Source organism: Rhipicephalus sanguineus, chromosome 10 (assembly GCF_013339695.2).
Source record: "Rhipicephalus sanguineus isolate Rsan-2018 chromosome 10, BIME_Rsan_1.4, whole genome shotgun sequence".
Classification (NCBI taxonomy): domain Eukaryota; kingdom Metazoa; phylum Arthropoda; class Arachnida; order Ixodida; family Ixodidae; genus Rhipicephalus; species Rhipicephalus sanguineus.
This window is the reverse complement of record NC_051185.1, coordinates 145,485,988-145,558,076: the sequence shown is the minus strand read 5'-3', so window position 1 is coordinate 145,558,076 and position 72,089 is coordinate 145,485,988. Positions and strand designations below refer to the sequence as shown.

General features: G+C 46.5%; 2 protein-coding genes across 4 annotated transcripts; one reads left to right on the top strand and one right to left on the bottom strand.

Annotated features, from left to right (window-relative positions):
* Positions 1-38,441: 38,441 nt before the first annotated feature.
* On the top strand, positions 38,442-41,454 carry LOC119372547 (uncharacterized). Of its 3 annotated transcripts, XM_037643027.2 has the most exons (6): positions 38,443-38,715; positions 38,795-38,971; positions 39,685-39,733; positions 39,802-39,888; positions 39,954-40,118; positions 40,184-41,453. In XM_037643027.2, exons 1-6 carry the CDS (start codon positions 38,516-38,518, stop codon positions 41,216-41,218), a joined length of 1,713 nt encoding a protein of 570 aa, XP_037498955.1. In that variant the 5' UTR covers positions 38,443-38,515; the 3' UTR covers positions 41,219-41,453. The 3 variants fall into 3 exon arrangements, with proteins under 3 accessions (XP_049275827.1, XP_037498955.1, XP_049275828.1); XM_049419870.1 differs by lacking the exon at positions 39,954-40,118 and having other exon boundaries at positions 38,442-38,715; positions 40,184-41,454; XM_049419871.1 differs by lacking the exon at positions 38,795-38,971 and having other exon boundaries at positions 38,618-38,715; positions 39,685-39,888; positions 40,184-41,454.
* A 1,360-nt stretch (positions 41,455-42,814) lies between these two features.
* LOC125760140 (uncharacterized) lies at positions 42,815-44,164 on the bottom strand. The gene is made up of 2 exons (XM_049419872.1): positions 44,091-44,164; positions 42,815-43,257 (listed from the first exon to the last, which is right to left on the bottom strand). The coding sequence occupies exons 1-2, from the start codon at positions 44,145-44,147 to the stop codon at positions 42,868-42,870; spliced, it is 447 nt and encodes a 148-aa protein (XP_049275829.1). The 5' UTR covers positions 44,148-44,164; the 3' UTR covers positions 42,815-42,867.
* Between the last annotated feature and the right edge of the window lie 27,925 nt (positions 44,165-72,089).

The window sequence follows — 72,089 nt, the reverse complement described above, 5'->3', positions numbered from 1 at the left end:
ACCATCTTGTTCCACACTGCCAGAACATTCGGAAATGAGGCACCCCGACTGTCCCCGAAATCACTAATACGGAAAGATATTTCCTCATCTCCTCCTTGGTGATGTTTGCGCAGGTGCCATTCTTCGTAGAATACAGATTTGATTGATGGCACAGTGTGTCTACCATCTCTTCATCGAAAAAGGCACAAAAGTACTGGTATGGACTTAGCACATCGTCGGGCGGTGGGGCGGCTCCTTCTTCCAGGCTCTGTCATCAACCATAAGGTCTTTTTGTCCATTTTCTGCGAACGCTTTCTTTCATCTTTCTGCGCTGCGCAGCCGTGTGGCGGGATATTCCCGGAACAGCTTCAACAGGGTTGTTTGGCATTCCTCCGTCGTCTTCTTCTGGCGGATGTTCATCGCAAAGATTTAGCACAACTTCGAGCGGACAGGAATCAATCAGTTTTTCATCATCTCTAGCTTCAAATTCGGGGTCATCCGGGTCGCTCTCAAAATCAGCATAAGACAATTCATCATCGGGAAGGAAGATTACCTACGGTATTTATCTGCCAGCCATTTTTTTTCTTTTGACATCGCCATCTATACATGAAAGACAAAAGAATATTGTCCTATAACTATAACTTATCGTATTTCGTAGAACTAAGATTATGTTATTACCTGGTTTTACATTAAGTCAAGCAGGGAAATAGAACAAGCGTATAACCCTATATGGTCTTGGACCTCCGCAAATGCCCGATGTTGCTCGTGAGCAACAGTGCTTTTGGCGGGAAGATTTGTACGCGTAACATGCGGCCACACCATTCAGCCTGTTCGTAAATGTTCTACAACGCCTTATGCGCAATTGTAAGTCTAATATATTTCGCCGTAGCGTCCCGTTCCGTTTTAGTAAAATAAATTTACTCGCATGCGCGGACTTGCGTTGCCAACTCTCAGACGCTCGAACAAAGCACTAAGGAAAGGCGATGCTATCATCTGTATGTATTTGTTTGAAGCTTAGGACGCTTGGTAGACTTTGTCTCTTTCCACAGATGGCGCTAGCAGTATCACACTGCAGGATGCGTTGGCTGAAAAAAAATATTTTTGGGGTTGTTGCCCCAGAGCAACAGTGGGCATCAAAGGGTTAATTCGTATGTGACCACTTTTATGTATAAATTATTTGTTTCTACAGGGCTCGGGCGGCGGCAGATAGCCATGGCTGCCTGGACTGAGGAGGCCACCCATCTCAGGGCTGAAGTACAAACAGCCTGGTCAAAAATAAAGTTCATTTCTCTCTCTTGGCCAATCCCCCAGAGTGGGTGTGAGCCATTCATAAAGGAAATCATCATCATCATCATCTAGCCCCTCCCGCTTCGCGTGTGAGCACAATCAGGAAGAAGTCGTCATCGCCATCTTGCTCTGTTCAAGAATTCTAGTTGTCGACAAGCTCTCAACAAAATGGGTGAGCAGGGTTTCCTCCTTATTCAGATGATGTCGCCGAATTATTCTCTGCTTTCTGAACCACCATAGCAGGCATTTGTAGTAGAATATTGCCACGCACGCTTTTTGTTTTATTTTGATGTATTCGGGTTTTACCAGCAAGGACCGTTATCAACACTCGGTGCTCACCGTGCCGCAGTGTTCCAGAAGCTTCGCGATTGTAGTAGACCGCTTTGTCAAGATTGCGCGCAGGACGCGACTAGTCTAGATTATTCCAGAGTTTGCGCGCAGTCTTAACAAAGCGATCTACTACAATCGTGAAGCTTCTCGAACACAGCGGCGCGGTCAGCGTCGAGCGTTGATAACCGTCCTTGCTGGTCAAACCCGAATACATCAAAATAAAACAAGAAGCGGGCGTGGCAATATTATCGGTATACTCGTCGACGATCGTTTTGAGTGCGTGATTCCTCGGAAAGTAATTTCCGCGAGGTCAGTCATACTGAGTGTGCAGACATAACCGTATGGTTTTTTTTCCTAGTTCCTTGCATTTTTAGCGCCGTACCAGTCTTAGCCAGTTGGACGCGCAAAGGAAGAATCGAGCCGCGCACCTGGGGATGTACGAGACACGAGTTAGACTGAAAGCTCCGCCACTTGGGCTGGCTGGACACCGCAGCCGCTGCCGCTCAGCTTCGGCCTGTCGCCTTCTTCCACGGCAGTCCTCCTTCCTCTTTTGAATAACAAAATAAGTTTCAATCAAGGGCGAAGCATTGATTGCGATAGCAACAAATTTTAATGTTATACGAAGTAAGACTAACAGATAACTATTTTAGATCCCTTCTCGCGTAACTGGACAAAACGAAGCTTTAATGGAAGCCGCTTGCTCCAGGGACCAAAGCGGTTTTTCAGCTGTCGTTCGTCTCAACGCGAAGTAAGCATTGACAGCAGAGCACATATATGAGTCGTCTCCTGGTGGCTGTCAACATAGCACGCGCGCCAGCGCCCGCGCCCTTCGAGCGACGCAGCCCCTCCTTTCCTTTCCCCTGGCGTCTCTTCATGAACCTTAGGAAATACGGGTGATTCCTCTACGCTTGATGAGCAGCAACTCGCAGGATTCGCACGCCGGGTGATGCCACCGCACGCGCCCCCCGTGCGATAAAGATGGCTAGCTCGTTTCGTGTCCCCTTTAGGCGAGATCGCCGCCAGCGCTCGCGAGCTTTTTACTGCATGAAAAACATACGATGCACGGGCTTATGTTAACATTTTGGACTTTATCCGGAAACTTACGGCGACGGCGACAGCAACGGCGTCTGGAAAGCCCGGATAGGTTGTACATGCCACTGCTATCGCAATAAAAGTAGCGACGACGGCACGTCCGCAATGGACGTTGTTACGTTACGACAAATAGTCCAAACGAAGTGTGCCTTGATTCCACAAGTGCGAGAGAAGAATCTGCTGGGGCTATTGGCATGTCTTTTTATGCATTCTGCAACCTACATAGATAATTGAGCAGCAGTTCTGGAATCTCAAATGTCTGGCATTCCAGGCAGTAGAACTATGGTGCCTGATGAGTCTTCGAGTTTCCAGTTATAAGAGGGGGGTTCGATATCTTCGTGTGTCTGAACCTGAAGAAGATAGCGTTTTATCGGTAAGCACCACCCACGTTCATGACAAAGGGCTAAGGCAAAGCCATGAGTAATATGTTCCAGTCCAGGAATTTCTGTCTCGCATTGAATATTCGCGTATCGGATGTAGCGTCCTCTTTTAGGCAGCGAGCAAATCAGAGAGCGCTGCGTCCGCAAGAAAAGAAAATAAAGACGGCGCTTAGCTGTGGCACATGAAGCCACGGCTCGCGTTCTCTGCTGGGGTCGAATATGGTTTAGCCGTCTCTTTCTTTCGCTTCTGTGCAATAAGCCTACAAGTGCTGACCGAGGACCAAGACAAGGACAGATCCGAACGCACCCTCAAGTGAACAAGCCTAACGTCTGCACGACGTCTCGACAGTGTAACTCCGATCTCCCATCTTTCTGGCCCCAGAACCCACAAGTTTGGTTCGACCATGTCAAGGTGGCTTTCTCTCCGTACCGCATTGTCTCCGAAACGACACGCTACTAGCATGCCGTCTCAGTCCTTCCTCCTGATCTTGCCAGCGAGCTTTCCGGTGTTCTCTTCAGTCCCAGACACTACAGCGTGTCAACACCTCAAGATCAAAGAGCTGCAGCGATTCATGCCAGCAGAACGCGCCCGCCTACAGCAGCTCATTGCACAAGGGGACCTGGGCGACCGGTGCCCCTTTTAACTGTTCCGCCGATGCGACAGCTTCTCGGTGGGCACAACGTCTCTTTCCACTCAGCGTTGCTTCGCGAGCTCTTCCTCCAACGCCTTTCCCAGCCCATCCGCCTCGTCCTCGTGGCGGCCTACGACGTCAACCTCGATCGCCTGGCGGAGCTCGCCGATCAAGTTCACGAAGCGGCCTGCCCATCCGAAACATCAGTCATATCGCCTGCAGAGACGGCGATTTCCCGCCTTGAGGCCCGCATCGACGAGCTCGCCGCCTGAATTTTCGCACTTCGGAGCCCACTCAAGAAGACCCGTTCGCCTTGTGCTCGTCATCACGCTCTTCCACGCACACAAGCTCGGAGTCCCAGCCCCCTTCTCTGCTGCTACCACCGGCGTTTCGGACACAGAGCTACGAAGTGCACACCTCCCTGTTGGTGGCAGACAAACGCCCGCTGGGATCGCTAACGACGGCGTGTGGTCTCGCTTCACGCTCCAGCCGCCTTTTCCTTGGTAACAGACCAGTAATCTGGCGCCAGGTTCCTTATAGCTTGAACGAATTCTCGTCGAGCCTTCCAACATACCTAAAACTGCTATCACGGCGCCATTTGGTTTATTTGAGTACGTGTGGATGTCTTTTGTACTCCTTAATTCTGATGAAACCTTCCAGTCGTTTATCTCTGAGGTCACACGGGGCCTCCCCACTGTGTTTGCGTACCTTGATGATGTCCTTATGCCCAGCAATACCCCTGATGATCATGAGAAACATCTACGCGCTCTGTTCCAACGTCTGCAGCAGTACGGCCTCGTTGTGAACGCCTCTTGTATTTTCGGCGCATCCGAGCTCGAGTTTTTCGGCCACCGCAATCATCCGAGGGTACGTCCTCTTCGGTCCCACGTTCAATTAATCCAGGACTATCGTGAGGCTACAACACTGCGCTAGTTGCGCCAATTCCTGGGACGTGCGTTTTTCCAGGCGATTCATACCACACTGTGCAGAACTGATTCAGCCGTTCACCGACCTCCTTGGGTCCACCGCCGTGTTGTCTTCTGCCACGAGTTGTCTTCTGCCATTTATTGGTCATCAGAAGCTCAGGTTGTGTCTACTGCTGCCAAGCAAGCAGTCGCAAACGGCGTGCTTCTTATGCATCCGCGCAGCAACGCCCCTACTCGTTTGATAGTGGATGCATCCAGCGTGCCCGTCTGAGCCGTCTTACAGCAGCGCATCAATTTCGAGTGGAGACTCTTCTCTTTTTGCTCTCGGAAACTACTTCCTGCTGAGACCCGCTACAGTGTCTTCGGCCGCGAGTTACTAGCCATCTATACTGCGATTCAGCACTTTCGCCGTTTTCTGGAAGGATGCTCGTTTTACTTCTTGACTGATTATAAGCCACTGGCGTACGTTTTGCACACCAACTCATCCAAGTATGCGCCACGTGACCTCCGCCATCTTGCTTATATTTCAGAATTCACAACTGACATACGTCACTTTGGAGGCGCGAACAACACCGCTGCAGATGCGCTCTCTCGTATAGCCGCGGTTGCCTCTTCATTTCCAACCATCTAATGGGCCTCATTCTCCTCCGCACAGCAGAATGAAAGAGATCGCGCCGCTTTTCTGGAGAACCCCCGTTCCCTCCGACTACGCCTTGTGTCCCATCTATTATCATCTGAGCCCCTGTGGTGCGATATCTCAGCTGATGTTCCCCGCCCTTCTGTTCTGGCTTCATTACGTCGCACCGTTTTCCGCTCACTACACAACACCTGTCGCCCAGGCATCCGGGCTACTCAGCACGTTCTCAACCAGCGGTATGTCTGGCCCGGAATCAGCGGTGTTCATGCTTCGACGCGCATGTGCCTGCACTGCCAGATGACAAAAGTATCCCGGCATACCAAGACGCCTCGCCAAGCTTTCCTTCCACCCGGCGGTCGTTGCGACAATGTTCATCTGGACATTGTGGGCCCTCTCCCAGTGTATCAAGGTTACAGTTACATACTATGGTCGATCGTTTCACACGCTGGCCGGAGGCTATTCCCAATCATGATATCACGGCTGACACAGTTGGCCGCGCTCTCATTTCTACGTGGGCATCTCGTTTTGGCTGTACTGGCACCGCGACAACAGACCGTGGACGTCAGTTCTGCCTTACCTGCCTTAATCGCATCCTCGGAGCCAGACGTTGCCCTACCACTGCGTATTATCCCTGCGCCAACGGCATGGTGGAACGCCGTCACCGAAAACTGAAAACAGCCCTGACCACCCGCCTCAATAATGCCACCTCGGCTTATGCCTTGCCCCTGATGCTCCTGGGTTTACGGGCTCTCAATCGGGCAGACCTACAGTCCTCAGCAGCCGAGCTGGTGTGTGGAAGTTCCCTGCGGCTCCCTGGAGACTTCTTCACATCAACGCAGCTACCAGCCCAGCCACAACGATTCCTACAACACCTCCTGGACTGCGTTTAACACGTCCGGTCCACTCCACCACGGCCTCCCCACCACAAATCAATATTCGTCCACCCAGACCTGGCCACGACAGCACATGTTTTCGTGCACCGTGACGCAGACCGACCTCCTTTGACACCAGCCTACGACGGACCATTCCGCGTGCTTGAAATTGCCATTAATAACTGCCACTGCTCTGCAGAACGGCCGCGAAGAGACTGTCAGCCTGGACCGACTTAAGCCGGCGTACCTGAAGACCGCCCTAGAAAGCCTCACATTTACACCTGACCTCCCGTTTGACTGGCACTAACGGCCTTCCGTGACGTTCCGACTTCCAATCTATGCGGGGGCCCTTTGGCGCCCCTATTTTAAGCAGTGAGGAAATCGGACAGTGCGAGACCTCAAAAAAAGCAAATAAAGACGGCCCTTAGCTGTGTCACGTGAAGCCACGGCTCGCGCTCCGTGGTGGCGTCGATTATGGTTTAGCCGTCTCTTTCTTTCACTCCTGTGGCAAAAGCCTACACGGACACAGCAACCAGCAAAGACCAATAATTGTGCCTTTCGAAGGAAGTGGATGCTCTTTGTCGGACAGTTGAGAAGGTTGGATCTGGGATGTCCAGACTCCAACGACGTCGGTTGTGCCTTTTTTCAAAGAGAATCACTTTCAACCTCTTCAGATTCAGAAGGATAGTCGCGTTCTTGTTTTCTTACAAAGTGTCATAACAAGGCTTAAGAAGGCGTAGGGAAGAACCTCGCACCCATGAAAGAATCGAGAGAGAATCATTAGCGCTGTGCAACGATGTCAGTCTCTTTCAGTTAGTGAGGCTACAATTGAATGTAAAGGCGTTGTCTTTTATGCCTAAATCACACAGGCTGCAAGTACACTTGCACACCATTGAAAGGAAAATACTCTTGGCTGCAAATAGTCAGTCAGTCTAGCGCGTCACCTTTATCTTTCTATTCTTCGTTTTATTTCCTTGTTTACTTGGACGCGTTAACATGAGTCCGTTAGACAATAGAAGAGGAATACTGTATGGATTCCGGAGGTGTCCATAGATTAGTCTGATGTGGACCGCTAAACAAGCATGAGCGTTTCTGTTCGGGCCGATGAAGGACTCAAGAGGCTGGTAGGTTTACTGAAGAGACGAGGCGTATAATGCAGAAAGGAAACTATAGCCAACGATTATCTTCGTTGCTAACGCTTTATTCATGAGCCTACTGATCAATGTTATTGCGGATGCTATCATCCAGATGTTTATATGAACTGGGAATGAATGTTTCTCAGTCAGCTTGACGTATTTAGCGAGAAATAACGATTGACGATAAAAATCAGATAGTGACCGCTTTGTCACGTTTAGACACATTGAAAACGTGTTACTCAAAAATGAAATGAATGTATTAACATGTATGCTTGTGGTTGTGCGACTGGCTAATTACTTTTTCTTTTAACCTGTCAAGCTGACCAGTCGACCATGGAGCTCTCCACTGCGGGAGGTGAGTTACGAAGACTTTAACAGGTTAAATAAAAAAAATGTACGCAGTTGCACTCAACGTGAAAGTTGTAGGAAGTGCGGCGCAGTGATTCTCCTGTCCTTCAGCGATGCTCGCGTTCGTGGGCAAGCAAGCGCTGGCCTTCCCAACGTGCAGCCGGATGGGCGTCCATGGCGGGAAAATAAGTCTTTATTTCTGTTGCAGTGGCTCTCACTTCTCTTTCCCATCCCCTACCTATACTGTACTATATACGGCTATCTTATCCTGTACCCTCCCCTCCTCCTTTCCTCCATCCTCACATCACTCCTTCTCACCCTCACTTTCTTTTCCCACCCTTGCTATGTTATACTCACATGGTTACCTGTACTCTGCTGGCTATGCTGTGCTTTACCATCTCCATCCTCATTCTCATCCTCCTCACCCTGATGTCACTCCTAACCCTCACTTCCTTTTCCCACCCTTGCTATGTTATACTCACATGGTTACCTGTACTCTGCTGGCTATGCTGTGCTTTACCATCTCCATCCTCATTCTCATCCTCCTCACCCTGATGTCACTCCTAACCCTCACTTTCCTTCCCCGCCCCCTTGCTACACATGGCTATGCTATAGATGGCGATATACACATGGTTTTGCCTCCGTGACATCATACATGACTATGCTATGCTTTAGCCTCCTCCTCACCCTAATTTCCCTTTACCTCACTCTTACTATACCGTACGACACATGGCTATGCTAAACATGGGCTGGACTGCTCGACGCCATACACATCGCTTCGATATACCTACCCCCTGCCTCCTTTTCTTCTCCTCACCTTCACTTCTCTTTCCCACCACCTTTCTATACAGAGATATGCTATGCATGGCTTTGCCTGCGCCTTGCCTTACGTGGCTATGCTACGCTTTACCCTCTGCCTTGCACCTTTCCATCCTCCCTAACCCTCAATTCTTTCTCACCCCCTTTCTATACATGACTATACTACACATGGGTTTGCCTGTGTGACGCCGAGCGACGACTAGATAAGGCAGCATACGATTACAGCATACTTCTTTTCTCCTTTTCCTCTTCCTCACCCCCACTTTCCTTTACCGCCCCCTTCCTATGCATGGTTGTCCTTCAGATGACTGTGCTATACATTGTTTTGCCTGCGTGACGCCATACGTGGCTGTACTAAGCATTACCCTCTCTTCTGCTCCTTTCTTTCCTCCTCACCCTCACTTCCCTTTCCCGCACCTTACTATATCATACCATACATGACTATGCTATACATGTTCTTGCCTGCGCCACGCCATACATGGCTATGCTATGCTATGCCCTCTCCCTTTCTTCTTTACTCCTCGTCAGCGTCACTTCTTTCTCCCACCCCCTTGCTATAAAATGATATGCTATACATGTTTTTGCCTGCGTGACGCCAAACATGCCTATGCTGTTCTTTGCCCTCTACCTTCCTCTTTTCCTTCCTGCCCACCCTCACTTCCCTTTCCAGCCACCATGGCGTACACGGATATTCTATGCATGGCTGTGCTACACTTAGGTTTGCCTGCGTGATGCCATAAATGACTGTGTTATGCTTTACCCTCTCCCATCCCACTTTCCCCCTCACTCTCACTTCCCTTTCCCACACTCTTACTCTACCGTACTACATATGGGTGTGTTATACAAGGTTTTGCCTGCATGACGCCACACATGGCTATGATATGCTTCACTCTCTGTCCTACTCTCTTTTTTCCTCACCCTCACGTCCCTTTCACGCGCACTTAATATACCATAATATATTTGGCTATGCTCTACATGGTTTTGCCTGTGTGATGCAATACACGACTACGCTAAGCTCTACTCTCTCCCTTCCTCCTTTCCACCTCACCCTCACATCACTCCTAACCCTCACTTCCATTTCTCGCTCCCTTGCTATACATTGCTATGCTATAGATGGCTATCTATAGGTTTTCCTGCATGACGTACACATCACTATGGTATGCGTTACCTTTCTCATTTTCCTCCTCCTTATCCTCACTCTATTTCCTTCACGCTTACTATACCATACTATACACACATAGCACATGTATCGCCGTTAGTCGGCGTTAATCAGCGTCAGAAGAGACAAGATTAACGGCTCGCGAAGACACACTTTCTCAAGCATAAAGGTCGTTCTCAGCTAAAGTAGTACTGTTCAATTTAGCTTATACAAGCGGTGACCACGGTTCAAGATGTCAAAGCTGATGACGGAATTATATACGTGTTGTGTTGACGCGCCGTAAATCACCAGCATCTGCATTCACCAGCACCTTCTTTAATATTTCAGTAGTAATCAACATCAACCCGCCATAGTACCTAGGTAATGTGGTGCTTCAAAGCTAGAAAACGCGGTCTGGATTCCCGGCCGTGGCGGCAGCATCGAGGTATATGCAAAGAGGTTAAAAAACGGCTATACGCCGTAAAATAGTCACGCTGTGGGTGTTGGTGGGATATCCAAGCTAAGCATGATGAAAGCGTATGACACAACTTTCACAATTGAAGGTGCCGTCAATACATTTTTTCCCTGAGCATGTATGTCTGCACGTCCTAAATGCATTGATATACTCCTGCGCGAAGTGTCTTTTTTTCTACTGTGAGCTTGCAGCCTGCATAGCATACGCCGAGCATGCTATGTTTGAAACTTACGGAGTTAAAGGGACACTAAAGAGAAACAATGAATGGGTTTAGATTGATAAAGTGTGCTCGGAGAACTCTTGTGTAGTTTATTTCACCACCATAGGTTTATTATTAGAGGAGAAAAGCAAGTTCAAAGTTTCATTTTTAAATTTCGCGCCCAACTTTGTAATTCGCGACGTAAGAGGTTTCAAAGAGCATTTAACGTATTTTGGCGCCACTGGCTCGACGAAATTTCAACAAACTCGTTATGTCAAGTTTCTGGCCCCCTCAGAGGACAATGTACTACGATTTAACCGATTAGGAACTACGTAGGGTCAAGCAGGCGCCATCAAAAATATGTGACGTCACGGCAAATGGTGCGGGAATTCCAAGGTGGCGTCGCCACCTGCATTTTTGTTTTGCGCGTTTTCTCGCTTATTAAGCGTCTTCTCGCAGCAAGCGTGGTGTTTTTGGTATCGTGGAAGACTACTTTACTAATGCGAGAAAAATGATTTTGCTCTTTAGTGTTCCTTTAAAATCGGCTGGACATGTGCTGTAATGTTACAACTTAAGTGTTCTAATTCGTTCTTCCTCAGGCACAGATGCGTCGAGCTACGTCTCCCAAAGTAAGTTGAAAGTGTGAATGATATTTTCAAGAGGGTAGTGGCATCCCACATGGGACATGGTGCATCTGCATGGTGTACTTTTATTCAATCGGCGAAACTTGAACATTGTGCGAAGTGAGTCTACCTGCATCAAATTCGCGTTTGTAATACTCTTAGCGGACGGGATCCGGATACTGTGTGCGAATTATTTCAAGCCATTACGCGCATGAACCTGCTAATACGTATGCTCCACATCTTTGATGTATGTGAAAAATGTTCATTTAGCAGCCTTTTATTTCGAGACCCGATGTTCCATTTTCTAACACTTCAAGACGAACACCTTTTGCACACTTGTCGATTCATTAAGGTATACAAGTGAGGACTAGACTTCTTGCAAAACATAATGAGCTGCAGTTTTAGAGACACGAGTTCAATTACCTGACGTGCCAAGTCAATGGCATTGTTGCTTCCGCCCTGACGATTCTTACACCTCATGTGGTTTCGCGTTACCTCAAGGATCGGCCCACCTTTGAACGAGCGAGGAGTCAACGTGATGACGTCATAGCATGAGGCCATATGAAGACGTAATCAAGTGACGTCATGATGACGTCATGAAGACTCTACGGTGTCTAGTGATAGGTGACGTTTGCATTATCACATGGTGACGTCATCAGTGACATAGATTACGTGTGTTAACATAGACAACGTGTGGACCAGTTCATTCGCCTGTCGTGCACATTTCAAGAAGCTCCTGAACTGAAAGAGCACTGAAGGCTTTCACCTTAGTTCCTATTCACTAATCTTTGTGATTGATGCTTCAGAGCTGTGCCAACACAGAGGTACTGAATATCCTTAGTGAGTTCACTGAGTGTCTATTTCGCTTGGCTTGTCACCACATTTTCTGCTGGGTAAACGAAATATTTGAGGCCGTATATAGAGCGTAGTTTTTTCTAGCAGTACAGTTTTTTTTACTCGCTTGGACAAGATATGCCATAAGCAGTCTCATTTTGTGAAGCAACTCTTTACTACTTCTTTTTCAATCAAAACTGTCGCGTATCACTCATAATACGACGTGTAGAAGTAAATATTTCTTGTGAACATGGAAACCGATATCGAAATGGCTTGCACGAAGAAACTTTAAAATGTCGTATATTGCCTGAAAATATGGAATGCATACTCGCAGTTCCGGCTAGCGGAAGTATATCGTTGACTATAAAGCGCCATTCTTGAGTACTTATTGGTTACTTCAGTATCAGTTCAGATCGTTAATAAAGGCTCGTTGTGTGTTAGCTATTTCTTCGCAAATCCTTACGTGTTTGAAGAATGCAATAATAATTGCTGCGGCTATCAACCAAGGGGTGGCGATGTTTTTCTGCAATTGACCCTCGTTCCTTGAGAGAGCCTGTGCAATCCTTATCTTAAGCTCTACTTGCATTTCCCTTTTCTCGCTTTATTGTGTAGGCAATATTACTTTTTTCTTTCATCTTTGTTAAACTAGGTATTTCCTTCGTGTCGGGTATTTTGTTTGAGGGTATCGTTATGTTAGGCCATCTTCTGAATACTCCCGGATCAGAATCTGTCCGTGTATGCCCGTTACAAAAATAACAAGAAACTTACGTAGAAAGGAAAGTCCGGTATCTAGAAACTGAATTACGGCCTCTTGTACGTGAATACAAGAAGTTTTGAATTAAGCAGCAATGGCAACGTAAGATATAAGCGGCAGCAGTCGCCATTAATAGACATGAAATCAATTGCTAAAACATGAGTTGCATACATTAATGAAGTGCAAATATGCGGAACAGTATTGACATTGCGAACAAATAATATACGGCACTCAACGTAAAGCATACAGCACATCACATACACATATAAAACGTGATTTAAACTGTTGGCGAAGGAAATATTCCATAATAAAAATAGCCAATTAGTGAAATGAACTAAAGTGTTTGTACTCTCTGAAATCTGCCACCTCTCTGCAGCTTAAAGAAATTCGTGGTGTCTTCCAGGGTGAATATGCTGAAGAGTGCAATGACGTTTCGCCGTAGATTGTAGCAAGGTCGGAAAAAAAAACTTTTACATTTCGTACAAACCTTATATCATTAATATTAGGTATAGTTATTGCAAGTGTGATGGTTGCAGGAAACTTACCTATAGTAATTACAATTTTGTGGGTTTTCCGTCCCAGCACCAAGACATGCTGATTAGAGACGCCGTAATTGAAGTCTCCCAAAATCTCCACCCCCGGGTGTTTTTTAATGCGCGCCTAAATCAGAGAATACCATTCAATGCCCTAAATAAATATATGTAGATTATGGTTAAGAAAATTGGTAACGTTCAAAATAATATTTGCTCTTTATTACTGTTTTTTTACCACTGCATGAATAGTGTAATTAAACAATTTCTTCGCCTTCAATTGTCCTGCTATCGCGTTAGCTAGTAGTTATATGTGTTTCTCAATTATTCAGGTGTTATAGTTGGTAGACCTTTGAACAAAATCACAATAAAGCAACATTTCTCATCTGCGTACTGGACGTGAAAATAGTTCTAGGAAGTTCCCATATTAGTGAAAACAAAAACGACACACGATGAAACTCACGGCATCAGAGCAATATGCAGATATATGTTATGGCTCATGACTTCTTCATTACTCTTGCCTGAAGACAATTAACTTCGTGCAGGTACTGTGGACCCTTCAGCAGACAAGTAAGTACGCAGAGGGTGTCCGTCACTGCACTCTGATGTTCGTAAGGTAATCGCTGTGCAGTGCGAAACGAAGAACGATCGCGTTCCGTTGTTTGTTATCTTTGGCAATATGTGGTCATCGTTAGCCGGCGTGATTTTTGGCTTGCAAGGGTTGACGCTTGGGCAAGTTGGTGCGGATTCACAGCGCTCTTTACCTTTGTTGTCTCGTCCCTTCCTAATAGCTCTTGCGCTGTTAACATTTTGAAATGAGATTTTTGGCTGCTGAATTTGCACTTGCACCACAGGGAGTCGATGGCCCTCATCTACAGCTCCGGTATAATTGTTATTGAAACCGTTATTCCAAGGTTGCTGCCACGTCACGGCACGGTGAGGAAGCCACATCACATCTTGAGCTTGGCTGTAACGCGAGAAGGTTCTCACACTACATGTCTGGGTTGGGGTAGGAGCGTTTATTAGAACGACACCTCTAGGTGAACGATGGTTCTCCGCCGTTGCATCGAATTCCGGAAGGTTCCACTCATCGTGGCAACAGCTTTAATGCAATGCAGTCGGCGATTACTAGACTGTGCGGCGTTTTGTTTGGCTTTGAGCCAAATGGCACAAGGTGGGCCGACGTGTTCGTGTAGACTCAGTATTTGTTGCGCATGGTAGGCTTATCAAACACGTCAGCTGCTATAGCGTGTCATGGGTCAGACAACGTGGGCAACCATGCACAGGCGCCACTTCTGTCGGAACCAAGTGTAAGTAACAAACATTGGTGTATTGCTACGGTGTCGAGCAACGCTGAAGTTTATCTTGCAAAGTCATATGAGTCCACATGCAATGTCTGCTACATGATTATAAAGTGGAAAGCCAATAGAGCAGCAACAACAGACGGCAGACAAGAGCCACTACCAGAACTGGTGTTAGGCAACCTTGATGTAATATATTCACCACCTGTACCACGCGTTTACTTACTGAGGCTCCTTGCAGCACCTTTTTCAGTCTCCTACATTAATGCGTCCTTGAAGACACGTTCAAACTGCACGAAGACAACACGTTAGAAAAATAGAACACGCACACACACGAAGCGCAGCTCCTTTGTCTGTGCTTGTTCTATGATCCTAATCTATTGTTTATATATACGTTTCGAACATTAATGCGGTGAATTATAGCAAACGTTATGTGTACGCGATGTCTCACGAAATTTCCAATGTCCAATGCGCACGTGACAGTATAGACTGGTAAGCACGTTTAACGCATTGCAGCATACCGCGGGTCATGCTGGGCGTGTATACCGTAAAGGCATGTTAAGCTCTTCAATTCATGACCTGTCAATCGTGTTATTCATGTGCTCATGCCGTCCTATGCCAATTTCGGTACATACCAGGGGTTCTATGTAGCACGGCCCAAGCTTCTAGTGAATAAGAGTTTGCTCCGAGCTTGCACTGCGGAGGTCACGACAGTAAGACGGTGCGTAGCGCCCGAAAGCAGCGTTGAGAAAAACGGCTGCAGGAACGTGCGTGGTGTCACAAACGCATGTGCGGCGTTTTTGTTGGTTTTCGAAAGAGTGTGCTAAGGCGTCAGCGCCTCCACTCAGCCAACGTTTCAACAGCGCAGCAACGTCAGTGTGATTGTCGCACTAACTCTTTCCAAGTGATTGCGGCGACTCCCACAGGCGTGTTTGTGGGCTTTTATTCTTTTTCGGGCAAGTTCTTTTATTCCGCCTGGAGTATTTAAATTCCCACTCTCGAAGGCAATAAGGGCCCGCACGCAGCACTCACGTGCAGCTCTTTGCGCTTCAATCGAACATAACAGATGAATAAATTCAAAGGGTAATGTCAAGCATACAATGGTTGTTCGATAAATTCAGCCTTGCATGATTACAACTAAACTGTTGCAAAAAGGTGTTCATTTTCTGGAATGAATTTTATGACTTTGGGTCTTGAAATTAACACTACAACTGTTCTTAATGCTTTTAGACCTTCCTAGAGCCAGGTGGAAAAACCGATAAGTGGGCGTAGCAACCTGTGTAGTCTAACGCTGAACTCTTATTTCATAAACGCCATGTAATTGTTAACCTATTGATTTCTGTTTTTTCTTCACCCGCAGCAAGGCTTCCGACAACAAGAAGAGGCTGTTAGCAGTGGCGTTCTGCTTGGCTGTCCTCGTGGTCTTGCTCATCATCTTCTTAGTATTCTCAGGCACCTCGTGTAAGTAAAGTTTCTTCCAATACACCAGGAAAATAGAAACGTAAATTATACCGTCCGTGATTGCACTGTGCTGGATATGCATAATGCAACGTGCCGCGTTTGCTTACCTATTCTTGAGCAGTTCGCCAAGCCACTTATTTAAAACCCAGTCTTAACGGTCATCGAGTATCATGTGCAAATAATTGCCTATGCACGCCTCACAACATGCCCGTCAATGAATGAACAAGCGAATGTTTCCTGGTGTACGTATAGCTGATTTTTCGTGCTTCTCCTGGAAGTAACTTAACGAGCGTCTTGCGAAAGCATAATCATTCACATCACCTGTGCCACCCTTGGAAGCTAGCTAAAGGGACTGAATGTTTGGCATGCGCAGGAACAAGAACGCCGCCCGTAGCTATTTTCCCGGTGTGGTGATTGCGCACTTGTACTAACGTTTTCTTGCTGCTGCAGCTATGTTTAAGTACACCACGAAGTATTTCCAGAATGAGGTACATTAAGTGGAGCGCTGGAATATCTAAGTCACGATGGTCATGAATGAAGAAGCTAGGTATATATAGAAAATCTACTGCCAGTTAAGAAACATGTAGGGTCTGGTATATGTAGCAGGGTACTTCTATAGGCATGTTGTGACGGTGCACACAGCTTAATTTCGCTATTTAATCACAATTACAGCTTCATCGGCCGCACATGCTGCTGGAGATGACGAGACGACCACCCAATCAGCGTCGTACGCTGGCGGGAAAGGAGGGGGTAAGTTCGCCACCCAGTTTCACTGCAAGGCTGAGCCTGTTCGTATATTCCTTCAGCTGTCGCGAAAGAAATCCAGGAATGTGAGTATCTTGTGTAGTTCGCAACACGCATTGGGGCTATAAAAACGTTCTATCTGAAGTCCGCGTGTCACCAAAACACCGGTATCACAAGGAGCAAAGATAATTTGAGGTGCATTACTTGCGCAAATTTGTTATTTCACGTAAACCAAGAACCCACTCGTCACTCAAGCGTTGCGGCTATTACACAGGTTCGAGTGTAACTTTTTCGCGCGCGTGAATTCACCCAAATATGTGAAGTTCTTCTAACAAAGTCCATGCCATTCCTCGCGAATATTTCTTATGTGCTTGTCACTGCGTCCAGAGATTCTCTAGTATTAGTCTAGCAATAAAAAAAGATGGATCGCAATGTCGGGCTACAATTCGCTCAACCAACGACACAATCACGAAGGAGCTCAAGGCACTTCGTCTCAGCATATCCGCAAGAGGCTACACTAAGAAAGTTATTAGCCAAATGTAGAAGCTTATTGCCTACGTCCTAAAGCATCTCAAGACAGGTTGTTTGAATGGGACACCTGAGTTTGCCACCTTCATATCGTGAGCATGGTTCTAAGCCACATCTTCCAAGGACAATTGTTAAGAAGCATGCACGACATAAAGAAATTGGAGAAAGGTAGTGGCTAGACAGAAATATCGGCTAGGCAGCAGGAATCACACCTGCATAGTCAACAATACCAAATGCGCAGACATCAGTGAAAGTACATTTGCGAAAGTTCACGTTTAGAAGCACCGAAGGAACCTTCGAAAGCGTGGGATTCACTTGCCGAGGACACTGATAATCGGACCCGCTACGGTGTCTAGTAGTTATGGTGCTCGACTGCTGGCCGCAAGATCGCGGGATGAACGCTCGGCCGCGGCGGCCGCATTTCGATGGAGGCGAAATTCTTGAAGTCCGTGTGCTTAGATTAATGTGCACGTTAAAGAACACCGCATAGACGAAATTTCCGGAGCCCTCACTACGGCGTCCATCATAATAATTTCATGCATTTGTGGCCTAAAACCCAAAATATTATTATACGCTGATAATCGGCCACAGCGTTCATTGGATAGCGCCGTATAACGACTAACAAAAAGTAGCCGCTTCATTTTCGTTCATGATAATTCCCGCTAAAGGCATGTCTGTATACGTCATATGTTGGCATAAGAACTACTTACAGCTTTTTCCTACATTAGTGTCATTAAGAAACTAGTGTGGTTCTGGAACGTCTCAGCTTGTTTTCCAGCATGAGTTGTTCAGAGACCACAGCTCTTTCATTTCGACCTGAACGTAAGACTATTTTACAATTCGCCTACGTCGGAATGAGGGCGTTGTGACCGGTATACGAAACCTCGCCCACGGGGTAACATAACAATATCGTCACCGCTAAGCTACTACGGTGTGCGTTCGGTATTGTTCGTGGCTTCGTTTGAGCCACGTTTTAGGCTTGAAAGACTGGCTATCCTACGGGGTATTTCAAGTAAATTGCAGCTGCAGGTGAAAGAAAGTTTTTATTAGCAGGTGAATCAAACCAACATTATTCGCGGTCATGTAGCGCTCCTTGGATAATTTTTACATTTCTCTTAAAGGTTTATTTAGGTAAAGACAATTACGAAAAATGTTTATCGTTCACCTAGATCAAAGTTCCTTCCGTTACGTTGAGAACAGTATGCAGAAATCGCCGATCTAATTTTTTGTGGTTCTTGAGATGTGTGGTGATCTTCAAATTAAAAAAAAATTAAAGCCGGTTCATCGCCTGTGCAATCTTAATAAACAGCGCAGTTGGCAAGCAGTCACCGCAACCCGGCAGACACAGATTTTCTTTTGTTGCGATAGCAATTATATGGACACTTTTCGGCCGATTTTTCCAGTCGCCTTCGTCGTGCACCGGATATGCTTATGTATTGATACGTATAAAAAAGGCACGAAGAAAAATAAAACAGAAGAAAAAATCGGCAGATCCCACGCAGTGTGGGAATCGATGTAATGCGAAGCAGCCACCAAGGAGCTGCATACATCGTCTTGTTTGTCATTGATGCTCATGAAGTCATTCACGTCGTGACATCTAGTTCGCTAAATATCGCGAGATTGTCGGGCATGCATACGTGTACAATCTGGTATATGCCATGCTAATGAAACGTATATTCTGCTATATATATGCGATGCGTGACCTGCTATTTATGTTCGTCACGCGCTCCTGTCATGCTATAGAAATTTAGGTATATATCCAGTTAACAAAATGGCCGCGAGTGCACCAAGCGTGGCGTCTAAATCATACCCTACATGACATACGTGTCGTTATTTTCGTATTAACTCCTGTTATTTATGTTCGTGACGCAGTCACGTCATGAGATACCAATTTTGATGTATATGAAGCTAGCGAAACGGCCGCCAGCGCACATTGATTGTGGCACGTAAGTCAGGCTGTGCATGACATGCGTGTCATGATTTTCATGTTACTGCCTGTTATTTGTGTTCGTGACACAGTCACGGCGCGCGATACCAATTTTGGTATATATCAAGCTGGCGAACCGGCAGCGAGCGCACCACGAGCGTAGCATGTAAATCATGCTGTACATGACATGTGGTTTATGATTTTCATATTAACTCCTGTTATTTGTGTTCGTCACACAGTCACGTCGCGAGATACCAATTTTGGTGTATATCAAGCTAGCAAAACGGCCGTGAGCGCACCATGAGCGTGGCACGGAAGTCATGTTGTACATGACATCCGTGTCATGATTTTCATATTAACTCCTGTCATTTATGTTCGTAACACAGTCACGTCGCGAGAAACAAATTTTGGTATATATCAAGCTAGCGAAACGGCCGCCAGCGCATCATGAGCGTGGCACGTAAGTCATGCTGTGCATGACATGCGTGTCATGATTTTCATGTTACCACGTGTTATTCGTGTCCGCCACACAGTCATGTCACGCGAAACCAATTTTGGTGCAAAGCAAGCTAGCGAAACGGCCGCCAGCGCACGAGCGTGGCACGTAAGTCATGCTGTACATGACATGCGTGCCATGATTTTCATATTAGCTCCTATTATTTATGTTCGTCACACAGTCATGTCGCGAGAAACAAATTTTGGTATATATCAAGCTAGCGAAACGACCGCCAGCGCACCATGAGCGTAACACGTAAGTCATGCTGTGCATGACATGCGTGTCATGATTTTCATTTACCACCTGTTATTCCAGTTCGTCACACAGTCATGTCACGCGATACCAATTTTGGTGTAAAGCTAGCTAGCGAAACGGCTGCCAGCGCACAATGAGCGTGGCACGTAAGTCATGCTGTACATGACATGCGTGCCATAATGTTCATATTAGCTCCTGTTATTTGTGTTCGTCGCACAGTCACGTCGCGAGCTACAAATTTTGGTGCATATCAAGCTAGCGAAACGGCCGCCAGCGCATCATGAGCGTGGCACGTAAGACATACTGTACATGACACGCGTGTCATGAGTTTCATATTATCTCCTATTATTTGTGTTCGTCACACATCTCGTCGCGAAAAACAAATTTTGCTGTATATCAAGCTAGCGAAACGGCCGCCAGCGCACCATGAGCCTAACACGTAAGTCATGCTGTGCATGATATGCGTGTCATTATTTTCATGTTACCACCTTGTATTCCTTTTCGTCACATAGTCATGTCACGTGATACCAATTTTGGTGTATATCAAGCTAGCGAAACGGCCGCCAATGCACCGTGGCGTGGCACGTAAGTCATGCTGTACATGACATGCGTGTGATGATTTTCATGTTTGAACTGTTGGAATAGGCCAGAACGCTCATTAAAGATATCCGGAAAGTTAGGACAAAAGCGTGGAAGCTAATTTATGGGCATGAACTGAAAACGCAAAAAACAGCACGAATGTAACACAATAACTATTTAGAACCAGAATAATAAACTTTTCGTGATGAAGTGGCTAGTGGCGATGGTCTGAACTCTTATGTATGTGCTTAAGCTACCAAAGATGGCGCTAAACGTAATAAAGCAACTCGATAGCTGTATTCGTCCTACTGTTATACATGTTTGCAGTGGCGTATAAACTTTTGCAGGAGCCTCGGGTGGAAAGAATGCACCACCAGCACCACCAGCACCACCAGGACCGACGACTCGTAAGTCTGCAGTGCATGTGTTCATTTTCTACTTCTCGACTGCTTTATGAGTAGAAGACAGTCGAGGCTCTCTCACGTGGATTCTTCAACATAGCCAGCATCTTAAACAAGGACACACTAAATAATAGGTACTTTTACAGTACAAAATTTATTGGAAAGCTGAAGAAAGCATTATCGAGTGTACGCGTGGCCATCGCTGTCGACTTTTACACAATGTAAGCGACTGCTTGTTGATATTGGGAGTTCACAGCTTAGGGTGGAAATTATCACAGACATATCATATTAGCCAGTGATCTGCAAAACCATTATTTTGATACCGGTCGTCTTGCTAGGTATGTGCAAATTTCCCTCGCTTAAATTGATTACGACAGCCACCTTTTCGTGGATATTGAAGATCGGGCTCCTTGACGCTCTCAGGAAGATTATCTGGTGTTTGCATAATACTGCGCGCCGTTCATTTTACGTGTTTGTGGCACGTGGTCTACGGCTGCGAGAAATTATCCGCTCTTTTAGGAATATGAGCAGTGTTCATTTTGTTGACAAACAGGACACTTTTAAAAAAAATTGGAAACCTGGGGGTGAATTTTATGGTGGTTTTTCGAGAGAACATGAACAGCTCCCCAGATTTCTCCACCCATCAGTATCTTCATCATCATTCTCATGGTTGACCTCCTTGGCGTACCTGTAATTCCCTTTATCTTTCTAAAGATCCCTATTGAAAAACATATTAGGCCTCGTGTGCTCAAGAGAAGCTCTTTTTTTATAGAAAGCTGTCGTCTCTGAACACGCTGTCGAAAACGGCATTCTGTGCACCCTTACACGTAGTCTTACAGGTCAGCATCTGCCTTTGACGAGGTCTTACAGTGGTTACAGAGGAGGAACACTTGCCTTTTGAATCAGCAAAATAATGAGCGATTAGTTCCCTTTTCCTAGGGCACAGGCGCGAACCCTTGGTCCTCGGCGGCATCCTTGGCTTGCCGAACTGCTTGAGATTGATCACCTTATCCCCACCTGAGCAACGCGGTCCCCACTGCTCTCTATATTTGTTATGTTCTGCGTGGTGGCTCGAGAGCGAGCCGAGATAATTTAATTGAGGTCTGCCCTTGCCAGGCAAAACTTGATTTATGTCGAACTAAATCCAGGTAACAATTCTGATATTCCACGGTACTGAAGTGTTCGTTTGCAGATTGCGCCAGAATGTCACCTGTTGTATCTTAAGGGAAGAGGGCTGTCGCGCGAACCGGGTACTCCCTAATCAGTAATGTTTAGCGATCTCCTTGAAGCTAGCCACCCGGTCTCTGTCCGTTTCCAGTGGCACCTCTTCGCTTGCTGTGTCCGTCAGACCTCGATGTAGGTTGTCTGCAGCTTCGTCTCTCGGAAGCGAGGAGTTTGCGGGCGCCCATATGGTTCGAACGTCTCTCCTGTCGTAAGTTAGCAAGGCTTCTTGGGGCTTCTGGCAAGGCTGTACGTTTACCATAATATTTATTAGCTATTTTAGAGTCGGTAACTATATCTCCAACTCGTGTGGTAACCACCGCCGGTCCAATGGCCTCCTCCTCTCCCACATCGGCGCTCCCAATTTTAATGGATTTGCTGGCTTTGAAATCACACAATTGTCCATCGTGACGTATAACACTCCTTCCTTTCGCATATACTGTAACGTCTACACAGACCACGTCTTGATAATATAGAAACTTCTTACGAACAGTCCTTGCTCTCCTCCCGTCTCTCCTTGTATGCACCCATAGTATGGTGCGTAGTAGGTGGTAGGTGGTGGTGGAATGAAAAGGTGTCTTCGCATTTCCCATGGGATATCTTTCTTCACGCCGAGCTCTCCCGCGTACATCATGCTAGAGTCCTTCAATGCTTTCCGGGTAACGAAATTCCCGTCATAGTTTCATATGGAGCCAGCGACCACCGCTATAGGCGCAACTATGCATGAGAGGGCATGCGAGCTTTGCTGTCGCTGTGGTTGTGTCTGAGCAGCCTCGCTATTGCCACGTGTGTTTCTTATTATCCCTTTTGCTGTGTTCGGTTTTCGCCCACAAAGGCTGTCAGTAACGCTCAGCGCAAACCGCGCCTCATTGTTCGAGAAGCTTCGCGATTATTGTAGATCATTTTGTTATGATTGCGCGCAAGACGCGAACACTCGAGCTAATACTAGAGATTGCGCGACAACCAGCGATAACTCTGGAATATTCTACGGCACATGCATAAATGTCGACGCGCTTCACCGCTGGTCAGTTGATAGACGGTCGACCCTCTGTTCACCGCTATCAGTGTACTGCTGTAGTTTGACTTTCAGTTTCTGGGCCACAAGTTCGGCCAAATAAAGAGTTTCATCTCGGACGTGCTGACTGCTGCCTTCGTCGACGTCACGACCACGTGACATCTGGTGGAGGTGCTGTTCGTCCATGTTCCGGACGCCCCCGTCAAGTCGTGAACCAAGCCCGAGTCGCAAAGAAGACGTCGACGCCAAGGCCGAGCAGCGAGGAAGCCGCAGACAACAAGGTCTACCGCCAGCGTACGGGCCTCTACCTGAAAAGACCCGGCAAACAAAGACCCTGACCTCGACCACAGCGACGATGATAGAAGCTGTGCCGCCCGCACCGATCCTTCTCCGGACGCCCAAGGAGCCGCCAACCTTCCGCGGATCGTCCTTCGAAGACCTGGAAAGCTGGCTCGAAGCCTACGACCGAGTCGCCGTTTTCAATGCCTGGACTTGAGAAGACAAGCTACGGCATGTCCACTTCGCCTTGCAAGACGCCGCTCGCACCTGGTTTAAGAACCAAGAGCGAACCCTGACAACGTGGGACACATTTCGCACCAGGTTCCTTCTACAATCACGAACGTCATCCGCAAGGAGAGGGCCGAAGCGCTGGTGGAAACCCGTTCGCAGCTGCCAAAAGAAAACGTGGTGCTCTTCACAGAAGAGATGACCAGACTCTTCCGCCTCGCCGACCCCGAAATGCCGGAAGACAAGAAAGTTCGCTTCCTCATGCGAGGAGTAAAGCAGGAGCTGTTTGCGGGTCTGATGCGGAACCCATCGAGTACTGTCGAGAAATTCATCTCCGAAGCGACGACGATTGAAAAGACGCCGGAGATGCACACCCGACAATTCAATCGCCGCTCGACGCCAGCTTACGCAGAATCACTCTGCTCCGACGGCCTGCGTGAAACGATTCGAGTGATCGCGCGGGAGGAACTGCGAAAGCTTTTACCCCCACCGCAGCATCAATTGGATTCAATCGCCGACGTTGTCCGCGAGGAAGTCCGGCAATCGCTTGGAATTCCCGAAGCACCGCAGGCTCAGCCAGAAGCCATGAGCTATGCTGCTGCAGCCTGACGCAACGCCCCCCTCCTCGCCCACGTCAGGACGCCGCGCCACCGCAACAGTTCCGCCGCCAGTCACCGCCGCCACCACCACCGACGCCATACCGCCCGCCGACAGGACAATGATGCGCCCCCCGAAAGACCGACGTTTAGCGTGCCCCTGACAACCGCCCGCTCTGCTACCACTGCGGGGAGGCCGGCCACACGAACCGCCGCTGCCAGTACCGACAGATGGGGCTACGCGGATTCGCCGTCAACGCGCCGCGCCCGCAGCCAGGCGAACGGCCTCGCGACATCGATGATTACCTCACCGGAACACAGTAGCAAGAACGACGACCTGCCTGCTCGCCGTCGCCCGGCCGCTCATGCCACCGCACCGCCGGCAGTACACTTGCCCAAACGGGGGCCGGTCGCCTAGCCCGTATCCGGGAAACTAAGGGCAGCAACCGATGTAGGTGCGGTTGCTGTAGGACAAACTACCGAAGATCCTCCGCCGCCGACGAAGACGCCACGACGAAACCTTCAGAACACGACGCGAACCAGACAGACCCATGACGACAAAATCTCGCGGACCGAAGAAGACCCGACGACGCAACATGGAAGCAGCGGAACAAACCGACGCAGCCGTGACCCGACGCCGCGACCCAACCGCAACACAAGACGACGAACTAGTGACCTCGACGTTCTCATTGACGGCCACAACGTCACCGCTCTCACTGATCCTGGAGCCGACTATTGCGTCATCAGTGGGCCCTTCGCCACGAAGTTGAAGAAAGTAAAGACTGCTTGGGAAGGCCCCGAAATCCGTGCCGCCGGAGGCCATCTAATAACGCCGTCTGTAGTCTGCACAGCAAGTCACAATCAATAATCGCACGTATTCTGCGAGTTTCGTAATCTTGCAACACTGCTCCAGGGACGTCATACTTGGCATGGACTTCTTAAATCATCACGGCGCCGTCATCGACTTGAGAACCAAGTCGATAACCCTATCGTCGGACAAAACGACACCGCCGGATACGAATCCATGTCAGCATGCCCTGAACGTGCTCGAGGATCAACTTACCATCCCGCCTCGCACCAGCGTCATAATTCTTGTCAGTACCGAAAAAGTTGAAGAAAATCGAAGGTGTCATCGAGAGCCCATGAGCGTTTGCTGCGAGATCGTGACATTTGCGTCGCAAGGGGCATTGCTCGGTTGCATGAAAGAAAAGGAAGCGTAATGCTAACGAACTTCAGCCAAGAATACAGACACCTGAGCAAAGGGCACGATGATTGCATACATCGAAGAAATCTTGGCCCTCAACGAAGCGTTTGCCTTTTCAGATTCTGACGAAGCTCCGACGACTACCCCAATACCTGAGCCACCCTTCGACGTAAACCCAAGTCTTTCCGCTCGCCAACAGCAACAGCTTCGATGCCTTCTGCAGGAATACAAGGACTGTTTCTCGTCGTCATCGCGGGTCCGACAAACGCCCCTTGCTAAGCACCGCATTATAATAGAAGAAAATGCTCGACCACTCCGTCAGAATCCCTACCGGGTTTCGACGCGGGAACGGGAGGCCGTTAAGAAACAAGTCGACGAAATGTTACGCGACGACGTCATCCAGCCGTCCAACAGCCTGTGGGCGTCTCCCGTGGTGTTAGTGAAGAAGAAGGATGGGACCCTACGTTTCTGCGTCGATTATCGTCGCCTGAACAGAATTACACAGAAGGAGGTGTACCCTCTCCCACGGATAGAGGACGCCCTGGATCGACTCCACAACGCCAGGTACTTTTCGTCGATGGACCTCAAGACCGGCTACTGGCAAATTGAAGTCGACGAGAGTGACCGAGAAAAGACCGCCTTTATAACACCGGACGGCCTGTTCGAGTTCAAGGTCATGCCTTTCGGTCTTTGCTCGGCACCTGCGACTTTCCAACGAGTCATGGATACAGTATTAGCTGGCTTGAAGTGGCAAACTTGCCTTGTTTACTTGGACGACGTCGTTGTGTTTTCCTGGAACTTCAACGAACACCTCCAGCGCCTTGAATCCGTACTTCAAGCAATCAAGAACTCCGGGCTCACCCTGAAACCACAAAAGTGCCGCTTCGCGCTCGAGGAGCTCTTGTTTTTGGCTCACGTGATCTGGAGACTGGAGTGCACCCAGACCCGCAGAAAATAGCTGCCATCACCGCTTTCCCGCCACCCATCGACACGAAGGCCGTGCGCCGATTTCTCGTCTTGTGCGTTTGTCAAAGACTTTACGTTCTGTCAAAGACTTTACACGGATCGCCGAGCCACTAACGCAGCTCGCGAATACCGACGTCGAATTCAGGTGGCAAACAGTGCAAGTCGAAGCATTTCATGAACTGAGACGACGACTGCAGACTGCTCCGATACTTGCGCATTTCGACGAATTTGCCGATACGGAGATTCACACCGATGCAAGCAGCGTCGGACTCGGCGCCGTACTTGTGCAGCGGATGGAGGGACTGGACAGGGTTACCAGTTATGCTAGCCAGTCGCTCTCTAAGGCAGAGGGCAACTATTCCACAACAGAAAAGGAGTGCCTCGCCATCATCTGGGCTACGTGAAAGTTTCGCCCCTACCTCTACGGCAGGCCCTTCAATGTTGTGAGCGACCATCACGCCTTGTGTTGGCTAGCTAACTTTAAGGACCCTTCAGGTCGCCTCGCACGGTGGAGCCTAGGACTTCAAGAATTCGATATTACCGTGGTGTACAAGTCCGGAAGGAGACACTCCGACGCCGACTACTTGTCTCGTGCGCCCGTCGACCCACCACCGCCTGACGACCAGGATGATAACAGCTTCTTGGGAGCCATAAGTGCCGACGACGTCGCCGAACGACAGCGAGCCGACCCGGAACTGAAGGGTCTAGTGGAATACCTGGAGGGCCGGACCACCGTTGTCCCAAAAGTATTGGCATCATTTTCCTTGAAAAACAACGTCCTCGTAAAGAAGAACTTCTCTCCGGCCCGAGCCAGCTACCTTATCGTTGTACCTTCGGGGCTGCGACCAGAAATTCTGCATGCCCTGCACCCCGACCCGACTGCTGGACACCTCGGACTTTCCCGCACGCTCGCACGAGTACAGGAAAAGTACTACTGGCGACGCCTTGCCGCCGATGTCACTCGCTACGTAAGGACGTGCCGAGACTGTCAGCGACGAAGACACCGTCCACAAGACTAGCAGGCTTCCTTCAGCCGATCGAGCCTCCTCGACGACCATTCCAGCAGATCGGGATGGACCTCCCGGGGCCGTTCCCAACGTCGACTTGCGGAAATAAATAAATTGTTGTGGCTACCGACTACCTCACCCGCTACGCCGAAACAAAAGCCCTGCCCAAAGGCAGTGCCGCTGAGGTAGCTAAGGTCTTCGTTGAGTGCATCGTCCTTCGACACGGCTCCCCAGAGGTTCTCATCACCGACAGGGGTACGGCGTTTACGGCTGACCTAACTCAGGCGATCTTGGAATACAGCCACACAAGCCACCGCCAGACCACCGCCAAACCACCGCGTACCACCCACAGACCAACGGCCTCACCGAGCATCTCAATAAGACCATCGCCGACATGCTGGCCATGTACGTCGACGTCGAACACAAGACGTGGGACGCCATCCTTCCGTACGCGACCTTCGCGTACAACACGGCCGTACAAGAAACGACGCAGATGACGCCATACAAGTTGGTCTACGGGCGGAGCCCGGCAACGACGCTCGACGCCATGTTACGAAACGTGGCCTACGAGGAAAACATCGACGTGACCACTTACCTACACCGCGCCGAACAAGCACGACAGCTCGCCCGTCTACGGATCAAGAACCAGCAGACGACTGACAGCCGCCGCTACAACCTTCGAAGACGCCACATGGAATACCAAGCCGGTGACCGTGTATGGGTATAGACGCCAATACGCCGACGGGGACTTAGTGAGAAGCTTCTTCGACGATACTTCGGACCGTACAGGGTACTTCCACGCCTCGGCGCACACGACTGCGAGGTTGTCCCTGGCGGCATTAAAAACTCTCAGCGGCGCCGTGCGCGACCTGAAGTCGTCCATGTCGTGCGCCTCAAGCCATATTACGCGCGTTAGTTAATCATAGGGCTGTACTTCAGCTTTATTATTGTACTTTCTTGCTTGTGCTTATTGTTTATTGTACTATCTTGCTTGTACTTATTGTTTATTGTCCTTTCTTGCTTTATCGTGTTATTTATTGTTGGATGCATTGACACCCTCCCCCCCGCCCGTTCTGTTTTAGGCATCGGGACGATGCTTTTTCAGAGGGGGGCATTGCCACGTGTGTTTCTTATTATCCCTTTTGCTGTTCGGTTTTCGCCCACAAAGGCTGTCAGTAACGCTCAGCGCAAACCGCGCCTCATTGTTCGAGAAGCTTCGCGATTATTGTAGATCATTTTGTTAAGATTGTGCGCAAGACGCGAACACTCGAGCTTATTCTAGAGATTGCGCAACCAGCGATAACGCTGGAATATTCCACGGCACATGCATAAATGCCGACGCGCTTCAACGCTGGTCAGTTGATCGACGGTCGACGCTCTGTTCGCCGCTATCAGTGTATTGCTGTAGTTTGACTTTCAGTTTCTTGGCCACAAGTTCGGCCAAATAAAGAGTTTCATTTCGGACGTGCTGACTGCTGCCTTCGTCGACGTCACGACCACGTGACAATAATATAGCTTTCTAAAAATCCGCAACAGTCGATTTACTTGCACGCAGCTTTTCTAAACACGCAACATACGTAAATGAGTGTCTGAGCGTGTGAAAGTATTGAGTTGAGCACCTTGGCGAAAAAAATACTCGGCTAAATGATGCGGCTCGCGGCGATTTGAGTTTAAAAGAAAAAATGCGGGCAGTTTGCACTAAGTCCCGCAAAGCTTGGTACAACGAACCACGGGCCCGTTGCCGCTTGTACTCCCCGCCGACCGACACGTCTGACTTCGAGACGCGCGGCTTCCTTCCCGGGAGCACGCACTTTCTGAGCACGCGCCCTGACTCGGACACAATCGGGCGCCGGCGGGCTATGAACTGTAAAGCGGTGGCTGCGTGCGATATCTCCGTCGGTGGGCGTAGAAGCTGCTGTGCATTAAGCACCTTGCACGAAGAAAGGTCCCGTCTTTTAGGCGCTTTTCCTTCCGTTCTCATTTTTTCTGTGCTACGCTTTACTCTCTCCCCTCCTCTTTACCGTCCTCCTCACGCGCACTTCGCTTTCACACCCCCTTGCTGCACAATACTATACAAGGCTACGCTACGTTTTGCGAGCGTGCCTGCGTAGCCGTGTGGTTAGGACGCTCGCCTTCGAATCGAAGGTACGCGAATTCAGATCCCACGTCGTGAAGAATTTTGATCGGCAAGAAATTTTCTGTTCGTCTTTCTTTGTATCTCTCTTTCCGTCTCTATGGTTGCTTCTTTCTTTCTTTCTTTCTTTCTTTCTTTCTTTCTTTCTTTCTTTCCTTTCTTTCTTTCTTTCTTTCTTTCTTTCTCTTTCTGTACTTGTTCTGAAGGTTATTACAGACCACGCCGTAGCGGTGAGTAGTGGGATTTGCCCAAATTTTGGGGTGCATATCTGTTAATGATGATGATAGTTTCCCGGCATGGACGCACATTGTGCGCTGAGCTAGAACAACTTCGCTGTTAAAAAATTAAATTTCGGGTTTGACTCGCCATAGTATTCATAACTGTAAGGCACGTCGGAGACTCGGAATTCATTTCCGATCAATTGAGGCCTTTAACCAACTGTTAGTAAAGGGGCTTCCATTTCTTGCACTTCCACTTCCATTCCTCACGCTGCTTCTTCTTACTCAATGATTCAAACGACTCTTATTGGTTCTTCTCTTGTAAACGGAACCACCCGCCGGCTACACGTGTTCAGCTGCATCGATAAATAGTGCAGTCGATGCACAGAAAGCACCACACCTATCAGCTCGTATCGCACCACGCAAACGTTTCGGCACGCAAACCATGCCCTCTCTGGCATATTGACGCCATGTTGCGGCAGCTCTGGGTGGTGAATGAGGCTCCCTATAGCATGACGGTGGAGTTTTGTGACCGGTAAAGTAGTGAACAACTCTGGTAATGGCTACAGTATTTAAGAAGTGCTTGCCTGCCGAACTCTGCGTTAGTCTTTCATATTGCGCTACCGTGTCGGCTGCGATGAGTTCGTCGAGGGCGTTTTGTATCCTGACCTTTCAGAATTATTCATTACGCCTCTGAAATGGGAGTCCCAGCGCCTGTTTGTACGCTCTTCAGATGATGTACAGTAGTTTATCTTTCTCCTCAACGGGGCTACGTAGACTATGCTACTGATAACAAAAGCCTTTACTAGTCGATCGAGGTTGTGTTCTCTCGTTCCATATTTTCTGTTAGATATTCTCTGATGGAATGATGTACGATCTTTTCTAAAAGCGGATAATTTCCGCACCATGTTCATTCTGCGAGATTCGGAGCTCGAGGACTCTCAGATTCTTTACCGTAGGTATTCCATTGCATTCCTAACAGACTCGCGATGTCTGACCTTTCCTCAATAGTTTTACCTCCCCTGCAAGTGGGCCTGTAATTGGGAAAGTTCTAACTTTTGGGGAAGCACTTGGGCCGCTTGCCTTTGCTATATTCTTCTACGGTCTCTCCGGCTTGCCCATCGCTCCCGGACGTCGCCCAGAGGGTGGTGTCGTCGACGTTTAGGCCATCTCTGATTCCTATCTTTTCGAGGTAACCGGGTAAGCCATTCATCGCTGTGAGGAATAAGACGGGGGATAGAATTTATCTTTGCGGAGTTCTTTTGCTTCCTAGTTCTAAGTCTTATGATTTTGCCGCACCAATCGTGAATTCGATAATCTGCGACGTGATAGCATCTCTTACGTAAGCGTACGTATACCCTACCCTCCGATCCTGGAGATTCTTTAATATAGACTTACGCGTTACATTATGGAAAGCCTTCGCTAGGTTGGGGCCACAAATCGCTTCGGTATCGATGATTTGTTTTCCGATATCTACTATGTGATCTTTGATTTGTGGAGATATGTTCTGCGTTGAGAGTTCTGGTCTAACGCCGACCATAGTATGCGCTTATAGCCCGATACTATCCATGTACTTCGCGGGACCTGTTGCCAATGCATGACAGGAGTAAAATTGGGCCTTTGGTATCCTACGTGAGTTTTCGTCGCGGGTTTTCGAATTCAGATAACCGAGCAGTCTTCGCTTGACTCAATGTACTAACGCACTACCGTCAATTTTTCACACATTCCGTGAACGGTTTGATGGATTCATCATGCATGTTCCTTAGTGTTTTGCTGGTTATGCCGTCCGGCCACGGTGCAGTTTCGTGGTTTAGCCGCACGAGTCAGAGTTAGACCTTGGGCCCCGCTATAGGGGCGTCGAGGTAGTGTTTTCTTTTCTTCGATAATCTGGGAATTGCTCACTGCTCGCATCACCCTCGTATCTCTTTTCCATCCCCTGGAAGAGCTTCTCTCCGCTACCCTTGTATTTGTATATTATTTTGTACAGAGTGTGTTTCTTCGCAGTTTTTGTGTCCCCTCGGACCTAAAAGGGAGTGAAGATTGTCCCAAGTATTGGATGTGTCCATCTGGCTCTCCACTGCGACACATGTGGCCTCCAAATTGTTCTATTTTTTTAATTGCGCAATGATCTTCCTCACACTTCTATTATACTGTTGCTACTTCCAGAGTTCTTGCATAAGACTCCTCCCATCGCAGATGTTCACGAGTTTGCTATCCACTTCACTCGTTGCCTCTGTTTCAGGCGCGACATCGATGGCCTGTTAACGCTGTGTCGGAGATTTCCCGTCTATCTTTGTTCGTAATTTAAGAGCGCAAGTGCGTCTTCTGGGATTTCACTGAAAGTATACTGTTCAGTTAGCTTTACGAATTCTTCCCCTTTTCCTGCTGAAGTACGCCTGCACCGTTGCGCAAACAGTGTAGTGGTCACTACGTGGATGTTCTTGTGCACTTGCCCATATTACGTTTTCTGTTTTTCTAATAAATGTTAGTGACGGTGTCGTATCAATACTCACATAAATACCGAGGGTTGGTCACGAGCGATAGTCCGTCGTGTTTATTGTCTATTCATAGATAATGATCCTTGACGGTTTCTACAGTGCATCCCCATGTCGCATGCGGCGCGCTAAGTTCACCCGTTATGATCAGCGCCTGCCCATTTTTCTATGCTGAGAATTTTGCGAAAGAGTGGACATAATTTTTGCTTGTGCCGAGGAGGGCTTTAAATGTTTGATGCAAAAAATAACTCTTTTCTTTGTGCGCGGGAACAAGTTCTATTAAAACGTGATCTATACCGGTGATGCCAGATCATGTTTTATGCCCGCACAATTCCTACCTGACCGTGTATGACCGTAGTATTCCTACTAGAGTCGTAACTGTCAAACACTCGCTAAGAGCCCCATTTGATTTCTAGCCCGACAATGTTGCCCGTCAGCGCCCCCCCCCCCCCAATCCCCACCCTCCATTTTTAAAAAAAAGCGATGACACCCGGAACCTGCCCAATCGTTACGAACTCCTGCAGGTTCCCTTGCGTACGACGATACTGGGGGCAGTTCCATTACGAAAATATGTTATTTATTAGGTAATTTATTATTTTATTCTTTCAATCTCCATTTTATTTCTCCGAGCATTGTTGCGATTTCCTTTGAACAGTAACTTTTCTAGCGGAAATATATATGGCTAGCGTTTCGTACACTTCCCTGTTCGTCAACAAAAACCTATTAACTCTTAGACACTCGTTGCGAGTTTCCCCCACCTCGCCAAGTTGGTGGTAGTTGTCCACGGTGCAGCACCGTCCGGAAGCCTCGACTCCTTCATCCAGGTCGATTCCTACCAGGGGATCGTCCGCGACCAGCACATGGGCATGCGAACAGACGTCGTTTCTTTGTGCACAAAAGATACAAATTACGTGCAATCGCAAATTCCGCCCACCTCGCCTGATCAAAGTGTTACCGGTTGTGCCCACGTGTGCTCCGTTAAGACAGAGGATGACACTGTATTATACACTGGATACATCGCTTCGGGTACACGAAAAAGCCAGATCGAGATACTCATGTCAAAGCACTTTCAGTGCGTCAGGCTTGAACCACCACGTCAATCACTGGCGTTGGTGACATCAACACTGATATCTCCAGCCAGGAAAACAAGTGCTTAACACAATCTGCGCTAGAGTGCTTTGGTTTGATGTGCCACGAAAACTGCAGGAACCCCACAGCTCACCATCGGCGTGCATAGGTTCCACTCTGGCTAAGAACGTGTTTGAGGTTGTACCTGAGTGTGACTGGTGTGTACCATAGCAACCACAACGCCATCGCCACCACCAATCAATACAATAAATGTTTGTGTGTACTTTTTCTCACGATGAGCGCAGATGAGGAGAATGATTTTGAAGGGTTGTTCGAAATTCTGCCTCACCTCTCTGTCGCGTGCTAAAGAGATTTGTGGTCGTCCACCTGCAAAGAGTTAAATAGCCTACAACCTATACTGTGTAAAGGACGAGATAGAGACAACACCCGTTGCTGGGCCAAGCTGTTCTATTCTGTCCTCGTCTTTCTCTTCCTCTGCCCCCCGAACTCTCGAGGAAGCCGCCGAGCCCCAGTGCCGCTCTTGCTCTTCTCACTCGGCCACGCTGCGGACCTGGCAAACAAAAAAGAAATAACAGTTCAGTCCAAACGGAGCAATCTTTTCTTGAAACGCGACACGTGCACTGCGAAGTTATTTCTCTTCCGCCGGTCGAGTGCAAAGTTTGGATCCGCGGTGCTAACGCGCCATGTGTTCTCTCCCAGGCGTTCGGTGATGGTGAAGGGCCCCTCGAACTTCGCGAGTAACTTCTTGCCCACACAGCTGGCGCCCCTTTGAACCCACACCTCGTCTCCGATGTTGTACGTCGGGGCAGGTCGCCGGCGGCGGTCATAATTGTACTTTTGTTTCTCTTGGGCTTGTGTGGCTCTTTTCCTCGCCGCAGCTCTGATCTTCTGGCAGGCGTCCGTACGGCTGTCATGGCGCGTGATGCTAACAGGAGCGTCTAGCTTGAGGACAGCTTTCAGTTGTGGCAGCTTCCCATATACGATTTCGTACGGCGTCGAGCCAGTCGATGTCTGCACCGCCGTGTTAACCGCATAGCCAGCAGCCCGAAGGTGAACATCCCAATCGGCCTCTCCTTTCTTCTCTAATTTAGTATACGGAGCGAATCTTGCCTGAATAGTTTGATTGGTTCGCTCGATAAGGCCGTTTGCCTGGGGATGGAACGCAGATGCATAATGGTGCTGCACCCCCGCTTTAGAGAGGTACTTTTGTAGTTGCCGGCTACGGAATGTTGTTGCGCGATCAGATATCAACTTCTTTGGCAAGCCATGCCTCCATTCAAATCTTCGTTTCAGGAAACCGACTAGATGGTCAGCGGCAAGGGATGGTACGGCTGCCACTTCCACGTATTTGGAAAGATAATCCACAGCCGCAAGAATATAGCGGTTTCCAGCAGATGTGACGGGGAGCGGCCCTATGTAGTCGATGCCTACCATGTGAAATATCTGATCAGGTACCTCAACAGGTGTCAACAGTCCTGGCTGGCACCCTGGCAGTCGCCTAAACTGTTGACACTTTTCGCAACTGGCGACGTAAGAGCGCACATTGCTTTGAATTTTCGGCCACCAGAAGCGTTCTTGTAGTTTGCGGAGCGTGGCTCGTTGTCCGATGTGCCCTGCTTCGGGGTCATCATGAATGGCCCGTAGTATTTCGGTACGCAAACATTTCGGAACGGCCAGAAGGTAGCGTTCTTCCGAGAGGTCCTTGTGCCACTGACGACGGCAGAGCACATCATTGCGTATTACAAACATCGGGTTTGTTTTTGTACCCGTTACAGACGCAATGGTTGGGGCCAATTCCTTGTCCTCTTGTTGGGCTTTGGGCATGTTTGCTTGAGCGAAGTAGATGTGATTCTGCCTACTTCCGTCCACACGGGTGAGAGGGTTGCGCGACAAGGCATCGGTGATATTGTTCAAGACCCCAGCGCGATGACGCACGTCAAAATCGTACTCTTGGAGCGTAATAATCCACCGGGCAAATTTGTGCTTGAGCTGCAGCTTGGAAAACATCCATGTTAACGCAGCATTATCTGTTACGACGGTGAACCTGCGTCCAAACAGATAGTGCCGAAATTTGTCGTCCACGCTCCACACCACCGCCACACATTCCAGCTCATTGGAGGGATAGTGGCGCTCGGTATCGGATAGTTTCCGGCTGGCATAAGCGACGATGTGCTCGACGCCGTCTAAATCGCGTTGAACGAGCACTACCCCTAGACCGACTTGGCTAGCATCGGTGTGGACTTCAGTGGTCCAGTCATCATTAAAGTGACTCAATACTGGACAGAGAGTGAGCTTCTGCTTTATCGTCCGAAAAGCGGTGTCTTGCGCATCGCCCCATTCAAATTGAACGCCCTTTTTGAGGAGATCGCTCAGGGGAGCTGCAATCGAAGCGAAGTGGGGAATAAACCTCCGCAAGTACGACGCCATGCCCATAAATGATTGAACCTGCTTCAAGCTGGTTAGTGTGGGATAGTCTGACACTTGCCGCGACGCGCTCCGGGAGTGGCTGTATACCGTCAGGAGAAATATTATGTCCAAGGTATGCTATCTTAGACAGACCGAACTGACACGTGTCGCGGTTCAAGCGGAAGCCCGCCTCGTTGAGTCTGTGGAGCACTTCGTCTAAATTTCGCAGGTGTTCGTCCTCGGTGGTGCCGACGACCAGGATGTCATCCAGGTAGACCACGCAGGCTCGGTTCTTGAGGGAGCCTAGGAGTGAATTCATCGCACGCTGAAATGTGCTGGGGGCCGTTCTGAGCCCTAACGGCATGCGATTGAATTCATATAAGCCTGATGGAGTGCGAAAAGCTGTCTTGCTTTTATCTTCTTCTGCGACGTTAATCTGCCAGTACCCTGCACGTAAGTCAAGTGACGAGAAGAATATGCAGTGGCGAACTGTATCAATGGCGTCGTCGATGCGGGGTAATGGATAGGTGTCGGGCGTCGTACACTTATTGAGCTGCCTGTAATCTAGGCAGAAGCGCATGGATCCGTCTTTCTTTCGCACGAGCACGACAAGTCCTGGACGACAGGACTTGACGAAGGCCTAATTATGCCTGCCGAGAGCATCTCGCGCACTTGATCTGCGATAACGGCGCGCTCCCTCTCAGCGTATCTTCGCAACGGCACACATATCGGAGTGTGGTTACCCGTCGGCATTCGATGCAACAACATTTTAGTGCCCGGGAGATCTGCTGTTGAGTTGGCGAATACCGCTGAATACTCTCGCGGAAGCCGCCGAGCCCGAGTGCCGCTCTTGCTCTTCACAACTGCGACTTGCACTTTCCTCTTGAAGCTTGCGCATGGCTTACTAATGGATGCTTGTGCTTCAAGAGATCAAGAATTGCCCAGAAAGGAACGAAAAGTGACTACTGCCACGTTTCATGACAACGATCTAATCGCTTATAATTGCGATGAGGCCACCGCCAATGCCCAGAACTTTCTAGTCGTTGTGAAATGTAAAAAAAGTGCAGAATGCCATGTAACACTTGACACAAATAGCGTGATTATCCGATTTTGTTCAAAGCACATTTTCTCCAATAATGTCTCTACAAAAGCCCCAACGTTTCCTAAAAAAACACTGTAGAGCTCTTTAAAGCATCCAAGTTAACCTCACGCGTGTTAACGCTAGCATTTGTGGTATTTCTTTGCGTTTACGTCGCACGTACAGAGCGCCCGATCCCACCTTACACACTAGTGTGTGTCTACGGCACGGATGTTGCGTCGATGAAAACGTACCCCTACGATGGCCTTTGCGACTTCATCATGCTTGAACAGATGCCCTCCGAGATGGCTTCTGATTTGGCCGAGCCGTACCAACCGCAAGTGAAACACTTCGTCGAAACTGCGGCTAACTACAGTAAGACTGAGTTCGTCGCTGGTTTCGATTTCGGGTGAGTGTCGACGGCGGTACTGATAAACTGCTCACTGTTTTTTAAAATAATGCAAAAAGCTGCATTGTGTGAAGAAACGTCTATGAACGCAGCTTTTTTGTGAGCACATTTATTTGCTAGTGTACAGAAGTTAACAAATATGTCGCGTAGAGGTGAAAACACAGGGCAGGAGAGGGCTTAACATGGTGTGACGTACGGCAGCAGAGCAAAAGCAACAACGAAAAATAAGGACAGACTTGGACATGAACTAATAATTGGGGAGTGTTTTTTTAACACGGCGGTCTTTTATGCCGGGGTCCACCAAGACATTCATGACGGTTTTCCCTCGCGGAAATACGTCAACATGCGCACGATCAAATGCCAAAGAAAAACTATAAGAAAAGAGTTCCGCAAGCTGGAGTCGAACCGACGTCCTCTCGGCCCGCGACAATAGGCGATGGGCGCTGTAACCACTGCGCCACGGTCTTTTTTTTATTTCCGGTTGTACGTCACACAAGCGGGGACCACAGAAATATGTTACAAAATACAAAAACGTGCACAGCAGACGTCACAGCGAATAGAACATCTGCCTTCAATCACTGCATGAACAACATTGCGACTTAAAATTCCTTCATAGTAAACAGGGGTTCTATCCTCTCCAATCATGATGGACACATTCTTCTGCTTTTAACACTGAAGTGTTTTATTCTTGGATCCACCAAGACTTTCATGCAAAAGGAACGGCATCAGATGGCAAAGAAAATAACCACAAGAAAAAGTTCCGTCGACAGGAGCCGAACCCATGACCTCTCGGTCCGCGACGATGGCTGGCCGGCGTTTAGCCCACTGAGCTACCACCAAACATATAACGTAGGTGACATGAACGCGCCTTTTACCTTTCAGAGTTTCCATTCGCAGTGCTCTTGGATGGATGGATGGATGGATGGATGGATGGATGCTGTGAGCGTCCCCTTTATAACGGGGCGCTGACATGTGTGCCACCAGGCTCAGAAAAAATACACGCGCCGTTGCTACGACCATAGACTTTCCTAAAATTAACTAGAGGGGACTCTGGCGCTGCGATCGTTCAGCCACCATGGGAATGATGGAGACGGATTTGCCTAGTCTTCGTGCTTGCGGGCTTCGAACGCACTTGTGGCTTTGTTTATTGTTGTGTTTTGGTTTTGTTTCGGATGAAAGAATGGACCGTTGTTAACTTCGTGACCAGATTTGAATTGGTGAGCATAAAAAAGGTTAAAGTGGTGAAGTGTAGCTGCTGACATTTGCTCAACTTCGTTTTGCGACAAAGCGGACACAGGCGACGCGGAGCCGAACGGAGCCGAAAGAACGAAGTTTAGACAAATCCGTGTACTACCCACCATACTCATTCTGGCTGAAGCGCCATGCGTTGCAGCTCCTATGGGGAACCTGCGCTGGAGTTTCCGCGGACAGGGTGCGCCGCCCTGTCGGGCACGGCCGGAAACAGCCAGGCATACAAACAAGCACAAATGGCTGCTAACGTGAACCGCGCTGCAGTGGGCGATGATAAAACGAAGAAAAAGAAGCTTCGAGGCCGGCGATATTGCTGCGTTTATAAATGTCATAACCAAGAAGGCTTTGACAGCAGCGTGTCCTTTTATACATTCCCTTCACGACCGTACGAAAAAGAGCGGCGGCAGCGTTGGATACAGGCTGTTCGGCGCGCTGGGTAAGTGCGCTGTTTACTCTAAGGTTTGGCAAAGAAAATGGAAGGTGAGGCTTCAACATTCGCTTTATTCATTCTACAGGCCTGACGGAGAATCTTGGCAACCAAATTCAAACACCAGAATTTGCAGCCGGCACTTCTCAGGGAATGCAAGGAGCAATATCATGCAGCACCCTGCATACGTGCCGACTATTTTTCCGTCAGCATACCGCCGCACGGTTCCTTGCGACCCTTCGGCCCCGACAGAGCGTTTTCAGCGGTGAGTTTTTCTTTAACTTTCGTATTGTTGTTGAGGTTTTTGCTCAATTGTAGTGATATTAAATAGAGATATCGTGCCGCGCGGCGTGCGCGGAGTCGTCTCCGTCGCTCGTGAGGCAGATGGAAATTAGCTCTGGGCGCGTTCATTTATCCGGTTAACGGGCGTCGACAAACTGCCGATTTTATACAGTCATCATGCACCCTCCACAGCCCTCTGGTATCGCCCTGTCATAAGCGGGGCGTCGCTCTGGCCGCTAACAAAATCGCTGCCTGAATAAATCCCTAGGTCCGCATTGAATTCGAAAGCTGGAAAGCTCTTGCGCTAGAAACGTTTGTGTACAATGTCTTCGGAGAACGCGTCATTCGAATTCAAGTCAGCAAAAATTTAGAGTCCCTCACGGGGAATGTGTGTGCTGTATGACAGATAATGATGTGGTAAATAAATTACCGAATGCATTTTCCAGTTTTATATCCAAAGAGCAGCTGATATGAGGTCTTGAATACTGGCGAGATTCTTCCTTTAAACACAGCATACGTGTCGAGCTCTCAAAACACCGCTGCTGCTTCTTCCCGTGCCCCTTTCACTTACCTCTTTTTCGTTTCTCTGTGCTTTGGTTTTAGGAAAATGCATTTCATAGTTTATTGGTTTCAGCACTCTAGTCGCACTTGCAATATCGTTAAAGGCTGTGTAATTTCCATGTTTTGCCCTACCAGATGGCAAAAGAGACCACGGGACCAAACAAAGTCGCCCTCAGAAGAAAAGGCAAGTTGGTAGTTATGGTTGGTGTAGTTCAGAGATTCTACAGTACAGCATTATCTCATTATATACAGGTCAAGGACACCACTAGTTCGACTGGAGCCTCTCATCAGCTGCAACTATGCCCTGACCTGACAGATGAGAGTATTAGCTTGGAGCTGGTATGCTCACTTTTTCATAGAGCTTTGTTCATTTTTGGTCCCCATTTGTAACTTGTGACTTTCAGGTTGAGTCCACTGATGATCAGCAAGGTGAATTGTTGCGTGCTACTGTGGAAGAAGAGTGCCATCACGAAGATGCAGCCACATCGGACACCGCTAGTTCGACTGGAGCCTCTCATCAGCTGCAACTATGCCCTGACCTGACAGATGAGAGTATTACCTTGGAGCTGGTATGTTCACTTTTTCATAGAGCTTTGTTCATTTTTGATCCTCATTTGTAACTTGTGACTTTCAGGTTGAGTCCACTGATGATCAGCAAGGTGAATTGTTGCATGCTACTATGGAAGAAGAGATGCACGAAGATGCAGCCACATCGTGTTCTTCCACATCAGCGGAGAGACTTCCATCTCTGCTACACCATGCTGTGGGGCCAAGTGCTAGAGTGTGTTTTTTTGGGGGCTTCGACACAGTGTCTTTGACACCCGGGGCAGTGAGGGACCTTTGTGGAGTTTGCGACAATGTTTTTGCAATGCTGTTAGGTCTGCTGCCTGAAGTGAGGGATAAGACAACTGATGTAAGCCTTCCGAACAAGCTTTTAATATTTCTATTCAAGATGAAACATGGTTTGCCTTTCAGTGCCATTGCAGTACTTTTTGGCATTCATGAGACTACAGTGTCACGAATTTTTCATGCTGTTTTGGGCACACTGGCAACTGCAACGCGAAAGTGGATTTACAAGCCACAGATGCACGTTATAAAAGACACACGTCCAGAGTGCTTTAAATTAAATTATCCAGAGTGCACAGTCATCGTCGACTGTACCGAAGTGCGCACAGAAACGCCATCAGAAGTCAGACAACAACATGTTCTGTTCTCCACGTACAAAAATGGCTTCACCTTGAAATTTTTGGTAGCAATCGCCCCCTCTGGCTTTATTGTGTTCAAGTCTAAATCCTATGGTGGACGTTGCTCAGACACACAAATTGTGCTGGAGTCGGGATTCCTCGACATAATTTGTCAGAATGATGTTATTCTTGCTGACAAAGGTTTCCCAGGAATACTGGCAGGTGTGGTAGGCAAAAGTGCTGTACTGATCATGCCCCCTTTCTCTACAGGCAGTCAGCCTTTCACACCTCAGGAACTGAAACAAACGTACAATGTTGCACAAGTACGTGTCCATGTGGAGAGAGTTATACAGCGCATAAAAATACATGGAATTTTGGTAAACCGTGTTCCTATCAGTTTGATTCCTGCCATGAGTGACATTTTCCATATGTGCTGTGTTTTGGCAAATCTGCAAAGTTCAATAATTCAAAGTGGTGGAAAGTAAGTGGCTTCATTTTCAGTAACATTCATGAACACAAGCAGAAGTTTTTGCTAAACTGCACTGTGGAGTCTTGCCAATGGGTTTTACTTTTATCTTTGGTTCTTGCTTGGCTGATGTCGCAGTAATCTCACTGTGTGGCTTGTATATACTCTAGAATGTATTCACATCGAAGTCTTCATGCTGGATTATGCTCTCAATGCTATTAAACTTAACTATTCTTTGTATATAGGTTTAATCTTTTCTTGTTCTATGCATTTGTGTGCAGTGTTTATCATTTTTACTTTTACCTAGCGTGACTTCCTAAGAAACGCGTTTTTTGTATCCAGCTCTAACATTGTATGGGTGCAAGTATAATGAAATTCACAACAGTGACCCTTAACAAAACATGATAAAGCGTTTATTCTATGAACACTGGGGTGATCACACAATGGTATGTGCAAAGGTGTATCCGAAGAATACATGCCGAAATGTAAAAATATCTTTCATGGGTATCACATACGTTAGGACATAGACAGGTTAAGCATGACCAGTTAGGTGTGAGTAAAAACAATGCGACATTGCACAGCTTATGGCTGTCCATTTGACATGAGTATCACACACGTTATGAAACAATGGTTGCAGTGGCAGAGTCAAGCGCTGAGCAGTCGTTAAAAACAAAAAGACAACAACGATTCGGTCTCGCTTTGTGGACCTTGTTCACAAATTTGTTATTAATGTCCCCGTAGAAGGAACGAAATCTGTGTTTTTAGTGATTCGTTAACGCTTGATTTTTTCCACCATGAACTTTCATGACCCGACAGGTTTCCATCGAACTCTGAACTTCATTTCAAAACATTGGCTAAGCGTTACTAGTTAAGTAGGAGTAAAAACAATACAACATTGCAGTTTTCTTTTCGCACTATGCTTCCTTGCAGCTGTGCATATGGCATGAGTATCACATGCACTAGGATATACATTGGTTAAGCTCGACTAGTTAAATAGAAACAAAAACAGCGCAACATCGCACAGTTTTGCACAATTTGCATCCTCTCAGCTGTGCATTTGTCACGAGTATCACATATGTTAGGACAGACACAGGTTAAGCATGACTAGCTAGGTGGAACTAAAAACAATGCAACATTGCACAGCTTATGGCTGTCCATTTGGCATGAGTATTATGCACGTTATGATACATTGGTTGTGGTGGCAGTAAAGCGCTGACCAGTCGTTAAAACCACAAAGGCAACAACGATTCGGTCTCGCTTTGTGGACCTTGTTCACAAATTTGTTACTAATGTCCCCGTAGAAGGCCCGAAACTTCTTTATGCTTTTAGTGATTTTTTAACGCTTGATTTTTCCACCATGAAATTTCATGACCCGACAGGTTTCCATCGAACTCTGAACTTCATTTCAATACATTGGCTAAGCGTGAGTAGTTAAGTAGGAGTAAAAACAATACAACACGGCAGTTTTCTTTTTGCACTGTGCTTCCTTCCAGCCGTGCATTTGGCATTAGTATCACATGCGCTAGGATATACATTGGTTAAGCTCGACTAGTTAAGTAGAAACGAAAACAGCGCAACATCGCACAGTTTTCTTTGCACAATTTGCATCCTCCCAGCTGTGCATTTTTCACGAGTATCACATACGTTAGGATGTACATTGGTTGCATCCTATTTCATGAGCTCTTTCATGTAAAATGAATAAAAAAAGCTTTCCAGTTTTGGAATGTTCGCACTAAGAAAAGCTTCATCCCGCTCAACGACAACAATGATGCTCTGTTTCCTACTGTAAACAAAAAAGAAGCATTCCTTTGTGTTGGTGACATACATGGCAATTTGCACCTGGCAGTAATACTGGTGGCTGCGAGCAACTTTCAAGTGACCATCCTCGTAAACAATGTAGTTCACATAACTCTGCTGTGACACATGGTCAATGATAGTATCATCTCGCCTTGAATAAGGACACTTGATTTCCAGCAATTTCACATCACTACCAGCTTCAAAAAGCCCGTCGGGACTTGCGCATAGCCAAGGCTGGAATGGACTGATGACGAGGCCTACCTGCACAACAAACATGCAGCACGGTTTATTTTTGCTTAATGAAAATTAAGCCACATCACTTACTTATGTATCTTCAATTGCTTACTCGTAGCAGAGGGTAGTGGATTACATTAATTCAAGCCGAACATAATCAAATGTGTGGCATTACATACTATTGGCAATGAATTACAAATGTAGAAACCAATGTGTAATCAGGTACAATTTTTAAAGGCACCCTAAAGGCATATGTTCACAAGCCTGCACAAATTAGTGTGAAGTCACGAGTTGGACAGCCACTGATTTTGCGGACGGAGAATGTGGCCAAGAACACGAGACAAACAGGCCTTCCCTGCATTTGTTGACGTTGTAAACAAGTATATAAATAAAATGAAACACGGTATAAGTGGGTACCTATAAATGCTAGTGAAATATTGAGAAAAATATACATAAATACTGCAGGCATCGCAGCACATGTAAAAAGAAGAGTGGTCAGGAAGGATCGTCAATAGTGGCTTTTCTTCAAGGTCAGAACTGATCAGTTCCAATCTTAAAGAAGACAAGTCTACTTTACGAAACGTGAGCTCGAGCACACACCTCATGTTTACGGATTTTTGATCGCAAGCTTCCATCTTCCCTTCTTGCCGTTCTTTTAGATTACTAATGCAAATTAAACGTGCTATACACTGCTGGTTGATGGAAGGTGCCTAAATTAGTGAGCTTCAATATTAGCAGACCCGATGTTGGAGCGCTAGTGGCCAGGAACACCAATAATGTATGAAATTACGCAAAAGATGGGTTGGGTTTTGGAGTGTACAGAAGCTTAGGGGCACTATTCCTGTGATTTTGCAACAAACCTGTGTCACAGCAGTGCCAACTTTCCTCTCAAACTCCCTCCTGGCCTCCGGTTCCATGGCAGTACCTATTGGAAGGCAAGATACGTAGAGAAATTTGTTAGTTTGTTAGCAGCTACATCATTGTACAGTTAATAAAATTTGAAACTTTGGTGTGATGTGTAGCAAAAGTGCATCTTAAAACTGTTAGTGTCATGGCTGAGAGTAACAGTACCTGTTGTTGGGCTAGTCGATGAATCTGTGGTATCAAAATTAAAAACATGACTACAAGAGAATACATACACAAGCCGGGTTTTTGTCATGTGTCTTATTTATGCTAGTGTTGACAGGTTGAGAGATAACCTCAATTAAGAGAGGCACAGCCACTGCTTAAGGTGGGGGGATAAAGCATATGGAGACCGCATACACTCATGGCACACGGCTAGGCTAGCCCCAGTGCCTGATTCAACAGAATTTTGGCAAGCTTGAGCTTAAGTGAGGCCTTGCGAAGAAATAAAAAACTAGGCTCGCACGTATGCCAGGTTGTCTTTATTATTGTGTGTTATATCGAGGATGGAAGTAGGTGTTAGCATTATTTATGCATATATTTATAGATTAGCGTATTTAGTGATAAAAATAGCAGTGCCTCACCATACAAGATAGCTGGTACACGAGGAACCTTTGACCTCTGCAGTTGCTCTGCAAGCGTCTCGAACGACTTCTTCCTGGTTATGACACGGTGGGCAACGGAGCTCGAGATTCTTAGAGACCTCTCCTTGTGCCATCTGCAAAGCCAGCATAGTGTATTACCAGCACAGTGCGCAAATCCAGCATAGTATATCTTAGAAGAAAAGTGTGCATGCATATTAGGAGCAGCTGCTTAAACAGCGTTGTTACAAACCGACTGCAGTTCCCTTGAGTCATTGTCTCGGTAGCTATTATGCGAGCTTCAGCTTCGGTGCACGTGATGTTCTTGGAAAAGTATTCACGCTCATGATCACTGAGATCGGCAGCAATGCAGTCAGTAATATTGCGTGTGGCAGGAACATGGCTTGTGGCTGTTATTGTGTACAAGGGCATACTGACATCCCATTTCACTACCTGCTCCACAAGGCACAGGTCTGCATTTAGAGCAGCCTGCGACACTAACTCTGACACCACGTCATGGACTACGATTTCAACTTCTCCCGTGAGTTGACTCCTCAGTGTTCTGCGCAGTGCAGATTTTATATCTGGGAAGTGCTTGAGAGCATATTCTGGAGACTGCTCTCGCGGTCGCTTGCCCCCTACATATGTTGGCTGGTAGTCTGCAAAACAACATTTTTTTATACTTTAAGCTGGTATTCATGTGAAAAACACAAACAAGTATGTAACAGCTTAAGTTGAGCTGGACTTTCCACATTCAGAGAGAGAGAGAAAATTTATATGCAGAAAGGCAGAGAGTCGGCCTGAGCTAGTTTGCTCTGGCCTGCTACTCTACACTGGGGAGGGGGGACAGGGAAGCGAAAGAGTGATGAATGACGATGGTAAGGTAGGGAGATGAGAATACAGTCCTGTTACGCTGGGGCAAAACATATTCCAACAATGATCACACACACAGGCGTGCGCAGGTTTCGCCTTCAGAGAGGCGAAGGTTCATCGCGGCGCCCCCCCCCCCCTGTTAAGTCAATGCTTTGCGCCCCCCTCTTCTTAGGTGACTAGGGAAGGGGGGCTGCCCCCCTCTGCGCACGCCTATGATTACACAAACTTCATCTCAGCAACGCATGGTACAGACATTTGTTATGCTTACTTCCAAAAAGTTCCTCGATGGGCTCTTTCTTCGAGGTGTCAGGCTTGGTCGACGGCCGACCCCATGCCTGCGGGCGGTCTGTTGACGACGGTGAGTCGGCGTCATTTATTCTCAGCACGACCGCCGCAACGTGCTTGCAGGTCCCACACACGCCAGCCTTGCACGTGCACGTCGACTTTACAAGCTGACGATTCGCACTCAGCTTAAAAAAAAATAACACGAGCAATTAGTGAGTGCATACTGTTCAAAACGGTGAAAAAGAAGCGCGGAATGAAACATCTTCTGAACCTTAGGTAACATCGTACTAAGTGTGATATTCACGATGAAAACAGCTGCCACTTAACAGTAGACGACCTCCGTGCTGCACTAATTTTATTTGAAAGCGAACACTTACATGTCCAGGCTATTTCACATTAGCGCTCCGCGTTTTCGGAAGTGTGAAACAGCCTGCACATTTACACTGCAGGCTGCGACGAGCTTTGCGAAATCTAACAACTTACCTGTAACTTCACGTCGTATGAGGCTTGCTTTACTTGAGAATGACATTTTGCTGAAACTTCTGACCCGCTGTTGGTGCCAAAAACAGTCTCCTCGACGTCGAAAACGTATTTTGCAGTGCAAAGCTTCCGTCCTTTTGACAGCGCAGCCGCACGAAAGTAGTCGTCAGCGTACACAACACTGCTGAATCCGTAGCGAAGTATCACCGGCGGCATTGCGGCCCCTGCTACGCCAAACTACAAAACAATTCACAAAAGCAAGAACGCACTGCTGTTCAGCGCACGTTTCCACTACTCCTCCAAGCCGCGCGGTGACTAGTTGTACTACTGTGCACTTCTTAGCCAGCTCGTCAGATGGCGCAAAGTGTCAGTTTTAGGTAGTTTTAGGCGCGCCACCTGGGCAGGGCTGGTCGCCCATAGACACTAGCGCCAGAGTTCCCTCTAGTAAGTATTGTAGGAAACTCTATGGCTACGACCATCCCATTCGCCGCGTTTCCAATACAAGTGTAATTTCTTCAACGCTTTAACATACCGCGAGGTGGCGGAGTTAGCCCAAGCCTCGCTGAAAGCATCCATCCATATCAAAAAATAGCTCTCCGACGCTGGCCTGGCTGCCGCACCGCGTGCCCCGCTCGCCCTGTGACAATGAACGTCCAAGCTAGAGGGAAGATACGACGCGCGTAGCGTTTCTCTTCGCGTTTCACGACGCTTTGAAGGAGTGCATATCGAGTATCAGTGTATATTATGCGCTTATTGATGCCATCCTTGCGCGGAATTCACCATATGCGGTGGCCACGTATATGTTAAGAACATCAGCTACCGCAAGGGTTGAATCATGATCATGGGCGTTTAGTCGTCCATGATCGTGGGCCTTAGTCGTCCGTAGTCGTGGTCGTTAGAATGATAAAGGATGGTCGTATGCTTACGGTTAGACAAGTCGATATCGACAATTGGTCATCAGCTGAAGTCGTTATTTTAACACACAGGAAGACTTTGCTTTCATGTAAGCGCTAACAGTATTGTGTAGCGCACTGTAAAAACAAACTCTGGTTGCAGGAAATGCATTGCCGTCCTTTGTAAAATGTGCCACCAAGCAAATGCCCTTTCTTGTGAGAACCTGCTGTAGTTCTGCTGAATAACTTTATTGAACTAAAAACTTCAGAAGCCAACACAAATTCAGCTGTAGCGCCTTGACTGCACATTCATGTTACAAAGCTTGGCTAAAGTTCCTAGTTTGCACGTATTACTACAAAATAAGTTGATGGCATAGGATAGCTCTGAAGTTGGGCAGTTTTTTTTTTTTGTGCCGCAGTAAGTTACATGCATACGGACGTGTCATGTCTTCAGTTTTTCTCGCTTCTTTTGTGTGAAGGGTTCCTTAAGCAATTTTTCTCGCGAACATCGTTTGCCCACAGAGACATGACATCAATTGATTGTTGCTTCACATCAACTTATGCTGCTGTTGGCACTCTCCCAAGAGTATAAATTTTGTAAACATAATGCAATGTTGCAATCATACATGTATCTTCTATGCTTCACGCAACACTGCAACACTTGCCTGTGCGTGTGTTCAGAGGGCATGGCGATACATGTCACCTATGTACATGGTGTTCGTGAATTTACGTACGCGCTTTTCCGACCAAATTCACATCGCAACAACAACTTTTGGCATGTGCTGTAAATATAGAATGCATAGCATATATATGTAAACTGTAGTGCGCTTTGAAACGACGAAGGAATATTTATCATTAGCGATTTTTTCTTATTAGCAGCTGCCTAGCGTCTTTTCTCGTTTAAACTCTTCTTTTCACCCTGGTAGACATGTTGAGGAGTAGTATGTGTTGGCGGTGTATCTCGGAAATCGTTTAAAAGCGGCGGTTTGAAGGACACGAAAAAAAAAGGTTATGACAGGCATTGTTCACTGCAACACTTGTGGGGACGCAGTGACATATTGTTTCTGTTTTTATATTGATCCACCATGTTTTCACGGTGTAAAAGAAATGGTGCAGATCTTTTGCCTTAGCCGCGTTAGGCAAGCCACGGTCTTGGTTCAAAGTAAAACAAAATGCAATATTTCATAAAGTTTTACTTGTTAAAGAACTGTGCAGAAACAAATTTTTCCTTTTGTTAGAAGTAATGTGGTGGCCTCATTAATGTCCCTAAAGTTCGATTATTGTTTTACAACCAACTTGAGCAGGGCAAGAGGATGTAGGTTCTTGTTCTGACATTTTATTCTCAGGTTTCTTGTGCCGTGGAATGTGCTCTGCAAGGAATATCAGAAATGTGCACTGTAAGGCCGCAGTGTCAGCCTGCAGGAGCGCTTTTTTTCAGCTGAGCAACACAACGTTGAGAATGGTTTCCAGCTGTACAATGGTGCGGTTGTAACTTCATGGCTCGTGTTCGTCTTAAGTATGCAGGTGCATCATTCAGCTCAAAACAATACTAACGTCTTTCGCAATGCACACATGAGAAAGCTGACTTTGCAATGGTGGCCGCTGCCGAAATTGTGCAGCTCGCGAACAGACTACACTACAACACCACTTTTTTCTACAAATACGGCAGAGTGTTATCCAATGCGAAGCCGCAATTCTCAAGAGAAGCTTCTACTAGATGCACCTGAAGTACGTCGCAGAGCTGTTTCCCTAACACCATTTGTCACACCTTCTATTTTTCGCTTCACAATACATTCCCAGGGCCGTGAACAGGCCAGTCCATGCTGTCGAAGCGAGTAACAACAATCCTTCATTGTCCTTTTCTTAACTGCCATTTCAGCCACGTAAGCCGACTTGGTGTGAATGTGCGGGTGTGCGAGTAAATGCGAAATTCAACACCATGCGCGCTGTAAACCTTCATATCGTCGAAACACTAAATGCATTGATGCACATCCCGGCCTTGCGAGCGACGATGCTGTGTTTAGTAAACAACCGATTTCTCTCCTCGTGGGGCAAACGGTTCCTGCGGAATACACGTTGCACAAGCCACTTCTCGCCGCACGTAAAAAATCCTACGCTGCAATGTCGACGACTTCAGGCATTTCAATGCCCCAAACGAAGCTGTACGATCATGAATGCAACACACACTTGCTGAAACTGCTGAAACATTCGCACTGGATGATGCCACTGCTTGAAATTCGTGTCGGTGGTTTCATTGTTAATCTAACAAGGCTGCCAAATGTCCCTTCGGCGTTTACATAAAACACGGTGAGAAGCCGGGAGCTTGGAGATGTACATGCGGTGTTGACGGCGACCGAAACATCGAAATTCACGAAGACAACGTGGAATCGTTTCACCTCACATCGGTTTGAGTCATAGTATCCGTTTTAGAGCAAACAGTAATGGAAACTGGCGACAAAAGTATAACAAACAATAAAATGTTGCAGATATCCTTGCTAATGTCTTTATTAATTCTTGCGGAAAGCAATAGAAACGGTTAGCTTAATTTAAACATTACATTAAACGTGGTATCCAAGATTTTTATACCTCGAAACGTATTGCTCAAAAGCATCGCCTTCAAGATGGACACACAGACTCGGAGACTCGCGCAACAGGAGTACAATTTAAACAACAGCTGTATAGTTACGCTGATGCTAAAATTCGCGCCTTGACTAGTTACGTTGCCTAGTTTCTAATATTTGTTTGTATAATAATGCAGCATTGCGAAAGAAATTGTTCATGTCCGAAAAATATAATACCTAGGGTTTAACGTCCTAAAACCGCGATATGATTATGAGGGACGCCGTAGTGAAGGGCACCGGAAATTTTGACCACCTGGGGTTATTTAACGTGCACCTAAATCTAGGTACACGGGCCTCAAACATTTTCGCCTCCGTCAAAAATGCAGCCGCCGCGGCCGGGATTCGATACCGCGACCTTCTGGTCATGCCCGAACAATATTGGTATTCTTTGGGAACTACCTCCTTTGCAGCGCGCAGGCATGCCATAAAAGCGCAGTGCGGCTTCATTGGCAGAGCTTATGTTTGTTCCTATGTTGTCATCGAATACATTTTAATCGACTATATTTTTACGTTTCCTTTCCAGTCCTCATGCTCCGTTTGGTCATGCTCTACTTTTTATGCTCCAGTGAAAAGAGTTGTGTGCGCCATGTATTTCGAAGCCTAATACCGTGAGGCTCTTTTTTTGTACTTACACCATGTTCTGTGTCCTCTAGAGATCTGGTTAGCACGGGGTTCACAATGGAAGACCCTTCCGTGAAAGGTCATTTGCACAAGTTGTTTGCGAAGAGGATTTTTCATTACGGCTACATCAACACCGATACCTCCAAGTTCTACAAGACTGACATGGCTACGTGCATGCGTATTCTGAAGGTACTGGTGTGGGTGTTTCCCCTAGAAAGCTCCCCAATACGCTTTGCTTTCGTAGGACTGCAAGCCTTTGAAGTTAGCTTCAGACAACAAACCATACCTCAAGAAATGCTTCAATTTCGCATTTCCGTAACTGTTGTAATTTTAGCGTTGATGAGTAGCTGCTTTTGCAGTGGATTATGTTTTAGAAATGTACCTTCGAATCAAGCAAATATCGCCCGTCCGCAGGCGATGCGACGCGTGTCAGGTTATTGTAACGTGTGTGTGCATGATATTTTTTAAATCGAAAGCTTAGATGGCTCTTAAAACGTGAAAACTGGCCGTCAGCGGCGTCTGTCTCGCGCGTCGGCGGCGTCAACACGAGTGTTGCGAAAAATCGTCGTCACTTCATGACATAACCATATGACGTCCTAATGACATCAAATAACGTGCCTTTACATGATGGCGTCGTTACATAACGTCGTCGCATGGTCAAAAACTGCCCGATCACAGAGGCAACGCAAAAACAGGTTAGGTGCACAGAGGTTGCAATGCCTCCGATCCTGGAGCCAGCGGAAAACCACATTAGGTTCAGAAAGTTTTCGAAGTGGGGCGGAGTAGGATCACCACACCGACTGAGGAGAAATAAAGAGCATGGCATTCGCCTTCGAGTCATTTTTGGCGAATTCATGAGGGACCCTGTGAGTTGTATATTGCGTGGCCCACAGTATAGATTTAAACGCGGCGTGAATGCAAATATTACTATGTTGTTCACACTTTTATCTCAAAACTCCGAGTGTCCCCCCCCACCTTTTGCACCGTATTCAAAATACAAGACTGTTAATACACAAGAAGCGCTGTCACTCGATTCATGCATTGTCTACCGCCGTGTGCTCCAATCCGGCCGATTCTTATAAAAACGTATACAGCCCGAGTACTACTCGCACTATAGAAACGACACCCGCCGCGTTGGTCCACTGCTCATGGTGCTTGACGGCTGACGCGAAGGCTGCGGAATGAAATCTTAGCCACGGTAGCCACATTTTGGTAAAGATGAAGTGATAGAGGCCCATGTACTTATTTATGCTATTTGAAGAACCACAGGTCCAAAATTCCGGAGCACTCACCGGGTCTTACATATTGATATCCTAGTCTTAGAAAGTAAATGTTTAGTTTTTTTGAATATTACAGAAAAGGCAAGCAAATGAACACAGTTGCACAGAATTATTGTGTTATTTCGGTGCCTTTCGGACCTGAATGTTTTTCCTTTTTGAAAATATTACAACTTTGACTGTGGCATCTGACGGACGAAAGTTTGCGGAAAAAGTTGATGATGCGCATACTAATAACTGATTCCTTCCGCGCCAGACACATCTTTATGTACGTCACGAAAAGAGGAGGGGAGGAAAGGAAAAACCATAAGAACAGCTCAGAATAAAAAGCCCATGTTGCACGTAAATTAAACACGTCAACGCCCACAGTAAACATTGGCAAAGCAATGGTGTCTAAGTTATCATGGCTGCCTTCAGAAATTCGATTTCTTTTGAGATAGTATGATCAAAGATGAACTGACACAACTTTCGCTCGTGTGAATAATGGTATCCTGATCTTTTCACGTAAAGCTTCAGATATTATTATTACATCGGACGCTTTAGGCGTGACTTAAATAAAAAGGTAGCTCATGGACGATCATTTATATTTACAAAGTTTTTTCGTAAGGTAATGTTCTGTAGGAATATGCCCGATTGCATGCCGAAGGAAAAACACCGGAAGCACTACTTGCGAACTTTATCCTAAATACTCCCAAAGTCCCTTCTGTATTCCCATGAGACGACTCCAATGCGAAAGTCATCTTCTTCGTCTTTTTCTTCTCACCCATGTATTGATCCTCCCCAGCCACTTCCGAAACTTTCTGCAGCGCGTGCGAAATCGAATGGATTGCAAGTCTTTTGCACATCACCCGATTGGCTCTGCCTCTGTGATCGGTTTACCTTTGACCTAGCGACGATGTCATGGAGTGACGGCATCATGATCATTCTCTTCATCATAGTCAAAATATAGTACCAATCATGTCTTCCCATTTACGGAGGTCGCTTTTGACAATCTCAAATTCGGTCTTTTTTGTGCCATCTTGCGTGTGGAAAGCTAGTAAAGTGGTGATGTGCACACTTCTTCTTTTGACAATCGCTACTGGAGATGTACCTCTGATTACATGACCAGCTCAGTTGAACGTTTTTTCATTGCACAATAAAATATCAGCTGTATCTGTTCTCTACCTAAACCATATACAGTGAACTCTCACTTGTACGAATGTCGGCAGAACGACTATTTCAGAATAACGGACTTTCAGACAATACCTGGCACTTTTCCTATGCATTCTGTGCAAAAAACGTTCAATTAAATGAATTTCTGAATAGTGAATATTTCAGTTGAACGAACTTGATCTGCGGACCTGGGCTCATTTTTTTAGATCACTTCAATGCAGGTTTGCGCTCTTCAGCACTGGCGTAGCCGTTGTGAGCCGCCCCCAAATCACCCATCTACGGCGGCGCTGCAACATCTCTTGTGCATGCAGCGTCGCCGATGCAAAGCGGCCGTGCGGCAGCCGAAAACGAGCCACGCGCGCTTCAGTATACCAGCGCAGAACTTTCAGATTTGGAAATTGCTTCCAGTGTTCGTCCCAAACCGAAAGAACAAGACTGCGAGGAAGTTTTAATGGTTGAGGCCGGTTCAAATCCTGTATAGGCGACGCTGTACGATATGCCAAAATCTTGTCGAGACTTCGTGTCGCTGTGCCAGAGGCAGTGCACAGAAACGTACTGTCTGGAGGGATTTCTCTCTTCTTGCGCTTTAGTAATGCCAGTCCAAAGGTAAATTACAGAATTATTTTATAAATAAATTGCATTTAACACTTTTCAATGCTGTTTTGTATTCTAGTGAATATTCAGTTTAGTGAACTTTTTTTAAGTGAACAATTTCTTTGGCTCCCTTGAAGTTCACTCAGGTGAGAGTTCACTGTACCTCGCTTCTTGCCTCTTATTGATCCATTAAGGTTTTTCGGTGCGATGGTGGATACGCAGTCCTTGTTTCCTCGGTTTTCTGGGGGGACAACGTCTTGAATTCTGCCCTAGATAATGGCACAGCCAGTGCTCAATGTCAACCGATAAGAACCACTGAAGGTAGCCTAGAAGCCCCCATTCAGTGTACCGAACGGCACTGAAGCTACGCCGCGACAAACCTGACTCAAGTGGAAAACAGCTACGTTTGAAATAGTCTCGCCTAAAAATATGGTAGGCTCAGGGGTATGCTAAACCTTGCCGCTGTGTTATGCACATGTCGTCTACGCACTATCAGCGTGCTCATCTCTATGGGACTTTAGTGGCACGGCCCACTCACTGTGACAATATTAATCCATTACAGCGGGTGACAGGCTACTTGGAGGATAAGAAGACCCCTGAGCGCCCTATCTACACTTTCATGGGATCAACGTGGTCTGAGCCTTTAGACTCCATTTCGGCGCAGAGCGTGGTTGAGATCGCCAAGTACGTAACCCTACTTATCCTTACTTACCCGCCTTGGTAGCTTTGTGGCTAAGGGGTTGCATAACTATAGCACGAGAGCGTGTGTTCCATTCTCTGCCACGGTGGCCGCACGTCGACAAGAGGAAATGGAGAAACAGTCGAGTGCCCATACACAAGCACATGTTAACAAACAACGGTTGGTGAAAAAATGAATGTGGAGCCTCCCAATACGGCGTGCCCCATACCCAGATCCCCGTTTTTAAATAGGAAGTCACAGGATTTTGTGAGCTTCCCTTCTCATAAAAATGGCCATCTGCGGGCTGCAATATTCAGTTTTAGTTTCAGTTCATTACACGTTGCAAAGTTAAAGGTATGAATGGTACAAAATAACGCAAACATAAAGCGTATAATCCTTCGAATAAGGTATTTGTCGCGTTACAGCCTTTGCGTGCCATATCGAAGGCTCAAGTAACTTGAGCCATATGCTCGCAGTCATCATCTGCATCGCGATCACTTGAATTTCGCAGACTTTCGTCCAATCACCACGGAGATCCTCAAATCCCTAACGGTGGGAAAAGTTGTCTTCTTATAGTTGTGCTGATGTTACGGGGTGCAAAAGTACTGCCAACGTCACGAGCATGTACGCGACCGGCAGTTGAAGCCATCTGGCAACAAAATAGCGTTACGCGGAAAATCGTAGAGGCGAAGATTTCTTAATGAGCAACAATGAAGGAAACAGCTCTGGGAAATACGTAATGTTTAAACACTAACTGAATAAGAGAGGCATTCTGCGGTAATTGAGAGCTCAGTTTGTCTCATTACACATAGTCGGAAAGCTAGATGCAGTAAAGAAAACAACACGCCCATGAATCTGTATATAAGAACAGCGTTAGTTCAGCCGTTGTCATCAGCACCTTAGCAGATAGCGAGCGGGTGAAGACGCAGAGGACGATGGACTCTTTGTGGCGGATGTATACGTGGACTTTAATAAATGAGGTAGAATCACATTTCCGAACCAAGCTTGACATCCGGAATGTAATAACACCGACTTTGGTAAGCGAACCCGAACACTAAGGTGTTATTTCTACCCATAATCACCGGTGGCGGAGGTACAATGAGTGTTGTTAACAAAGCACTACGTGAGCTTGCTTATTTACTAGGAAAGTGTAAAATAGCACCCAGAGATACTAAACTGTTTTTATGTAGAGACCCGATATGGTCAGTGTAGGGGTACGCCAGTGGTGTTTATAATTCTTACAGGCAACACGGAATGAACATTTTAATAATAATATCTGGCGTTTAACGTTCCAAAACAACAATATGACTATGAGGGACTCCACAGTGAAGGGCTCCAGAAATTTCGACCACCTGAGGCTCTTTATTGTGCACCTAAAGCTAAGTACACGGGCCTCAAACATTTTCTCCTCGATCGAAAATGCAGCCGCCGCGGCCGGGGTTCGATCCCGCTACCTTCGGTTCAGCAGTTCAGCGCCGTAACCACTACGCCACCGTGGCGGGGCCAAATGAACGCTTGAGAATGTTTTGAAAGGTCATTACACATGTGATCGTTATCGTTATGTCCTTGAGTTTTTACCTTTCCTACCTTTAGTTTCACTGAACTTAACTCTTTCTTAGCGTAGTATCAAGTACTCTCTAAAAACACTAGACTGGATTATCAATCCTTCCTGCAGACTATCACAGTTCGTTTTGAAGTTAAAGAGCCATGAACGTGCAACTACCATGAAATAAGCGTAACACGTATAGACAACCAGAAAAATTTACGGACCATACAAGCGCGTGCCAAACTGCCTGTGCGCGCCATCTAGCGGTGTGCCAGCTACCGTCGACTGCCACGCTGGGCTTATAACGGATCTTGTTGTCATGCCTTAGTATATTTTTTTACTGTCGCGCAGAACATTGTTAGTTCGTTGCTTTCACGCAAAACGCTCATCGGCGGTTTGAGCGTCACACTTATATTTTGACAGCAGAATCAAAGCTATAACGGTGCGCTTCCAACGGTGTGCCGTTGGGTAGATGCCACTTTGTGAGAGATTAGGACTGATAAGAGTTATGTTGACAGACTGCTCCTAAGACAGAAGCATGCAGCCGCCGCCTCATCGCCTCATTAGCCTCCTCTGGATCCCTCCGCACAATGGACACCCAGGCAATACGGTCGCTGACACCCAAGCCCGAGCACTCGTCAACAGGGCTCAAAGCGACCTGCTTTCGCTTCGCGGTGCCAGGGATCGACCCCTCAGCTACCACGGCATAACACTCTTTTACCGAAATTCCTGCCTAAGGTATCCCCCACGATCTCTCTCCAGAAGTGACCAGGTTTTGTGGCGCAGACTTAAACGGCCACAGTCACGACTCCTTTCCGTCTCTCCCTTATTACGCATTGCGAAACTTCTCATTGAAACTTGCCTCCTAGCACCAGAGCCGACTTCAGTCACGTCTTTGTGAATTGCCCAAACAAACCCAAGCCCCTTTGCCAAGGGCAGTACACCAGGAGCGATGGGAGGCTGCTCTGCGCTGCTCAAAACTAGAGTTACAGCTCCGGACAGTGGGCTGGGCCAGAGGGGTCACCGAAGCATAGGAGTGTTCGGCCACCTAGAGCTGCCCGAGGGCCCGTCCTGCTTCCACTTCCCCCACACTCCCCCCTCGCATGATTCTTTCATGAATCAATAAAGTTGTTTACCTACCTACCTACAGAAGAACGCGTTGCGTTAAAAAGTTAAAGATGGAAAAGATAACAGCCCAGCAAGATAATCGCTAGGCAATCGATTAAGGCAGGGATGAGTCTTGGGCGTCGCGTTGCTGTCGATCGCCGCTTACGTATACCGTAAATCCATAACACAGGCGACACTAATACACTATCAAATGACAGACCAATTTACCTTACAAGCCCATCATGCCTAATTTTCAACACATTTTACTCAAGCACTTACCACATATTTCGAAAAAAAAAACGTTCTGGTAGATGTTCAACATGGTTTTACAGCTGAACAGAGTTCAACATGATTTTAAAAGAGGCTTATCGACAGTCACTCAGCTTACAGGGGTGATACACGATCTCGCTTTAAGTATAATAACCATATTCAAACAGACCTATTTTTACTGGGCTTTAGTAAAGCATTTGACTGTGTGTACCATACCAAACTAATTCGCAAAGCTAGTGCTGTGATTGGCAATAGACGCATTACGGCAATGAAAACAAACCTTTTATCTAATTGATCACAATTTTTCGTCATCGAAAACGTCTCATCTGCTCGTGCGCCTGTGGCTTCAGGCATCCTACAGTGCTCAGTTATGGGCCCGCTATTATTTTTTATATTTTTGTCAATGACATAACAAGTAACATTGAGTGTAAAAATGAATTCTTCGCAGACGACTGCAAAACACAGGGAAATATGCACTAACAAAAGTAACCGATTGGAGTGACACGTAGGATATGACTAACAAAATAATCTGCAAGAGAGTAGCACGAAAACAGTAGCCGTCACTCTTTCCCTACGAACTTTACGGTCGCCTCGTAACTAGACCAGAACAGGACAAGTACCTCGCCATAACAATAAGATCGGACCTTAACTGGACATTGCACATTAACGTTCTCGCTTCTCGTGCATTAAAAAAACTCTTTTTTCTTTAAAAGTGTCTGCGACTGTTACCAACTAACAACAAACTTTTGGCTCATACGACATTATTTAGACCAGTCCTTGAATATGCTGGCGTCGTATGAGTTCCGCAAACTAAAACTCATATACGTAAAGTGCAAAGCATTCAGAGTTTGCAAGATTTAACCATAAAAATACCGGTGCAGTGACTCGCTTATTTTTCTACTAGCAAAGTCAAGAATTTGAAACTCAGATTTTCAAGCAAAACGAGCTCGTCAGAAATTTCTCCAAAACAAACGACTAAAATTACATGCTTCAAAAGACGTTAACTTTCATCGATGCCACTTTGCCCGCCACAATCACTGATACACACTAAATGAGTCCTTTTACAATAATGATACTTTTCTGCTTTCTTTTTTTCCCGCGTGTTGTCGATGAGTAGAATAGTCGAGATGCATCCATGACTAACACCGTATCACAGTCCGTTTTGGTAATTTATTGGAAGATGTTTTACTTGGTTATAAAAATTGCAGCTCTGTAATTATGTTTCTCAACTTCCATTCGTCTGAACCAAACATCAGTCTAAATTTCTTTATAAATGTGTCTGTTCGGACGTCCACTTTTCAGAACGAAACCTAATTTCATTTTCTTTGTTATTTTGCATTTTTTCAGTTTCATATTTTAGTGTTGCAGATGTCAGTTTCAATGTATTTCACTTTGTTGTATTTTGACATTGAAAAAATTGATGTGTTTGCTCAGACATGTCTTGATGCTCATTTTATGAAACTTAGATTTTTCTGTAACCATACGCCCACCTGCCATGGTCTCGACATCAGACTAGTATTATTGAAAATAAATAACTGAATAAAAATAAATTTCGCGTACAGACTCTAGGCCACGAGCTCGCGTGGCACGCGAACTTATCTGGTTGACTGTACATTTCCGCGGACCGGCAACTTAGTTATATGCGAAGTTCGTCACATGCAACGAATCTCGCTCCTACAATTGAACAGCATAGCTGTAGGGTGTATAAATAAATAAATAAATAAATAAATAAATAAATAAATAAATAAATAAATAAATAAATAAATACCAGAACTGGCTGAGACATATTAGAGCAAAATAAAGAACAGCGAGCATAAAGAAGACGAAAGAACGCGCTTGTGGTCGTCGGTTTTTATTTTGCGCTAATATGTCTCAGCCAGTTACGCACGACCAACTAGCCCAACAATGAATTTTCCTAAAATAAGAACCAGTTTGGCGCTGTTGTCGTAATGTGTAATGCACCAGATAATACGATGTCATATAGAATATGGCAAAACCGTGATCATCTTTTTCACTCGAATGTCGTTTAGCAGCATTGAGAACGCAAGTGGACAATGAATGCCTTTAAAGGGACACTAAAGGCAAATATTAAGTCGACGTTGATTGTTGAAATAGCGGTCCAGAAACCTCGTTGTGCTACTTTTATGTCAAGGAAGTGCTTATTTTGAAATCACGTTTTAGTAGTCCGCATCGCGTTAGCGCACTTCAAATCACCCGCCTGAAATCAGACTTTCATACGTCCTGCTGGCGTGCCCAACGTTGCCCGCCTTTCCTGCGCGGCCGCCGACACTAGTAGCAGCAAAGCGAAAGTAGCGGGACCTACAGCAGCAACAACGGCCATCGAAGCCATCGAAGCTTGCCGCAGTCGCCTCAGTGGATGTGGGCGGAGAACTTGACAACGAGAGATTGGCTCGCGACGCTGGGCTCCAATTCAGCGACTTGAGCCCTGATGAACGCGGTATGCTGCTGAGGGCTCGTAGTGCCGGCGTCGTTGTGTACTACGATAGCAGCCTCGGCAGCGAATCTCCCGAGCCCGAAAGCAGCGAGGAAACCAGCAGTGCGGTGTCGGGTGACGACGCTATGGTGGACCTGCCGTCGCGACTCTCGAACACCGACTGGTATGTACACATGTGTATATGTTGCTTCGTTTGGTTAGATAACCTGGCTGTCGCAGTGCGCGGTGGCCTGCAATCGAATCAGGCTACTTTCCTTCTTGTGTGCCTGTGTAACGAGGCGTCGCTTTCGCATTCTAGGGATGGAAAGCAGTTCATGTCCAAGTCCTAAAACGAGTATGGTGCCTGTCGATTCGCAAAGACGTTTGAATCCGTGAATCTAGCTCGATCGCGCGAGACACAGCATTGATTCGGAATGCGGTGTGTTGCCCGTAACGGCTGTATACACTAAACCGCTTCATCGTTTTTTTTTGGCGCATGCGTTACTGTTCTTTCTCACGTTTCAGGTGCAAATGCGGGCACTGCCAGGTTATCGCTAGCTTCTGTGGCATAGAATGTCTTTGCTGCCGAGAAATGGGTGCACCTGTGACGACTGCTCAGCCGCGCAGTTGCATCACCGAGCATACAGACTTCAATGTTACCTGCGTGAACATTGCGGTGCTCCGTGTGGCATACCTGGAGCTTCGTTCATGGGGGCACACCATGGATGACGAAACGCACAAGCAAGTTCTTCAATTCCATAACTCTAGCTGAACAGTTGAATAAGCATGCATCACTAAACCAATACGCCCATTAAACAAGACAAACACACCAGTTTCTCTGTGCCCTTTGTGAGGGCGTTCTTTAATATTTTTATTTTCAATTCTGTTTATTCATACATGCTGTCACACAGTGGGCCAACAAAATGCATATCCAGTCCTTCTCAAATGTGTTAGGGCAATCGGTTTGAACATACCAGCGAAACAGTAACAGTTGGCAGTTGTCGGTATCATAAATGAACACTCCGAGTATATCAACTGTGAAAATGGACGGCAGGATACCATACGCATGACATGTTCAAGCGGAGGCATGTCTAGAATACTCCAGGTACTGCTGAATTTCCAAGTTCCGTATCTTGTTGTAAACTTTGTAGAGTAAATGTTTTTTTTCACCAGAAACGAGAGGGTTATTTTAGAGGAGCACAAATTACGGGACGGTGCAGAATGTTGTTGGTATTAGTTCTCTTGGTCATAGCTTGTAGTTGCAGTGCAACCCTTCAAAATTTTTCGTTTCAATGTGTTGTGCTGTAGCAATAAAGTACGACGGAACATAACACTCATTGGAAAAGTTCTCTTAGGTGAAATGTTTTTGGCTGTATGTGTCCTAGACTGCATGACCACATTGTAGAGGTAGAATGGCCAATACTTGAACCAGTAAATGTCCGTAATAAATGGAGGTAGGTGGACAAACGCAGACACAAGAGAAAAGATCAAGACAAAACAATTTATGTTGCCTTATATCTTGTGTCCGTGTTTCCATGCCTACTGCCTTTTTTGATGACTTCTAGAGACTGTGAGAATATTTTTACACATCAGAAGCTTAACATTGGGTGCAGCGCTATTTAGCTGATGTCTAACGAGAGCAAGTATTTTCAGGATGTATTCAGGGATGCTCTTGTGTTTTATGCTACTCAAATTGCTAGCAGTTGTTACTCAAACGTTCTTTGATTCATGAGTGTGCATTTTCGAAATCAAATAGCAAGTAGCTTGAAATTAAAGCCAATGTTTTTTAATGGTGACATCCATTGTTTTAATAACATTGATTACTGCAGCAGACTTCTCACTGTTCCTTTCAAAAGAAAGTCAACAAAGATCTCCTCAGAACAACTTGGTTACTTTGTTGTTAGGTGCCATTTCTTCATTCTAGTTTCAATGTCATACCAACTAGCTCCCCAACACACATTGTTTGAGTCCATTTCACTGAGCTAACCTTTATATGGAATAAACAATAAAATGCAGTCTTCTGCCTCTAGGCGTCATTCATAAAAGATGACTGCAATGCAAGTGTCATTTCATTTATGTAAAGCGACTTTATTTCAACTGTGTAATATATATCTTCTTTTTTTACAGAAGGTATCGCTACACATCGTACAGACAGTTTGCACGGTGGATCCGGGGGCGACTTCGACAAGGGGGAACGCTTTGTGTTGCCATCGTGTGTGGTTGCGAAAATTCGAGCAACTATCCCGACAGAAACGCCAACAGGGTTTAAGTACTCAGAGTACTAAGAGAAAAAAAAAGATTATGTTCTGAGGCATAGCACTGCCACGCGAGCTGATTTTTTCATTTGTATATGATTGTGTATCACCCACAAAAACTGTAACCACCGCTCAGGGCAGCCCGCGGTGCAATGTTCGGGAAACTTCTCGATTGTCTTAGACTACTCGATTTGCAAGGACTACGCAAGTAGTCGAGGCTGTTCTGGAGATAAAACGATCACCAGCAATAACGCCCCAAACTTGTACTACTCATCTAAAAGACGATGTCTTTTGCTGATGATCGAAGACTACGAAAGCCACTGTCGTCGTATTGCAAGTGTTATTGAAGAAGATAGGTCCTCGTATCGAAACGTTGGCCAGCGTGTCTCAGGCACCTTCTCCTGCTCGTTCAACCTATCCACACTGTGCTCATACGGTGAGTGTTGATTTTCTGAGCACAAGCTCTCCCAACAAAGCTTTAAATATTTTACCCGTCTGACTACCTCTGTCATGTGACGTGGTCCAGGTGCTTGTCTGTTCTTGTACCGAACGCCCAAAAGAAGCCCTAGCCCAAGCCATGAAGAGGACAACAACGCCATCAGGGATAATTATGCTAGCCACAGAATGCAAGGAATAGCAGCGTTTGGCATGCCCCAACCACCGCCCACTCTGCTGCCGCTGTGGGGGCAGCCAGTCACGTCTACCACCACTGCCAGTTCCATGACATGGTGCTGCGTGGTTTCGATATTGACGTGCCACGTCCACAATGAGGTGAGCGACCACGTGACATTGAGGTCTGTCTCACAGGAGAACAGCGGACATCCCGACAACCTTCGCGTTCCTCGTCAGCGAACTGCTGGTTCGCGTTCCTCGTCAGCGCCGGTAGTACACAAGCACAATGCGAGGCCTATCCATGAGCCCATATCCAAAATCTAAAAGCAGCAACTGATGAAGGTGCAGTTGCTGTTCATTACAATATCAAATATTTTCTGCCACTACCAACCTGCAATCCTTTCCCATGTCAAAACCTAGCAATAAGTGAATTATTGGAGCTATGAGCTACAATATGGGCTACCTCACTCGCTATGGGGCTACCTCACTATGGGCTACCTCACTCGCTACACCTTAACCAGAACCCTGCTTAAAGCGGTGCAGCCAGAGAAGCAAAATTTGTTGAGAATATCCTGCTGTGCTCTAGAAGTCCTTATCACTGACAAAGGTGAAACTTTCATGCCAGACCTAAAACAAGTGATGATTTTGCAGTGATTTTGCAGACAAGCCAGCGGCTGACAACTGCTTTCCACCCGCAGACAACTGGCCTTACCGAGCATCTGTATAAAACCTTTGGTAACATGCCTACAAGGTGTGTTTACATCAAAACACAAGCCTTGCGATGCCGTCATTCTGCACATATCCTTCATATACAACAAAGCAGAGCCAGAAACAATGCACATGATGCTGTTCAAGCTGGTTTATGAAAGGAAACGGCGCTTGACGTCATGCTGTCGACTTTCACTGACAAGGACATACTAGACCTTCCACTCTACCTTCAGCTCTGAAGAAGCCGGACAACTCACCAGCCTGTGCATCAGGTACCAGCAGACCACTGACAGCTGTCACCATAATCTTGTACAATTTTATGTGGAATACCAGCCAGTGGTATTGTTTGGGTCTGGCCGCCAATCCGCCAACATGAACTCTGTGAGAAACTTTATCTATGATGCTTCAGTCCATACAATGTAACGCGACCTTTCGGCACACTGGTGCCAAATGGGCCTGGAGCAGTGTTGAGCCGTCTGGACAATAACGGCTACGAAGTGCCAATTGTCTATGGCTCTCAAACTATGAAATGAGCTGCAGGGAGGAAGTATGCGCAGATTGAGAGAGATGCCTTGGCTATAGTCTTTTACTACTTCGTCTATGGCCGCCATTTTTGCGCAGTGATTGATCGTAAGCCTATACTAAGGCGATTATTGCGCCATGTGAAGCCAATTCCAATGACTGTGAACTGGTGTACAGGCCCACGCAAGGCCTCAGAAATGCAGAAGCCATTAGTCGACTACCTGCAGCAACAGACGCGCTCATCTGGTGAGATGCTGGGCCAAGTGCAAATGCTGGTGTCAGCACCAGGAATTGCTTGGGATGCCCGCGAAATTTCCCTGTGCCATATGGGAGACCCAACGTTAGCTAAAGGTCACTGTTGAGCGGTGAATGGTTGAGCCTTGGAAAACATCAGGACTCCTTCAAGCCATTTATTTTGCGGCGGAACGAACTTTGAGAGTGCAGTGGCTATTTCCTGTGGTGCAGCAGGATGGCTCATCGGAATCAAGCTCGTGGTCATATTTTGTAGTTGCTACAGAACACCCATCCTGGTATTGTGCGCGTGAAGGCCTTTGTTAGTAGCATGGTCTGGTGGCCAAGAATTGAAGGTGACATCAAGCGAAATGTCCAAGCTTCACAATGCTTTCAAGAGGCAAGGCCAGAACCACCACATACAATGTTTTTTCTCTGGAAGTGCGCATAAGAGCCATGGTCCAAAACCCACATTAACTGTGTGGGACTACAAGCAGGAACTGTTTTCCTCCTAGCGCCTGCCAAACACTAGAAATGGTTGGATGCGGTTCCTTTGAAACATATGTCATCAGCAACTGTGTGCCGCAAATTACACGCATTGTGTGCAGTAACGATGTTTCAGACAACATGGCTTTGGGCAGTGGAATAGAACTCTGTTCAGAGGAGTTTGAAGCGTTCATGTGAGACAACCAGATCGAACACGTCAGAGCGGCGCCTTAGCACCAATCTTCGATTGGTCAGGTTGAATGCATCATGCAGGAAAAAAGCAGGTCCTGAGACGTGCAAGTGGTGGAGACATGGCCATCAAATTGGCTTGTTTTGTTTTAAGCCAGCACATTGTTCCACACTAACAACAGGCTGAAATGCTGATGGACAGGAGACCTCATAATGCGCTGGACAAACTGCACCCAGACATGTTGGGTGAGGTGATAAATAGGCAAGAAAAACTCGCATCAAGGCAACCGGAAGGAGCAGTACCTTGAGCATCAGCAGCTTATGTTCATCCGAAACTACATGGAAGGCCCTAAGTGGCTGCCTGATGTGTGCGAATTCACTGGAACCTTGTCCTACAAGATTGGAATCACAGACGGCTGTATTTGAAATCATTTTATTCACTTTGCACATCTGCAAATAGATCACTTTGAACATCTGCAATATGAGTGTGGTTCTCAAGATATTCAGAGTCTGCATGTACATGGTCCAACCAAGCTGAATATTCTAATCAACCTCTAATATCATCACTAAATGAGGCTGTTGATGAACAGCCACTGCTTCTGGAGCCTCGCCACCGTTCTGAGGAATGAACTTCACCAGCTTAGAGTGACAACAGCATAGAAGAGGCAGTGGCCAGGTCACCCTCATCACCACCTGTCCTATGCCCGATAGAACAATTCAATGATTCCTGGCCGCCATCAGCATATCAGGCAACGACGGAGCTACCTCAAGGCCTGCGTCAGCTAGAGGTCAACAGTGCTGTACCAGCAAACCTCTGTGCCTCAGCGCAGTCTATTGGCAATAGTGATTGGAACCACCTCTGGTGTGTGCGATGGACAATACCTTGCCTCTGTACAGAGCCGCAGTGACAACCACATAACTTTAGTACTAGTGGGCTTAGTTAATAGACGTATAAAAATTTTACGCGTATGTTCTGTTTGCAGCATCAGCAATATTCTTATACAGAAGGCAACACCAAGTGTGCATTTTTTCCATGTGTTTCGGCTTCACCATCAAAGAGTGTAACCACCGCTCAGCAATGTTTGGGAAGCGTATTGATTGTTATTTCTGTTCTGATAAGATTGTACTCACTACTTGAGTAGTTCAGTATTTCTGGAGCTAAGTTGAACAGCAGCAGTACCACGAAAGTGGTACCATGCATCTATAAAGGACGTCTTCGGACAACAATAACATGGACTCGATTATTTACGATGGAGGACGGCTGTAGTCGCTGCTACCGTTGTGTTACTTGCTTGTACAGTGAGTATACAAGCGGGTACAAGTTCACTCAATAAATTGTTTCTCCTTTGCCAGTCCGACAGCCACCTTCTTCACTGTCACAACCACACGATAATACCAAAACAATTCAAGACAATTCCGCACATGAAAAATCACTTTGCACATCTGCAATATGAACGTGGTTCTCAAGATATTCAATATGGGCATGAACACAGTCCAACCAAGCTGAAAAAGGCTGTAGGTTTCGAACGCAACCTCGTACAGACACATACAAGAGCAAACACAGACATTAGAACAAACAATGCAAACAGAACGAAAACCTACCTTATGAGATTCATAACAGCACAGTCAAAACTTCTGGGCTACCAGGAGTTGCAGCCTGCCGCATAGTTTCCATTCAAAGGTTGATGATGGGATGAGGCTCTGCTAGCAGTTTGGATGCCTACTATGTTTATGTTGTCACTTATTTTGATGGTAACATTGTATCTTGTTGAATTGCCATATACCTTTGGTTTAATTGCATAGCAAGAGTACAGTTAGTCACTCAAAGATGAAACGTGTGAAAGCTGGGAAAGCTCGTAACCAGCAAAATATACGACAGCAGTTTGGAACATTTCTAGAACAACAGCATGGTGGCGAGTCGCAATCATTTCCTATGGACAACTGAGATAGTGAAACAGACTTTTTAATTGACTTGCCATGTCATGCAAGACAATGCAGTAAAGCCACGTTCGTGGGCAGCATTTTAAAGGATTAGATCATTTGGTAATCGAGACTATGATGCTTGGTGGTTTCTAGTGACTGAGAGGGAGCTGGTTCAGCTAGACACTGCAGAAGTCTTTCAAAATAGCTGAGCGTATTGTTTCTCCTATGAGAAATGCAGAATGCAATCATGGCAGGAGAAATGTATCTTTGTTCAAAAACTGTGCAGTATTCAATGAAATGTGGGCAGCAGGCATAGTGCACACAGCAGCCTTCGTGCTAGAAATGACTAAAGTTACTTGGTACACGAACACTGCTGCAGCTTACGAAGTTGTTCCAGTTACGAGTGACACTTAAGCTTACTATCTGGACCAACCATTACAGTACACTCGCATATTAAGGATGACTTTTCTACTGCATTACAGCCTGGTTGTCCTTCACCAAAATGCGAGTGGTGCTGCAACCCAGGAACCATCGAACGACAGCAACCGAAGTGCCTAGTTACCATATGGATCGACCGATCATTCAAGCTGTTTTTTTTAACGGATTACCATCATAGATATTTAAGGGCAAGCGCAAAGCCCACTCCACTATTTCAATGAAGCTTTGAAATGAAATGGAGGAGGTCATTTGAAATGACTGAACAAGCTTGCATGATATCGGATACTCACGGTCAGATTAGACAGTATAACAAGCAAGCTCAAAATCTTAGGAACGGGAACTAGAGCCATAACTGACAGGCACCAACGAAGAGCGAGAATTCTTTTCAACTACTGAGTGCACCGACAAGTTACCTATTAACTCATCAAAACTGTGGTACTGGATTCAGCGGTTGCACCCAAACAGCAGAACATGCGCCACCTAACCTGACTTGTACTGCAGTGCACATTGCTACTCCTATGGTTGTCGCAGCGCTTCCAGCAATAAACTTTGAAGTTTAACGGAACTCTCAAAATACAGGCTTCAGCAAAATGGACACTACTTCATGTGTTCAACAAAATATCTCGAAGAGAATTGTAACAGGGGTCAGCTGCTGTAAAGACAATCGATGACACGTGACAGTCGCATGCAAGCCAAGTGCCTTGGCTTCAAATCCTTGGAGGGTGGCAACTCCACTTCAACTGCCAGCAGTCACAGGACAATAGCTCTTTTACATTCAACAGTGGTATTTGCCTTCTGCCACATTTGCCTTCTGGACAAAAAAGTACTGTTGCACATGCGGTATCTTTTCCACGGTGGAGGTTAGAATATATTTGTTACATCATCGTTTCCAGAATCGTTTCCAGCACAGGCAATTGTCTAGCCGCCGAACGTACTCCAAAGAACTACTGGATGTAATTTCATTACGGCAACCATCGATGTTCCCAAACTTCAGTTCGTACTGCTCCCACCTTAGGCAAAATTCAGAAACGCTGACATACAGCGAACCCCTGATTATATCCCACTGTATGAATGCAATCTGTGTACTGCATCAAAACTTGAGGAACCGTTCTTTTTGTGCAGCTACCAGGTCTTCTTTGGGCACCTTTTGGCCCTCCTCAGATGAGAATGCTGGCGGGACTTTTTCCTCTACCTGTGAAAGTGCTTTGGGGAATGTGTCGTGCATCTGACACAGCTCCATCACTTTTTCGAGGAAGTCTTGTGCATAGTCTGAAAAAGAAGAAGTTTAGGATACGTAATGTCTACTTTGCTTTTTGCCAGCACACACACACACACAGAGTTTGGTGTTCTGTAGCAGAAATTAACACTCTAAATGATATGCATACTTGACACTGCTTATTCAGCGAAACTGGGCATGTCTTACAGCAGTCAGCTTACTTACTGCTCATAATATTTATCGCTGCAAGTGTACGTCATTGCACACTTTTATTGAGAAGTGTTACATGGCTTTCAGTAGTGCACAGCAGCAGTCTGGTTACTGACTGCTCGTAATTTTTATCACTGCAACTGTATGCGGTTGCACCCTTTCCAATGAAAGGGTGACATCAATTTCAGATTTCACACAGCGGGCTGTGTGAAATAAGTTAAACAGATCTGACAAAATGTGTCTACTTTCACAGATGGCGTTCACATTAATCCAACAAATGTGTGTGAAAACATAAACGTGCTGTGACAAATGGCACTGGCACTCCTTAGCTCACCATCAAAAGAATACTTCTTGTAGACTGTATGCAGTGCTAAGGCATGCGAAGGATTGTGTACACTGCTAAGATATTGCGACCTGCTTAATGTTAAGCCTAATTAAATACACATAGCTGGTGTGGCAGTAGTATCATTGCTCAAGCATATTTTTTGTGTGGGCATGTGCAGTGCTTTGTAGCTAAAAATACAAGCTAAGATGCTCTAAAATTTTTGTGCGCAACATGTTTCATGATGCGTCTCGTTTATTTTGTGCTGTTTCCTCGTGCACCATTACATCGAAACTTTTGTCATCTTAGCTCCAGTACAGAGTGCTTGAGACTTGCTTTCAATTAAAATAGCTACACAAGGTTGATGAAAACCTTTTCTCTGTCATTAGCTTTCTTACTTTCACTCTACTGTAAATGAAAAGGCTGCCTACAAGTTTACTACTCAATAGTACGTAGCATGTCTCTACAGCTAGACCTCTTTGACGAACATTACATTGAATAACAGGCAAGGGAGAAGAATGCGACAGGCACTTCAAAGGTGACTTGCCAAATGTGGCTGCTGTCTTGAGTGCGCATGCTGTCGACGTGCCTTGCCTGACCTTTGATGTATTCATGCGCCACTGCTCTGTGCCGTCACTGCTCCTTGCTTGTTCTCGTTGAGAGTTTTCATTGAAGCGCAGTGCAGCAATAAATGTTCTTGAAAAGCAGTTACCACAGCATTAGTAATCCATTGCTTCCTCATTTAGGTAACATACTGGTCATGCAGGCTCACCGGACTCTCATGCCTTCATACGTGAATGCACTGCATTTCAGGGCAGAACCATTCAGGACACTGTGGAATGACTCCAAGCTGTAGGTTTGCACATATGGTGATAGTTGGCGGATGTTCTTCAACAGCAACGGTGCTGTCACAATGCACTCAATCTGCTTGTAGGCTGGAGAATCTGGAAAAAAGGATTATATATGTACAGTAGCGATTGATATGCTCTGCACCTTTTCTTTGGCACTGTTTGGGTAGTCGTGCTTACCAGCATTGAGCCAATGCATGCGGCGAGATTGTCCATGAAGGCAGCGAGGGTACAAATCGCCGTGCCATACATAGATGTTCCTCACATGGTCTAGCATGCTTCTCCACGCAGCCATTAGCAGGTCTCCATTGCCTCCGCAGGCATACGCACACCAGTATAGGTGGTTGACTATCGATTGCGTCCATTCTTTGATGACGGCACATCCAGCCCTTCGGGAAGCAGAGGCCAGATTTTTCCTGATGCCTGTAACGATGCAATGGCCCAGCACACTCATTATTTAATTTTTTTAATTTAAAATACCCCTAAAGACCCTCAACGAGGGTATTACATAGGGGGACATTTTACAATTATTTGGGAAAAATAACTGTGAGAAAAACGGTAAAAAGTACAATCTTGAGAATTGGCTAGTATGCATACAGCCAGAAAACAACAACAAAACGACAAAGAAATAAATGCAAACTACAACATACTGAAGTAACTAGACACAAATGGTAAAAAAGTGCAACCATAGTAGGCAGTTACCGAATGCGTACGCAAACAGAGCACTTTAAATACACAATACAAAAGGAATACCGCTACAATATGTGAAATGAAAAGAAAAAAAAGGTGAAAAGAAATGAATTCGGTAGGACACCACGTTTAGGCAATACGCTCAGTGCGTAGAAGATCTTGAAATTTCGTTATGTTTTTTCGGTAGCTACGTGCGATGATAAATGGTTCCATTCAATGATAGTACGTGGTATGAATGAATTAGCGAAACGACGAGTGTGATATCGATGACTGCATATCGGATGGATCTGCACGAGTGCAAATCAAATTCCTTGCAGAAAAATAGCAGCCCTGGCAGGAAGCGTGCAAACTGATGTTGCAAGCTTCTAATGCTTGTATATCTCTGCACACTGATTTCAGCATTGATTTGTAATTGCATTGGTGCCGTAAACTTAGCCAACAAACAAGCTGTTGTACAGCGTACATGGTCAAAAAGCACAGAAAGCACACAGGCCACCTAGTGCGAGAGTGAAGAATGACTTTTTCGCACCTTTTCCAACATGCCACACATCATAGTAGTGTTCAATTCCTGGGCACTGCAGCCTCATGTACTTCTTGATGCCCGAGTGGCGGTCGGTCGTGAGTGACCTCACCGTGATGCCATGGTCCGAGAGAAATTTCAGACCTCTTATGAGGCCTTCCTTCTCCGTCATAGCACTTGCCTTCACTTGTTCGCTCTGCAAAACAGCAATGGATAGAAGGCACATCTACCATTGATATAGAGTTTTGGAAAAATTATGGCAATTAACAGTTCAGGCATCGCAATGAAAGGTCACGCTAATACTTCAATTAGTCACCAAATTCCTCATGTTGCAGGCCAACATTATACACACCACGTTTTTGTTGCGTGAGGAAGATCATGCTTTTACCATCAAGCGGCAGTGAATCTACCTGAAAACTTCTTGCTTTAATTACCTGCTTCACTTGCACTTGCTCTGGGTGGATGATGTTCCTTGAATCAGGGCACAGGAAGGAATATGTCAGGCATTTGGCGCTGTGACTCGGGGAATCGCACCGCCCATCGCCACAAAGCTGCAAGTTCGCGTCCCGCAGCTGCGTCAGAAGTTTCTCTTGGTGCTCCTCCCACACCAATAAGAAATTTACATTGATAATGAGTGTGCTTCTCAACTTGTTCAAAACCTATTTGGTCTCACAACATATGAAAACATAAACCATCTGGGAGATATTTGCACAATTGTTCCAATGAAATCAGAAGCATGTTCGCTATGCTTCTTCAATTATATACAGTAAAATGCTGTATAACATAGCAAGATATCCCATGCTTTGTGCTCATACATCTGCCATCTGCTGCCATTGAAGGAAAAAGTTGTCACATCTAAAAAGGGTGGTCAGCTTTGTCCTCTGATATCTTTTCTATGATGCACAAACTGCAAAAGCCTCCAACATGAATAGGATACCTTCATAAGCTGATTGTACAGCTGGCGCCATGCAGAGCGAAGAAAAACCATGAAAAAGCAAACCAGGTAGAAAGGAAACTTGTAAGCATAATCAGGTCATAGTACCTTACTACATGCATGATCAGTTACGCGAAATTGTGCAGTCGGTCAAATATATTCAAATTTACATGTGTTCACAAGAAAACCAACAACGACAACGACATAAAATATCGAGGTCAGGAACAGGGCTGTTATGCGAAATCCTGCTGCGACATGATAAGCCAGATGGGGAACTATTCCTAGTTATTCTTTGTATGAACCGGATAGCAATGCACACAATTAGGTTGGGTTTTAGGCAGCCATTCAGCTTGTTGTACTATCTTGTTTAAAAAGTTCAGATTGGACCGAAAGGTCACAGCCAGGCATGAATTTTTGGCATAGGTCTGTAAAAGGTGTG

Coding starts and splice junctions, on each gene's coding strand:
- LOC119372547 (XM_037643027.2), top strand. CDS start 38,516: ATGGCTGCTAACGTGAACCGCGCTGCAGTGGGCGATGATAAAACGAAG. Junction 38,972..39,684: donor CCGACAGAGCGTTTTCAGCG/GTGAGTTTTTCT, acceptor TTGCCCTACCAG/ATGGCAAAAGAGACCACGGG. Junction 39,889..39,953: donor AGAGTATTAGCTTGGAGCTG/GTATGCTCACTT, acceptor TGTGACTTTCAG/GTTGAGTCCACTGATGATCA.
- LOC125760140 (XM_049419872.1), bottom strand. CDS start 44,147: ATGGAACCGGAGGCCAGGAGGGAGTTTGAGAGGAAAGTTGGCACTGCT. Junction 43,258..44,090: donor TTGGCACTGCTGTGACACAG/GTTTGTTGCAAA, acceptor TTTGTTGTGCAG/GTAGGCCTCGTCATCAGTCC.